Source organism: Pituophis catenifer, unplaced genomic scaffold (genome assembly GCF_029215685.1).
Source record: "Pituophis catenifer annectens isolate HBS135680 unplaced genomic scaffold, rPitCat1.0.hap2 SCAF_8, whole genome shotgun sequence".
NCBI lineage: Eukaryota > Metazoa > Chordata > Lepidosauria > Squamata > Colubridae > Pituophis > Pituophis catenifer.
In genome coordinates this window covers 9,367,109-9,439,197 of record NW_027256888.1, presented here as the reverse complement: position 1 = coordinate 9,439,197, position 72,089 = coordinate 9,367,109, and the positions used below count along the sequence as shown (strand labels likewise).

General features: G+C 43.2%; 2 protein-coding genes across 2 annotated transcripts in view; one reads left to right on the top strand and one right to left on the bottom strand.

The window, feature by feature from the left end:
- Nucleotides 1–16,364: 16,364 nt before the first annotated feature.
- Nucleotides 16,365–41,522, bottom strand: CCKAR (cholecystokinin A receptor). The gene is made up of 5 exons (XM_070948802.1): nt 41,402–41,522; nt 35,746–35,997; nt 22,051–22,309; nt 18,168–18,295; nt 16,365–16,909 (listed from the first exon to the last, which is right to left on the bottom strand). The coding sequence occupies exons 1-5, from the start codon at nt 41,520–41,522 to the stop codon at nt 16,365–16,367; spliced, it is 1,305 nt and encodes a 434-aa protein (XP_070804903.1).
- A 30,116-nt stretch (nt 41,523–71,638) lies between these two features.
- The window catches only part of TBC1D19 (TBC1 domain family member 19), a 68,230-nt gene continuing 67,779 nt past the window's right edge, over nt 71,639–72,089 (top strand). Inside the window, exon 1 of the mRNA XM_070948336.1 lies at nt 71,639–71,740. Coding sequence (XP_070804437.1) covers nt 71,639–71,740 — 102 coding nt within the window. The remainder of the gene's footprint in view (nt 71,741–72,089) is intronic.

The window sequence follows — 72,089 nt, the reverse complement described above, 5'->3', positions numbered from 1 at the left end:
GAGTGTTTGGTCTGATAGGGGAGCCTTGATCTTGGATTTTTCCAGATGGAAAAGGTAGACAAATAAACTGGAAGGGGTTGATAAGAAAGAGCCTTGGTAGTACAGTGGTCTAAAGCACCCTGTTATTAAGACCAGCTGCCTGCAATTACTGCAGGTTCGAATCTCGCCAGGCTCAAGGTTGACTCAGCCTTCCATCCTTTCTAAGGTAGGTAAATTGAGGACCCAGTTGTGGGGGCAATAAGCTGACTTTGTATAAATATACAAAAAGGATGAAGGCTATTGCTTAGCGCATTGTAAGCCGCCCTGAGTCTCCGGAGAAGGGCGGCATATAAATCAAATTAAAAAAAAAAAAAAGTAAGGCCCGTTTTTTGCTGTCCCCAGCCTCCAGAGCCTCTCTAGGAGTCTGGGGAGGGTGAAAACGGCCTTCCTCGCCCACCCGGAGGTCCTCCGGAGGCCAAAAATGGCCTGTTTACCAACTTCTGGTCCCTGCCCAATGAGAGACGATGACATCTGAACTAATCTAACATTCAGAGATCGCACAATAAAAGTTTGAATAATTTCTCTGTAAACTCGCACTAAATTCTCCCCGGCTGATCTCAAAAAGCTAAGCAAAGTTGGATCTAGTTAGTATCTAGATGGGATGTCACCGGGGTGCCCTTCAGTTAGATTAGATCAGGGGTGTCAAACTCAATTTCATTGAGGGCCACATCAGGGCTGTGGTTGACCTTGGGGGGGGGGAGGAAAGGTGGGCGTGGCCAGCTTGACGTCACTCCCCAAACTGCTGGCATGCTTCCTCTTTGCCTTGGGTAAACTGGGCCGAAGTGACACGGGTAGACCAGGCCGTAGCCATGTGGCCCAGTGTTTCCTCTTTGCATTGGGTAGACCCAGTGGTGAAATTCAATTTTTTTTACTACCGGTTCTGTGGGCGTAGCTTGGTGGGCACAGCTTGGTGTATATTATGTATTAACTTAAAGTGTTGGAAGATGCTTGGAACCAGTGATGTCATATCTATGTCCAATGTTTTTAATTTTTAATTGCTAATAAAAAACTTTAAAAAAACAAAAACAAAGACAAAAGAGGAACTAACATTTGCCAGGTGTCTATGGAACGTCTCAGTCATCCAGGCCAAGGGTGTTTTTTTTTTCAAAAGACAACTGGACTTTCCTCTATTTCCTTGAAGATGTTTCGCTTCCCATCTCATCACGGCATAGGATGAACAGTTGCAGGAACTGAGCATGGCTAGTCTAGTGAAGAGAAGGACCAGATGTTCTGCCCCAGCTACGGACCCCAAAGAATGCAGCACACACAAAGTCTGTACAAACCTTAGTTTAGTAAATTAAATCAGTCTTTTTCAAACAAAGGCTGTTAATTAACTTTCTTAACAGCCTACAAGAATCCAAAGAATAAATAATCGTAATCTTCCTAGGGTTGGCAGAAAGCCCAGAAGCAATTTGCAGGAAACTGATAAGAGAACTAAGATCAGGATGCGAAGGAGAGTGAACGAAGTTGTTCCCTGCAAATTGCCTCAGTCGTAGTCCTTAAATAGGCTAAGGGAGTGGCCAATTAGCCCCAAGCCTTACTCTCAAGGAGACCTCCTCCTGAGGAACTACTCCTGCCTTTTGGCAGCTCTGTGCGCCCGTGCATCGAGAAGAGGCTCCTTGTCTTCTTCCTCTTCACTTATGGAAGCTTCTGGAGGTTCTGAAGGCCCTGGCTGAATCCCTGCCTCTGGCACCACATCTTCTCCAGCCTCCTCATTGTCGGACTCGAGTGCTAACTGCACAGGCTGCTGGTGCAGCACCACACCAGCCTCCTTGCTGTCGGAATCAGCTACTAGCTGCACAGGCCGCTGACGGGCCACAACACCAAGGGGGAAACATGATAGCAATCTTCCAATATTTGAGGGGCTGCCACAGACAGGAGGAGGAGGTCAACCTATTCACCAAAGCACCTGAAGGCTCTGTTAATCTGTTATCTAAGAATCCTCTGGAACTTGAAGAATGGTTTATTGCCTAACCGTGTTTGCAAGAATCAAGACCAAAAGTAGAAATCGGTTTCATCATCGCATTGCTTGGAAACAGGTGTGCGTCCATCCAAAAGTTCAAGCAATGCATTATTGATTGGACAACCCTCTTTCTATTTTCAAAGGACTTTTGAGCCGCTACCGAAAGATTAAAGCGAGCCCAGGTGGCAAGATCTCACATCTACTGAGAATAAAACTGAAATGCAGCCACCCCCGGTGCCAGATGCCAAGGACAACCAAAAACAAACATTACGAATTCTTGGCGTAGAATGAAAGACTGGAGTGAAAGAGAGCAATCTGAAGAGGCAAGCACAATTTTCTGTTTGAGCCAGGGTTGGGGTTTTTTGGGGGGAAGGCGGGGAGGAGGTTGAGGGGGTGATTTCAGGTTGCATAGAGAGTCAGTTAAATCTAGATTCGTGTATTTTTTGAGATTAGTTTGTTATGTTTCTTCAAAGAGATAGAAAGGGGTTATTTCACCACCTTTGCAAGCGCAGCTAGCTGATTAGATTGTAGGAGGAAAGCAGGCAATTGGCATCGATCTGTGGGAGAAATGAATATTGTTAGATCCGTCTACTACTCTTTCTGGCCTCATTTTCTTGCATTTAGAAGGGGCCAGGGTAGTTTTCCACATGTAGCAGACCGTAATTTCGGAATCCTGATGACAGTAGTCCTCAAGTTACAACAGTTCGTTTCATGACCGCTCAAAGTTACAACAGCACTGAAAAATGTGACTGACGATCTGTGGTGGATTCAAATAATTTAACAACTGGTTCTCTGCCCTAATGACAGGATGGGTGGGCGTGGCCATGGTGGGCGTGGCCAGGGGGTGTGACAGGCAGCACTTGGCCTCCTGCACCCCCCGGGAGCAAAAACAGGCCGCGGGGGTGGGATGCGTCGCCCCACCCACATCCCGTTTTGGGCCTAGGAGGCCTCCCTGAAGCCTCCCATGAGCAAAAACGGGCCTAGGAAGCTTCCCTGAAGCCTCCTGGGAGCGAAAATGGGCCGCAGGGGAGCGCCCCCCCACACCCCATTTTGGGCCTAGGAGGCCTCCCCGAAATTATCTGGGAGCCAAAATGGAGCACGGGGGACTCCTGGAAGGGGGGCTTGGGAAGTGGCGGGGCCAGCCAGCAATTTAACTACCAGTTCATTTGAATCTGCCTGAAACGGCTGAATCCCACCACTGCTTATGACCGTTTTCCACGCTTATGACCCCCACGGTCATACGATCAAACTTCAGATGCTTGGCAAGTGATTCGTAGATATGACAGTTGCAGCGTCCCAGGTTCACGTCGTCCTCTTTTGTGACTTTTTGGACATTCAGAGTCAAGGGGGGAAAATCCCGATTCGCTTGTGTCGAACCCTGCGATCAACCTAACAAATGCAACCTAACAAATGCAACGGTTCGCTTAGCAACTCTGGCAAGAAAAGTCGTAAAAGGGGGCAAAACAAGCTCACTTAACAAATGATTCGCTTAGCAACATAAAGTTTGGGCTCGATTGTGGTCGTAACTCGAGGACTACCTGTTCCTTTGGAAATGGGGCAGTGTCTAAGTTGGAACAATCAATAAAACTTAGATGTACAATTGCTTGGGGAAAACGGTGTGTTTTTCCTGATACTTCCCTTCCTGATACTTCTTTCTGCATTGAACGACGCTCAAAACGACGCTATAGAGCACTGCACACCAGAACAACTAGACATAGTTTTTTCCCGAACGCCATCACTCTGCTAAACAAATAATTCCCTCAACACTGTCAAACTATTCACTAAGTCTGCATTACTATTAATCTTCTCATTGTTCCTATCACCCATCTCCTCCCACTTATGACTGTATGACTGTAACCCTGTTGCTGGTATCCTTCAGATTTATATTGACTGTTTCCCTATGACTATCATTAAGTGTTGTACCTTATGATTCTTGACAAATGTATCTTTTATGTACACTGAGAGCGTATGCACCAAGACAAATTCCTTGTGTGTCCAATCACACTTGGCCAATAAAGAATTCTATTCTATTCTAACTCCAGAAAGAAAAGCAAAAAAAATAAAATAAAAAAATAAATCTAAATACTGGTAACTTTCAACCTTCTCCCATCTATCTGGTCAGACAGATAGAATTCCAGAGTGAGTGAAGTAAAAAAAAGGCTCAGAGCATTCTCTTACATCATCATCATCTTCTTTTAATAACCACATAATCCTTTGCGGGATGGAGTCTGAGCAACTGAACGGAGCTGAGTCTTTACTGGCCGGATGCTCTTCCTGTCACCAATGCGGAGTTTTGTTCAGCAGATATAGTCTCATTGTGTCCAGAGAGAGAAATATCTGCCTCTACCTAGGATCGAACTCACAGCCTCTTGATTGTGAGGCGAGAGCTCCACCTCTAAGCCACTGCACCGCTCAGAGCACTCTCTTATATCCCTGGTTTAAATTTGGGCACGTTAAGAAATGAAAGGACTCTGGATCAATGGAAACAGGGAAAATCTGCTTCAAGGGTTTGGTCCTTGGATGGACATAACAGTCTAGCTAGAAACTGCTCTTCAGTTTAATTTTTGTTTTCTTTGTGCTAACAGTCATGTTTATTTCCCTACCTGATTTAAGGCAACGTATTTGCTGTCAACCTGAACTAAACCTTCAGAAAATCTCTGGTGTTTCTCTCCTTAAAGAAATGTTTATAGCCAGCACTTTAGTACTGACTTGTGTTCTGCCAAAATTCTTGTATTTATTTTTTTATGTTCTCTCGGATGTCTTCATTTGGAGTTGCCATATCCTTGTTGGAATAGACTAGTTCTTTTCCAACACTGACTATCTGCATCGCAATATTTAAAGACAGTGGGGATTTTTCTACCGTCTTATCTGTTCATTAACAAACAAAACCCCCCAAAGTTTAATTTTGTTTATTCCTTGTGTGATTGATTTATCTCCATCTCCAAAATCTTATACTACTAGTTCCAGTTATAAAATCATAGCATATACCCATCATATAGTACACCTTTCTTTTATCCTTGTTAAAAAAATATGAGATACTACAGTGACTTGTTCTCTCATGCAAATCTACAAATCCTTTTCTTCCCCAACATATTGTTGTGGCCCGCCAGCAGTCAGCGGACCTGGCAGCAGAATCGGACAGTGAGGAGGTTGGAGAGGAACTTGGGTCAGCCCTGGGGGCTGGGGAAAGTTAAGATGAGGGCTCTGCGTCGGAGGCAGAGAGGGAGTTAGACAGCAATGAGGCAGAGGAACAGCTGGAGCCCGTTCCCAGTATGCGCATGCGCAGAGCTACCAGAAGACAAGAACAATTAAGAAAGCAGGGTAGACTCGGGAGTAAGGCCACACCTTGGAGATGATTGGCCCCTCCCATAGGACATAAAAGAGGAGCGGACGGGGAGTGGGCTTTTGCAGGAAGCAATTAGTTCATCTCCTTTCAAGATTGGAAAGTTCTGTTCGTGACTCTAATGGACTCGGTGCCAAGTTTGGCCTTGCTCTGCATTTGGAAATTGGTTCTCTGGCAGCGTTCCAAGTGAGATAAGGTGGGGGTTGATAAACCTTCCTCTGAAAGACTGTTTGCCAAAGCCTTGTTGACTGTGAACAAACGGAATTCACAGTCGTGTTAATACAAGAGGTTTTACTGGGATTAAGACTTTGCTTCATGCTTTCTAAGGAAGCCTAGGTCAGAACACATATATAATGTTGTTCAACAGAAAAATGGGTTTTGGAAACACTAAGCACTTACACCAAAGCTAGGGAGGAGCAGAGGTGGTATTCAGCCGGTTCGTACCAATTTGGGCGAACCGGTAGTGGAGATTGTCGGTGGGCCTGCCCACCTGTCCCAGTTCTATGCCGTCCTATTTAGGCATGGTTTTGAGGCCGGGCGCATGCGTGGAAGTAAAGCGCATGCACGAAAGGCTGGACGCATGCACAGAAGGTGTGCAAACACGTGAAGCGAGCGTGCTCATGTAGCGAACCAATGGTAACAAAATGTGAAACCCACCGCTGAGGGGGGCCATGTGACATGAGGTGTTTTCTGGGAAGATAAGTGGGTAACTGCCATGAAAAGTATCAAGCTGTTGTTCCAAGGGACCACAGGAGATAAGATGGAAGGTTTCCTGTGAAATTTGATTTAAAACCACCATCCTTCCTACTAGTTTAGTTCTGGTTACTACAATAATACTGGTCTCTTCATTTCCCCCCTCCATGTTCAACCATGTGTTGGACTGAGAGACTAGTGCAGGGGTCAGCAACCTGTGGCTCTGGAGCCGCATGTGGCTCTTTCATCCCTCTGCTGTGGCTCCCTGTCGCTCAAAATATGTGTCAGAACTGCCAATGTGTGACACCCGCCGGTACGCAATTTATTGAGCTTTTCGACCCCCAATAGGCCAACCACGGATAAGTCCAAGGAAAGAAAAGTTTCAGAAGAAAACAGAATGTTTAATTCAACTATATATGCTAGTTTTGTGGCCGCTCAGGAAATAGTCAGACACGGGAAGAGTTTTGTGGCTCCCGGTGTTTTCTTTTCTGTGGAAAATGGGTCCAAATGGCTCTCTGAGTGTTTAAGGTTACCAACCCTTGGACTACTGCAACATCACTCAACACACACATTAGGTGTGTGTGGATACCCCCACACCTAAATTGCTAGTCCCAGTCTAGTAATTTAGGTATACAAGTACGGTTACTAAGAAGTTACTAAGTCTTTTGGGTTCTTTTACCTACCTGTAGAAGCGTGTTCTCAGAAAAAACTCATCTGCCCCTGTTTATATATTGCCTTTTTGGTGATTCATAAAAAAAAATAAAAAATAGGAGCCTCCTTTTTTAAACTAAATTGCCTCCATTGAAAAAAAAGAAACAGATCCTTTACCGATGAGCTGCATTTGTAATCTTTTGACTTGTTGCCTTTTATTTTATTTTTTTCCGATTGGAATGAATATTTTCATGTTACTGTTTTCACAGTCGAATTTTAATATGGCGTTTTACTTTTCTGCGTGCCGTTTAGACAGCAAATCTGCCAGGGGGTTGTATACTGCTCAAAAAAAATAAAGGGAACATAAGCAGAAGACATCCGAGATCTGAATGAATGAATGAAATAGCCTTATTAAATACTTTGTTCTTTACATACAGTAGTTTATACACTGCTCAAACAACTAAAGGGAACACAAAACTACGGCATGTAACGAACAAAGTATTTAATAAGGCTATTTCATTCCTTCAGATCTCGGATGTTTTCTGCTTGTGTTCCCTTTATTTTTTTTGAGCAGTGTATATTTAGTGTCTGGCAGCAATGAATAATCTGATTTATTCCCTCTGGAGTTTAGCCTCCCCCATAAAAGATTCCCAGGGCTGAAGTGGAATTGCAGAGTGCAAGATGATGTTTAGGCTATTGAGAACAACCTAGGAATTACCCTACTGGATGAGATCTAAACTCTGCCACAAATTAACTCAATTTGATGATTGACAAGTCCAATAACATCCTCTTGCTTAGAATTGGCATCTTTTCATGAACCTTTCTAACAAAGGAGAACCTGCCACCATTCCATGTAAGGGGGGGCCTATTATCAAGCTTGCTTTTATGGCTTAAGTCTCTCTTCCTGTCACTGTAGTCGATTCTTCCATATTTCGATCGCAGTGAAATGTACATCTTCAACAGAAGCTACTTCAGTATTAACCCACAGGTCGTTGTGTTTAATTGCAAATTGTGATGGAATTTCAAATGCCCCTCTTTAGTCTTGAGGGGGGATTTGGCTGCAGACGAGGCAATTTGAACGAGATGTGAGGCTCCGTTTGATTTTTTTTTTTCAATATTTTCGCCAAGCTTGCCTTATGAAAACACCAAACACCGAAACATAAATCCCAGGCACTTTGATAATATGCCATTTTTTCTCCCCTGGAAAGTGGATACGTGGTTAGAGAAAATGATAAAGGCAGCATATAGATTATAAAACAGAACTATTTTTGTTAGGCATAATACCAGAAAAAAATATGATAAAGGAAATGTATATCTGATATTGCATGTTTTGACAGCCGCAAAAATTGTATTTGCACAATTCCGGAAAAAACGAGGAAACCCCTCCAGAAAGGAGATATAATTAAAAAAATATTAGACTGTGCAGAAATGGACAGATTAACCCTGAAGATAAAAGAAAAAGAAGACACAGAGTATTTTCGGACTTGGGACATGTTTTACCAATGGTGGGATAACAGAGGTAGAAATTAGGATTCTAAAAAGTATCACTATCAGAGGTGGGATTCAGCCGGTTCGGGACAACCGGTAGTCGCGAGCTGCAGATGGGCCCGCACGGGCGCAATCCTGTCCTAAATCGCTGTGTTTTTGATGCCGCATGCATCTGCAGACAGCGCACGTGAGCAAATTGTCATGTTGTTTGACATCACACATGTGTGTGAATGGTACACATGAGCATATTGCCGTGTTTTGTGATGTTGCATGCATGTGCGCGCACGCTCACATTTCCAGTGCTGGGCGAAGCGGTTGTTACAGTATGCGAAGCCTACCTTTGGTCACTATTTAGGCAAACTGACTCAGATAGTACACTATTCACCAAGCACTTATTGTATGGAAAGAGAAAATATATAAATAAATTGGAAAAAAAGAAGAAGAAGAAAGATAGTACGCTGTCTGTTCTGAACCTGATGGATATGTGCCTCCTAGCAAAATCTATACTTCCTCATTCCCCTGTTGGATTTCATAATGTGTGTGTCTGCATGTGGGTGTATAATTGCCATGTTCAGATCAGTAGTTGGTTACATCTGGTTCGGACCAGTTCACAAGAACCAGTAAACACTCAGCTTCATTCAGTTGCCCAGACTCCACCCCGCAAGGGATTATGTGGTCATTAAAAGAAGATTATTTTGTTTAGCTAGAAAGAGAAATATGCTGTGAACACCATGTAGGAGTCAGGAAGGGCATCCGGCCAGTAAACACTCTTCTGTATTTTGATTGTTACCATGTTTTCCCGAAAATAAGACCCTGTCTTATATTTTTTTGAACCCTGAAATAAGGGCTTGGCCTTATTGCCATGTGCCCAAAAGCCCGATTGGGCTTATTATCAGGGGATGTCTTATTTTGGGGGAAACAGGATAGATAGGTAGGTAGGTAGGTAGGTAGGTAGGTAGGTAGGTAGGTAGATAGATAGATAGATAGATAGATAGAGTGTTTTCCCCGAAAATAAGACCCTGTCTTATATTTTTTTGAACCCTGAAATAAGGGCTTGGCCTTATTGCCATGCGCTCAAAAACCCAATTGGGCTTATTATCACGGGATGTCTTATTTTGGGGGAAACAGGGTAGTTATTGTAGCTACCCTTGACCCGACTTTCACTCTCTTTGGAAGCTAGGGAGCTTCAGGCCTGATTAATACTTGAATGGGAAACTACTAGATAATCCCAAAGATATTTTTTTCAAGAGGCAACTGGATTTCCTTTGCTTTTCCTTGAAGACGTTTCACTTCCCATCCGAAGCTTGAGGAAATAGAAAAACTCACCCAGCGAAAATAACGGTAAGCGTGATGTATCTCTTACGTCACCAAGAGTTGAGTTCATCCTGAAGGAAACTTCACCTTGAATGATCTCGAGGGCAGGAGAAATGGAAGTTAATGATTTTAAAGAAGGCATCGTCCTACCTCTTTTTTTTAATAGTCATGAAAAACATTAACAAGGATTTCCGCTTCGATACCGAAAACAGGAGGTAATACTGCGAGGTAAAATATCTTTTTAATAAATGTAGTTGTAGCACATCATACCATATGAAAGGTACACATTAAAAATATAGAGTTATACATGGGATGTTCAGGAGCAGAGAGACACAGGATATACAAACACAAATTTAGTGTAAATCACTTAATGCCCTTTTCTTCTTGCTCACGAAAAGAAAGAAAATGATCTAAGTATCCCAGGACAGCACTGGAGAAGGAGTATAAATGAAAATAATCATGTAAGAGAACAGGAAAAGAGGCCATGGTCTCCTTTACATGCATATTGATATGTGTCGATCAACCCAAATGGTGGTTATCCTGAAATTTCCATGATATCCATTGCTTTCCAGATCTCAATTTCAACTTTTCACAACCTCTGTTGTGTAACCCTTATTTGAGTTCCTTCACATAATCAAAGCTACCGTATTTTTCGGAGTATAAGACGCTCCGGACTATAAGGCGCACCTACCTTTTTTGGGGAGGAAAACAAGGGGGAAAAAATCCGCCTCTGCCTCCCAGCAATTTGCCTCCTTCCAGCAAACAGCAAACAGCCTGCTTTAGTTTCATTTTCATCTTCAGCACAGCCTGATTAGCACAAGAAACATTTTTTTGCCTCTGCCTCCCAGCAATTTGCCTCCTTGCAGCAAACAGCAAACAGCCTGCTTTAGTTTCATTTTCATCTTTAGCACAGCCTGATTAGCACAAGAAAAATTTTTTTGCCTCTGCCTCCCAGCAATCTGCCTCCTTGCAGCAAACAGCAAACAGCCTGCTTTAGTTTCATTTTCATTTTCAGCACAGCCTGATTAGCACAAGAAAAAAAATCTGCCTCTCAACAGTTTGCCTCTTTGCAGCAAACAGCGGATGCCCGCGCGGCAATAGGCAATGGCAATCCCTGCAGCCTGAAACAGCTGAGGGTCGGGAGGCCGATCCAACTGACCATCAACTGCTTGTGCTAATCAGGCTGCGCTGAAGCTGAAATGGGCTGTTTGCTGTTTGCTGCAAGGAGGCAAATTGCTGGGAGGCAGAGGCCGGCGGGTGGGGGCTGGCGGGTGGGTGGGGCTACATTCGGTGTATAAGATGCACCCAAATTTTCACCCTCTTTTAGGGGGGAAAAAGTGTGTCTTATACTCCGAAAAATATGGTATGTTTTCTTTGGTCTAATTAAGGAAGCTAGCTAATTTCTTCACCTCTCAGCGGCCTGGCATCTCTTCCTTCCAACATTTTACATTTTCCCAGATCTACCTTAGGGATATTGCTTATCTGAACCAATTTGCTGAATGGCTAACAGCGGCTGTACTCCCAGGCTCTATTTCAGTTAATGCTTTTATTTTCGTTGCAGGAACTGGGTATGGCCAATCTAGAGAAAAGAAGGACTAGTGGGTGACATGATAGTAGTATCCCAGTATTTGAGGGGCTGCCACAAAGAGGAGAGGGTCAACTTATTTTCCAAAGTACCAGAGGGCAGGACAAGAAACTACGGATGGAAACTAATCAAGGAGAGAAGCAACCTGGAATTGAGGAGAAACTTCCTAACAGTGAGGACTATTTTACCAGGGGAACAGCTTGCCACCAGAAATTGTGGGTGCCTCATCACTAGAGTTTTTAAGAAGAGACTGGACAGTCATTGGTCTGAAATGGTGTAGGGCAGTGATGGCTAACCTTTTTGTCATCATGTGCCAAAAGCGGGGGTTGCGGGGGTGGTCGCGCACGGGCCCACACCCATAATTCAATGCCCCCTGCACATGCGTGCGCGACCCCCCCCATGCTCCCCCCACTTTTGGCACATAATGGCAAAAAGGTTACCGGTGGGCCCAGTAGGCCTGTTTTCCGCCCTCCAAGAAAGCCTCTGGAGCCTGGGGAGGGCGAAAACGGCCTTCCCCATCCCCCGGACGCTCTCTGGAGGCTGGAAACAGCCCATTTCCTGACTTCCGGTGAGACCGGAAGGCCCGTTTTTCACTCTCCCCAGGCTCCAAGAAAGCCTCTGGAGCCTGGGGAGGGCGAAAACGGCCTTCCCCACCCCCTGGAGGTTCTCTGGAGGCTAGAAACAGCCTGTTTCTCGACTTCCAGGGGGCCCAGAAGGCCCGAAAATCAGCTGGCTGGTGCACACATGTAAGCTGGACCTAAGCTAGGGCAAAGCTCGCGTGCCCACAGATATGGCTCCGTGTGCCATCATGGGTGTAGGGTCTCCCGCTTGAGCTGGGGGTTGGCCTAGAAGACATCGAAGCTGCCTTCCAGCTCTATTTTGATTCATCTTGCGATAGGGGATTCAATAACTTCATTTATTTTATTTTATTTTATTTATTTTATTAATCATATTTCTATGCCGCCCGCTCTCCGAGGACTCTGGGCGGCTTACAATAATCGACAGTATACTAAATAGCATATTGCCGCCAACAATCTGGGTCCTCATTTTACCCACCTCGGAAGGATGGGAGGCTGAGTCAACCTTGAGCCGGTGAGATTTGATCCGCTGATCTGCTGAACTAGCAGTCAGCTGAAGTAGCTGCAGTACAGCACTCTAACCACTGCGCCACCTCGGCTCTTAGCATTAACCTGTATAGAGAAAGCACTTTCTTTTATCCCCGCGAATGTCGTTTTCCTTGGTTTTATCGGCAATTCCATGTATTTGAAATTCATCTTCCCGTGTTAATATTTCTGCCGGAATGTGAAAACTGAAATCCAATCGATCTGAGAAAAGTAAGCAGGGTTTATCTATAGATGAGAGACCAGTTGGAAATCTGATTAGCTGGGAAGGCAAGATACATTCTAAGTAGACATCGATCCCATTGCCAAAAGGTTGAACTCACTGGAATACTTACATTGCTAATAAAGGTATCACTTAGGTATAGATTTCCCCCTCTCCACACTCAGGGAACCAAAATGGTTATCGTTTATTTTTAAGTGCTTTTTTTAAAAAAACCCACCTTTGATTCTTACTGATATTTTGTAGCGCTGAATTAAAGCTCCTGTCCGTAATTCAAGAAAGAAGATGGATTTTCGGCTGGGTTTCGGTTTTGTGGAATGAATTCTCAAATCATCAAAAGCCCCCAGGGAATAATTTTCTCCAGCTAAATTAGATGTTCTCAGATGTCCCTCTACTGCCATTCTCCCAACCCCCCATTAATTCTTTCTTCCTTTCCTTCATCAACTGCCTACGTTGTGCCTTCACTCGGCCAATTTATGATGACCTGAATTTGCTCAGTTCCCATCAGATCTCCCTAAACAGCCAGCTGGGTCCTTTTTTTAAAAAAAAATTTTTTATTTATTTATATGCCGCCCTTCTCTGGAGACTCAGGGCGGCTTACAATGCGTTAAGCAATAGCCTTCATACTTTTGTGTATATTTATACAAAGTCAGCTTATTGCCCCCACAATCTGGGTCCTCATTTCACCTACCTTTGAAAGGATGGAAGGCTGAGTCAACCTTGAGCCTGGGGAGATTTGAACTTGCAGTAATTGCAGGCAGCTGATGTTAATAAGAGTGCTTTAGTCTGCCGCACCACCAGGGTCCTTAAATTTCTCATGTCCTTCTTTGGCATCTATAATTATTCCCATCATCATCTTGTTGTTGTTTTTATATATATTCTGTATTTAATATGCCCCATCATGATTTTTTGCCAGATAAATTATGGAATAAAAATAAAATAATAAGCATAATTATCACAGACACACGCCTCCCCAAGAGGTTGGGTAAAAAAAAGAAAGAATAGAAATAGAATAGAAATAGAATGACAGAGTTGGAAGGGACTTTGGAGGTCTTCTAGTCCAACCCCCTGCCCAGGCAGGAAACCCTATACCACTTCAGATAAACTGTGATCCAACATCTTCTTAAAAACTTCCAGTGTTGGAGCATTCACAACTTCTGGTGGCCAGTTGTTCCACTGATTAATTGTTCTCACTGTCAGGAAATTTCTCCTTAGTTCTAGGTTGCTTCTCTCCTTGGTTAGTTTCCATTCGTTGCTTCTTGTCCTGCCCTCAGGTGCTTTGGAGAATAGTTTGACTCCCTCTTCTTTATGGCAGCCCCTCAAATACTGAAGCATTGCTATCACGTCACCCCTAATTCTTCTATATCAATCATCCAGTCATAATTGTCACTAAGGTCCTTTTCTAAAAGGGGACTGGACTATTTTGAGGGGGGTCCTTGAAAATGATTCACTTCTCATCCAAGAAGCTTCTTCAATTCTTCAGGACTCAAGACAGTTCTTGGATGGGAAGCGAAATGTTTCTGAGGAAAAAACCCCCCCAAGAAAGTCCAGTTGCCTTTTGGAAAAACATCTTTGGGACAGTAAAAACACTAGTGAATCTCACAAAAACATGGGAGAAGATCCCAATTCTGGAATCTAAAACTATAGGTATCAACCAGAGGTGGGTTTCAGCAGGTTCTGACCAGTTCTGGCGAACCGGTAGCGGAAATTTTGAGTAGTTCGGAGAACCGGTAAATACGACCTCTGACTGGCCCCGCCCCCATCTATTCTCTGCCTCCCGAGTCCCAGCTGATCAGGAGGAAATGGGGATTTTGCAGTAACCTTCCCCTGGAGTGGGGAGGGAATGGAGATTTTACAGTATCCTTCCCCTGCCATGCCCACCAACCCACGCCCACCAAACCATGCCACGCCCACAGAACCAGTAGTAACATTTTTTGAAACCCACCACTGGTATCAACCAAGGTTAATATTTCTCTCTCCATGCTCCATGTAGGCCGAAAGGCCATAAAAGTTGCAATCTACCACGTATCAGAAAAAAGGAATATCAACAGCTCTCAGCTAGGCTAGCTAATAAAGCTTTCCTATCAATAGGCAGTACAGGTAGTCCTTGACTTACAACGGTTGATTTAGTGACCGTTCAAAGTTACAACGGCACCGGAAATGTGGCTTATGACCGTTTTTCACAGTTATGACCTTAGCAGCATCCCCATGATCCTGTGATCAAAATTCAGATGCTTGGCAATTGGTTCATATTTATATTTATAATATAGGAAAGGGGATCACATGATCCCAAGACACAGTCCCGTTTTGCGACCTTCTGACAAGCGAAGTCAACGGGGAAGCCAGATTCACTTAACAACCAGGTTACTAACTTATCCACTGCACTGATTCACTTAACAAGTGTGGCAAGAAAGGTCATAAAATGGGGCGAAACTCAGTTAACAAACTTCTCACTTAACGACTGAAATGTTGGGCTCCATTATGGTTGCAAGTCGAGGACTACCTGTATGTATGAACACTGGTTCTTGGTGCATCAATACCAAAGGTGAGGGGATTATTCTTATGTATTGATGGTGGGTTCTCTTGAACTGACCTAGAAGATCTTGCGTGATGGTGTTGGCTAGAGAAGAATAAAACATTAAAAAACAGTTCCTTGTTCCACCACTGCTCTGAATCGAAAGTACATTAAATTGTCATCGAAAAATTGTCGGAGTATGAATATTCATGGCTTAGAATAGATCAGCCAATGGAGACTAAATGGAGACATGGTAACAAGGTCAGCCAATGAATAAGCATAGCAACTAAGTCAGCCAATTGGGAGCTGAGACAGATTGGAGCCAGGGCATGTCTTAGTCTGCAGCTTCTGAGTCTTTGCAGAGAATTGAAACTGAAACCGGAGTGTGAACTTGCCTGCTGGTCTGCTCTGCTGAAATGAAACTAACTGTTCTCTCCTGCCTTGTGTTGTAACTGCTACTATGTTGAAGAAGAATCTAAATAGGTATTGTATATATATTCTTGTATATAAAGATGTTTCTTATTTAATGAATCCTGCTTGAATCAGTTATCTCCGTGTGCTTCTGGATTTGATTTTTGCAAGAAACTCTGACAAAAAGGGAGCTACGGTGAGGCACTTGGGGACTTCATTGTTTATTCCCCAAACGTGAAACTCTTTACTTTCCCAAACAGCTATGGCATTTTTAAAATATTTGCCTTCCATTATCTTATTAATTATTCCATTATTAATGCAGTTAATTTGGAGGCACTGAAGCCCAGCTGCAAAATGAATTATGAAAGAAAAGTATGGATGAATTTTACCCTTCCTCTGATGGGTATTTTGTCACAGATTATGGCAATACGACTCTGGATTTATTGAACTGGCCTTTCAAGGATCCTACGGGGAGAGATCTTTGATCGATGAGTATGCTGCTCATCTCCCAGTCCTATCTCTCCCAATTATCTTTGAAATATCCTGTTCCTCCTAAAAATAAGACATCCCCTGATGATAAGCCCAATCGCGCTTTTGAGCGCATGCGTTAAAATATGCCGCCCCCTGAAAGTAAGCCCTCCCCGAAAATATTTAAACACATGTGCAGCCAGTCCCCGCCATTTCCTCTGGTTAGGGTTAGGAAGACAGAGCTGGAAATCAGGTAAGATGGCAAGAGGACCCCGTCTTGCTCCACGCGCCCCAAAATAATAAGACCACCCCGAAAATAAGGCCAAGCGCTTATTTCAGGGTTCAAAAAAATATAAGACAGAGTCTTATTTTCGGGGAAACATGGTAATAACAGAATAACAGAGTTGGAAGGGACTCTAGAGGTCTTTTAGTCCAAATCTCAGCTCAAGCAAGAAATCCTAAAGTACCAAACTATTTTTAGATGGGCTTGATGCACGCGGGTGAAGGTAGGAGTTGCAATGCTTACAATGTTCTTCTTCTCCTGGCTTGCCAATCATAGAGGGACAGCCATGTTCATGTGGGTGTAAGAATACCTGGAGAAGGATGCTCTGGTTGTCTTTCCTTCCTCGTCCTCTCCCATCTCCGCTCGGGCCGCTGGGGGGCGTGGCTTGGGGCAGCAAGCGAAGGTGGCGAGAAAACCCAGGCGGAAACGCTTATTCATGAAGCAATAGACGATCGGATTCACGCAGGCGGAGGTGTAGGAGAGCAAATGGATGAACGAGATGGGAGCTCCCGAGAGGAGGAGCTGAGCAGAAATGGAGTCAAAGGCCCTCCAGGTGTTGACGCTGAAGATGGGCGTCCAACAGATGAAGAATAAGATCACGATCACAATCAGCATTCGGATGACTAGCTTCTTGGCCATCAGGTTGGCTGAGGAAGAGCTGCTCCTTGGACGGTCAACCTTCTGGTTGTTGCTGCAGGAGCTGATGGACGAAAGTTGACGTAGGGGAATCTGTTGCTGCTGCTTCTTGTTCTTCTTCAAGTAGCAACCATCCCCATCGTCGTACCTGCCTCTGCTGCTCTCACTAGCTTTCCTTTCTGCAGGTGGAAAGCGGGATCGATGAGACCGACCCTCATTAAGTGTTCAAAACAATTTGGCCTCTTAGCTTCCAACCGTAATCCTTCCCACGGCATCTCCCCTCCCTCCTTCACAATCGGGAGTGTCCCTAAAATGTCATTCTCTTGGGGTAAACTTAAAACTTTGTTTTATTTTGACTTATTTGCATCCCACCTTCATTATTTTTTTTACAAATCATTCAAGGTGGTGAAGGTACACAATACTCCTTCCTCCTCCTATTTTCTCCCACCGCAACAATCGTGTGAGGTGAGTTGGGCTGAGAGAGAGTGACTGGCCCAAAGTCACCAAACTGGCTTTCATGGCTAAGGCTGGACTAGAACTCCCAGTCTCCTGGTGATTGGCCCAAAGTCACCCAGAGAGATAGATAGATAGATAGATAGATAGATAGATAGATAGATAGATAGATAGATATAGATAAGATAGATGATAAAGAGAGATAGAGAGATAGATAGATAGCAGATAGATAGATAGATGGATAGAGATAGAAGATAGATAGATAGATAGATAGATAGATAGATAGATAGATAGATAGATAGATAGATAGATAGATAAGATAGATGAGAGAGAGAGAGAGATAGCATAGATAGCTGGATAGAGATAGAAGATAGATTGATAGATTGATTGATAGATAGATAGATAGATAGATAGATAGATATAGATATAGATATAGATATAGATATAGATATAGATATAGATATAGATATAGATATAGATAAGATAGATGATCGAGAGAGAGAGATAGAGAGAAATAGCATAGATAGATAGATAGAGATAGATTGATTGATAGATTGATAGATTGATAGATTGATAGATTGATAGATATAGATAAGATAGATGATAGAGAGAGATAGAGAGAGAGATAGCAGATAGATAGATAGATAGATAGATAGATAGATAGATAGAGATAGAAGATTGATATATTGATATATTGATATAGATAGATATAGATAAGATAGATGATAGAGAGAGAGAGAGAAAAGAAATAGCATAGATAGATAGAGATAGATTGATAGATTGATAGATTGATAGATAGATTGATAAATGATAGATAGATAGCAGATAGATAGATAGATAGATAGATAGATAGATAGATAGATAGATAGATGGGGGGAAGAGAGAGAGAGAGAGAGAGAGAGATACATAGACATAGACATATCACTGTTTGTGCTTGAACATTAAGACAGAAAGCAAATGGACCAGTTCAGTCATCCGGATTACCTCGAGAAGATTTTCTGTTGCTCGCATCAAATTTTATCCCTCTATAGAGCTCCAGGGAGATTAATCCATACGCTATCATCATTACGATCCCCGGGATAAGGAAAAGGATGAGGAGTTGGAAAATATACCTGGGAAAGCCACAAGCAAGATTTAGATCACCAGGAAAAAAAAAAATCACATTTTCCTACCCGCCTCTCAGCAAACCCGATTCCCAACAAGCCTCTACCACCACTAGACTGTGTTTTAAAAACGAGAGTAGCAATTTTAGGTGCGGATATTTCTCTTTGAGATGGGAGGTCTTCATGGACTTCATTTTAGGGATAAATAAATCAGAATACAGTCAAACGAATGCTAGAACATGTGTGATTTTTAAAAGTTATTATAAATGCATGATGATTGATAAATACATGATTTTCTTTTCTTTTTTGGTTCGAAAGGTTTTTTGCTGCTTATCCAAGTAGCTTCTTCGGTCTTAACCAGTTGACTAGAGGTTCCCCAGATATGTCCACCACCACTGAGTGAAAGCTTTACTACCTTAAATGGATTCCTTCACTCCTCTCTCAGGCCATCTATCTACTATATGTGTCAAACTCGAGGCCCGCGTGCCAGGTGTGGGTTCTACTTACCTTTACTACCGGTTCGTAACGGGATCGTGCATGCGCAAATCGTCAATGACGACATCCGGGGCAGTGGGCGGGGTCTCCCGCCAGTTTTACTACCGGTTCTTGCGAACCGGTCCGAACCGGTGGCAACACGCCACTGCCACAGGCCAGATCAAGACCACAGGGTCCTTAGATCTGGCCTGTGCCGTCGCTCAGGAAACAGTGAAGGACCAGCCCGCGGTGCCTCTGCCAACGAAAACAGAGCTCAGGAGACTACAACGGTCTTCTGCAACCCTCTGCCAGCAAAAATGGAGCTCGGGAGGGCCGTGTGATGGCCTCCTGGAACCCCCTGACACTGCACGCGGCCCTCCTGAGTTCCGTTTTCGTTGTCAGAGGGTTGCAGAAGGTCATCACGTTTGCCGTCCTGAGCTCTGTTTTTGGTGGCAGAGCCCTCGGGCCGCCACAGGCGCCCCCAACACAAGTGACATCAATCTTGCCATGCCCACACTGCCCACCCGGCCTCCAATGTCAAACACAACCCTGATGCGGCCCTCAATGAAATCGAGTTTGACACCCCTGATCTACTCTATCCAAAATGTGAACTTTGTGATCCTCAAAAGAATGTCTGATTTCTTTTAAGTGAATAGAGAGGAAGGCCTCAAACACAATCTGTTCCCTGTTTTTAAATGCTGCTCTTGCATCAATGCCCAGGAAGATCAACACCACTTCACATGTTCTCCAGGGAGGCCAAATTTAACACTCTTAGCACTCTGCCTACTCACCTAACAAGCGTGTTCGGATTAGGCGAGAAATGCAACCACCCTGGGGTTCTCTCCAGCTTTCAGGTTTCACATTATGTTACTACCGGTCAGTGGTGGGTTGCCCCCGGTTCGCACCGGTTCTATAGAACCGGTAGTAAAACCGGCGGTAGGCCGTGCCCACTGACCCTGACGTCATGAAAACGCTTCTCCGTATGGGCAGAAGAGCGTGCGTGCGCATGAGCGAAGCGAGCGCGCGTGTGGCCCCGTTGCGAACCAGTAGTAAAGGTAAGTAGAACCTACCCCTGCTACTGGTTCGCCGCGTGTGCGCATGTCCGGTTTGTGGCCACATGCGCCCAGTTTGTGCGTGCATCTGCCTTCCACAAATGCCTGCCTGCCCAGCCTTCCTCGCATGTGCTTTGCTTGCATGCGCACCTGCCATGCACGAATCCAGCCACAAAAACATGCCTAAATCGGATGGCACAGAGCCATCCGCGATTTCCACTACCGGTTCGGGCGAACTGGTCTAAACCGGCTGAATACAAGCCTCTGGTTCCCTCTAACCAACTTGCTCTGATTGAAAAAGCTACTTGGAGAAGCTGTGAAACATTTTGAACCAACAAAAGAAAAAGAAGTCCATTTGCCATGACTCAACTTCCAGACAACTCTACCTGGATGACTGAGAATCTTCATCGATAGATGTTAAATACAGTTATCCTAACAATGCGTTAAGCAATAGCCTTCATACTTTTGTATATACCTGCTTAGTAGGGCTTTTTGGGCCCCCCCTAAGCGGTGTTCTTTTTTTATACAAAGTCAGCTTATTGCCCCCACAATCCGGGTCCTCATTTTACCTACCTCGGAAGGATGGAAGGCTGAGTCAACCTTGAGCCTGGTGAGATTTGAACTCGCAGTAATTGCAGGCAGCTGGCAGCTAAGTGCTACTTAACAGCACTTTAGTCTGCTGCACCACCAAGGCTCTTGGTAATGAATGTTTGTAAAATCTGAACTGGTTTACTACCGGTTCTCTGGCTGTGCATGCACGCTCAGCATGTGCGTGCACAGTGCACACCACGCACCAAATGTGAGGTGCACGTGGGGGCGCGCACAGTGCATGCCAAAAGGAGGCATGGGGTAAATAGAACAGTGCATGGGTGATCAGCTCTGGCGCGCAATCTTTTTTTTTACTTTTAAAAGCATTTTTTTTACAACCTAAAAATAATGCTTTTAAAAGTAAACAAAAAAAGGCTCTGACGATCAGGCAGCTCAGCTTCTGATCGTCCCAGCCTTTTTTTAACCTTTTAAAAGCATTTTTTAGAAGAAGCGGCAAGCAGGCAAGTGGGCGACCGGGCGATTGGGTGGGCATGGGTGGGTGGGTGGGTGGGGGGCAGGGATTTTTGCTTCCGGTTCTCCGAACCACTTGCCACATCACTACCGGATCGGCCGAACCGGCCCGAACCGGGAGCATTTCACCCCTGGTGTGGAAGGGTGTGTGTGTGTGTGGTGTGTGTGTGTGTGTGTGTGTGTGTGTGTGTGAGAGAGAGAGAGAGAGAGAGAGAATAATTGATTACTACTTATGTGCAACATTGTGCTGTAGTTATACAGTTAATGTTGTAATCAAGACATCAACTGTTATTGCAATGGTATGACGGCTGTGGCCAGGGGGGCTTTTTATCAGGTTCGCCTGATACGCCAGTTGCGTCCCTTTCTGGATCGGGACTCCCTACGCACGGTCACTCAGGCGCTCATCACCTCCTGCCTGGACTACTGCAATGCTCTCTACATGGGGCTCCCCCTGGAGTGCACCCGGAGGCTCCAGCTGGTCCAGAATGTGGCCGCGTGGGAGATTATGGGAGCGACGGGGCGCTCCCATGTGACACCTCTCCTGCGCAAGCTGCACTGGCTCCCGGTGGTCTTCCGGGTGCGCTTCAAGGTGTTGGTGACCACCTTTAAAGCGCTCCAGGGCCGGGGTATCTACGAGACCGCCTTCTGCCACCAATAGCCTCCCACCGGCCAGTACGCTCGCACAGAGAGGGCCTCCTCAGGGTGCCGTCCGCCAGACAATGTCGGCTGGCGACCCCCAGGGGGAGAGCCTTCTCTGTGGCGGCACCTGCCCTCTGGAACAACCTCCCCCCAGAGATACGCACAATACCAGACCTCCGGACTTTTCGTCGGGCCCTGAAAACGTATTTATTTCACCTAGCCGGGCTGGCTTGATCCCACTGTTTCGGTTAAATTGAATTGTTTTTAATTGAGTTGTTTTAAATTGTGGCCAAAAATATTTAATTATTTTTTAAACTGTTTTTAAATTTTGTATGTTCTGTTTTTATTCTGGCTGTTCACCGCCCTGAGTCCCGCTGGAGAAGGGCGGTATACAAATTAAAACAAACAAACAAAGAAATAAATAAATAAATTACACTTATTTTGGTTCCACCGAAATCACAAATCATTGCGCTTTCCATAATTGGATAGATTAAGACAAATGCCTTCAAAAAAACAAGGATCAATGTGCTCCACTCTTACCAGGACTGCTCGATCACTGTGCTTGGCCAATTAATACGACACTTGGATGCGGTGCTGTTAGGAAGCGCTGAAGGCACCAGGGTGCTGTAAATTGGGTATGGCGTCATGATGACAAAAGACAGACCCCATGTGGCCGCAATTACCTTCAGGGCGTGGGATTTGGTCTGCCAGACACGAGACTGTAGGGGTTTGCATATGGCACTGTACCTCTCAAGAGAGATGGCCACCAGGGTAAAAGTTGACACGCTCACTGAGACACCTAGGTGGGTAGGAAAGCAGAAATAGAAGAAGAAAATTACTGGCCTCATTTTTTACAATCTTAAAACCAAGACAGACAGATGAGTTAAATTTTAAATTGATTTTAAATTGGGTTGTTTTAATTTACGGCCACAATATTTAATTATTTTAAACTGTTTTTAAATTTTGTATGTCCTGTTTTTTACTTTGGCTGTTCACCGCCCTGAGTCCTATTTGAAGAAGGGCGGTATAGAAATTGAAACAAATAAATAAATAAATAAATAAAATAAATAAATAAATAAGGCAATGCAGCAACTGATGTGTCTTTTTATTTTATTTTATTTTTTTATTTTTTTCAATTTGTATCCCGTCCTTCTCCTAGTGGACTCAGGGTGGTGCACAGCCAGAACTAAAACACATACCAATACAAAATTTAAAATTTTTAAAAGAATTATATGACTTTGGCCCAAAATTTTAAAACATTCAAACTAAAACCTATTGACAATTTAAAAGGCTAAAAAAAAAGGGGGGGGTTTCACGCCAGCCCTGCTTGATGGAAAAGAAAAGTTTTCAGGGCACGGCGAAAGACCCGGAGATCCGATATCCTTCGTATCTCCGGGGGCAAATTGTTCCAGAGGGCAGGAGCTGCCACAGAAAAGGCCCTCCCCCTGGGGGTCGCCAGCTGACATTGCCTGGCTGACGGCACCCTGAGGAGTCCCTCTCTGTGGGAGCATACTGGTCGGTGGGAGGCTATTGGCGGCAGAAGGCGGTCCCGCAAATTTTTGTTGTTGTTTGTTGAGAAGTCGTGTCCGACCCATCGTGACCCCATGGACAACATTTCTCCAGGCCTTCCTATCTTCTACCATCCTCTGGAGTCCATTTAAGCTCACGCCGACTGCTTCAGTGACTCCACCCAGCTGCCTCGTTCTCTGCTGTCCCATTCTTCTTTTGCCCTCAATCTTTCCCGGCTCTTCTCCAGTGAGTCCTTCCTTCCTTCTCATTAGGTGACCAAAGTATTTGAGTTTCATCTTCAGGATCTGGCCTTCTAAAGAGCAGTCAGGGTTGATCTCCTCTAGGACTGACCGGTTGGATCGCCCTGCAGTCCAAGGGACTCGCAGGAGTCTTGTGTGTCTAGTAACAGCCAATTTAAGTTCTAACTCTTAGATGGGAACCTGTGGTGGTGCTCCAGGTTCTGCTGCACTACAATTCTCAACATCTATGGAGATTCTCAGTCATCCAGGTTGTGATTGTTCCAAAGGTTCTTTTCCAAGAGGCAACTAGACTTCCTTTGTTTTTCTATGAAGTCATATCACTTCTCATGGCTGGGGTAGGCATGGCCAACTCGACATCATTCGTGTTGGGGGCACCTGTGGTGGCCAAGTCCTAAGGCAGAACTTCCCTCAGACCCTCCCTCACTCTCATTATGATCTCCTTCCTTCTTTCCTTCCTTTCTTCCTCCCTCTCTCCCTCCCTCCTTCCCTTCCCTTCCCTTTCCTTCCCTCCCTTCCTTCCATATCACTTCTCATGGCCGGGGTGGGCACGGCCAACTTGACATCACTTGTGTTGGGGGCACCTGTGGTGGCCAAGTGCTAAGGCAGGACTTCCCTCAGAACCTCCCTCACTCTCATTATGATCTCCTTCCTTCCTTCCTTCCTCCCTCCCTCCCTTACCTTCCTTCCTCTTCTTTTTCCTTCCCTTGTCATTCTCCTTTCTCAACTTCCTTCCCCCTCTTTCCTCATTTTTCCTTCCTTGCTCTCTTCCCATTGTTTTCTTTGCCTTCCCTCTTTCCCTTTCTCCTCTCCTGTCCCTTCTTGCATGCTCAAATGCAAAAGGGGAAACATTTCTCCTTTTGTTTTGTTTTTAGTTTGCTTCAATAGCCTCTGGCCAGCAAAAACCAACTCCGAGAAGGGGCCGCGCGCAGCCCTCCCAAGCTCCGTTTTCGCTGGCAGAGGCACAGTGGGCCGGTCCTTTGCTATTTCCAGTGAGGGTCTGACAGGCCAGATCTGGCCCCTGGGCCTTGAGTTTGACACCCCTGCCATAAGTAAGCCAGGTCTTGCCCCTCTTGAATTTCATTAACTCTTACCTAGCGCTAACTTTATGTTGACCCATTAGTTGACTAGGTTCCAATGTATAGCTTGAGCAATAACTGGAATTTAACACGTGGTCCTGATTCTTCACACCTGACAAGGAAGGGCTTAGACAGAGATTGGAAACTTGGTGTTTTAGAGTATGTTGTGGCCCGCCAGCTGCCTGTGCAGCTCACTGATTCTGACAGTGACAATGAGGAGGCTGGTGTGGTGATTCGCCAGCAGCCTGTGCAGCTCACTGATTCTGACAGTGACAATGAGGAGGCTGGTGTGGTGATTCGCCAGCAGCCTGTGCAGCTCACTGATTCTGACAGTGACAATGAGGAGGCTGGTGTGGTGATTCGCCAGCAGCCTGTGCAACTGGCACTTGAGTCGGACAATGAGGAGGCTGGAGAAGATGTGATGCCAGAGGCGAGGATTCAGCCAGGGCCTTCAGAACCTCCAGAAGCTCCCATAAGAGAAGAGGAAGAAGAGGAGGAGCCTCTTCTCAATGAATGGGTGTGCAGAGCTACCAAAAGGCAGGAATCGCTCCTCAGGAGGAGGTCTCCTCGAGAGTAAGGCTTGGAGCTAATTGGCCACTCCCCTAGCCTATTTAAGGAATGACGACGACCGAGGCAATTTGCAGAAAACAACTTCGTTCATATTCCTTCGCGTATTGACTCCAGAAAAGTCTGATCGGCTCTTGCTTCTCTCTTGTTATTTTTCCTGCAAATTGCTTCTGGGCATTCTGCCAAACACAGTAAGCTTACGGTTATTTGAAAGACTGTGCCACAGAATTAAGTTATTATTCCTTGGACTCTTGTTGGCTGTTAATGAAGTTAAATTAACAGCCCTTGTTCAGAAAAGACTGATTTAAACTGTACTTGTGTTTGAACAACTACTAAGTAGTAGTCCTTAATTAGTAAACTAAGGTTTGTACAGACTTTGTGTGTGCTGCGTTCTTTGTGGTCCGTAGCTGGGGAAGAACAGTGTATAACTCCCATCAGTGTTTTAAAAATTGGCACTTCGTGGCACATAAAACCAGTGAAGGCTAGGTTGAAGGAAAGAGAGAGGATGTTTTCACATTATGTTACTACCAGTTCACCCCACGTGCACATGCTCGCTTCTTGCACACACACGCCCAGTTCGCATGTGTGCCTGCTTTCTGCACATGTGCTTTGCTCGTGCGTGTGCCTTTCACACATGCACTTGGCCTGAAAAATGTACCTAAATAGGATGGCATAGAGCCGGGGCAGGTGGGTGGGCCCACCTGCGATTTCTGCTACTGGTTTGGGTGAACTGGTCCGAACCGGCTGGATTCCACCTCTGGATACAATGTCCAATTTAAAACAGAATCCAATTTACAACAGAATGCAATTCCTTCCCACCCCCCTCTCCAATTAAGTAACATTTTTTTAACCACTCGGTGAAAACAAGATTGAAACAAAATGGAGATTAGCGATTTCACTATTGCAATATAATTTCCTTAGGATCCCAGCTCTGCTTCGAAGCAATGCTTCTATGGAGAAGATTTTGGGCAAGCAGAGTATGAATTTTCACCAGGTCTTTCACAGTAAGACAGATCAGCTGTTTTGGCAGAGACTACCAAATTACATTTCCAGAATTTGTGGAAAGTAATTCAAAAGTCAAAGAAAACAATAATGTCTTCTGAAAGTAAAAGGTTAATGCAAAGACTATTCCAGCAAATCTCTTCCCTGAAACAAATAAGCAAAGAGCGGGGGGGGAGGGGGAAACTACTTAATGAGATGATTGATATGCATTCTTAACATAATTACATTCTTACATTTTTACAATTCTTTTAATAATTACAATTCTTCCATTCCCTGCGTAACAGAAAAGATTCTTACAGAAACGGAGGTTAAGAAAGAAGGCTCCAAGTTAAAACAGGAAACTAAGATTAAACTAAACTAAATCAGACTAAACCCAACTATGTATTTTACTATTGCCTCAATCAAATTGATGTATCACTTAGACCAGGGGTCGGCAACCTTAAACACTCAAAGAGCCACAACGGTCCTAACCGGAAGCCTCCCATTCAATTGTGGAGCCAACCGGAAGTCCGGTTCCCCCACCATAGAGTCTCCTCCTAGCATGGCGTCCTTTTTCCTCTGCCGACGGGATGTCCAGTTCCCCCACCATAGAGTTTCCCCCTAGCGAGGAATCCTTTTTTCTCTACCTGTCCTAATCGAAAGCCCTATCAATTGTGGAGCCAACCGGCAACAGGGAGCCGCAGCAGAGGGATGAAAGAGCCACATGCGGCTCCAGAGCCGCAGGTTGCTGACCCCTGACTTATTTGTTTTATCTTGTTTCTTATTTCATGATGACGAGGAATAATAATAATTATTTTTTCAGGTAGTATCACCTCAAAGGAGTAACAGAACAACGTACAGTTTTACCATCCCCAAATCAATCAGAAAGATGTCAATTGGATCATATCGACCAGATTAATTTATGGCTGGAATTATGGGTCATAGACAACAATGGTTATCCCTTGTTAAGATGTTCTATAGACAGATGAAAAATTGGATGAAAAATGGAAGATTCAATTCAAGATTTTGAATTCAGCTTCACCCTCCATTTTCCATGTGATGTTTTGGTCTAATACTTTGAATATATGATTATGGGAAGATAATGTGCTGTTAAGAACATTAGGCCGTTGGGAGATTATGACTGATTATGGGTCCCTCTGACTGATGGATCAGACAGAGTTATGACTTATTATGCCTATTAAGACTCATTTGTCTGTTTTCAGGAACTATCTATCATTGGACGAGTAGCTTATTGAACAAAGAAATCATTTCAGTTCCTTGAGATCTGTCAGGCACAAAAGATGAGGTCCACGTGTGAAGATCCAATTAGAGCCTGGATAGCTCAGCAGACTAATGCATTGTAATTTAACTCCAACTGTCTGCAATTAGTAAGTTCGAATCTTGCCAGGCTCAAGGTTGACTCAGCCTTCCATCCTTTCTAAGGTAGGTAAATTGAGGACCCAGTTTGTGGGAGCAATAAGCTGACTTTGTAAAAATATACAAAAGGATGAAGGCTATTGCTTAACGGATTGTAAGCCACCCTGAGTCTCCGCAGAAGGGCGGCATATAAATCAAATTAAAAAAAAAAAACTGATTTATTGCTACTCATGCCTATGCATAGGAATCTCCTCAACTAATGGTTGGCACCTTCTCGGAGTTAAGATAAGGCTCAGCAACACTCAAGGGGGAGGGGGGTAGAGTCGGACTTAGTTTGTTTGTGACTATGCAGGGATTCTAGTCTGATCCTTCTTTTCATTCTGCCCCCAGATTCTGACACTCCTTCTCCTACCATTTCAAAAGAATTGACCTCTAACCTGAATTTTTGAGATCTTTAAAGGTATTTGTTTTGTCCCAAATGTTGAATATGCAACTAGGAGTGAATCTTACATCAGCCTTCACTCATTGGGAGGGGTGTTAACCATGCAAGTGGGAGTGAGTCTTGCATCAGCCTTCACTCATTGGTTCATTTTCCCCGGCAGGACAATGAACAAGCATCAATGACTGACAGACTGGACAGCTCCAGGTAAAAGGAACTACAGCCTCGGGTAGTTCTCAGTTCATAGTTATTTTGTTGTTGTTCCCTGTTGCCTGCAATAAATGTTTTACTCCACTTGTTTTACTTCACTACGATCGTCCTGCCTCTCTTTTTGTGTTCGGACGTAACACCAAACAACAGAGGAAATTTGATTTCCCCACTTTCTCTTTGGAAAGTCTCCCTCCAATTAATTTATGGGGCTGAGTCTTTGAACTGATAAGAGGCAATTTTAAATTCTATAAAACATAAATGAACTAAAACGTTTAGTGGATTATGGAATTGCTAGGGATGTGGGATTGTTATATGACAAGGATGATTAACGGAGAGTTAATAAGATTACTGCCCATGTATTTTATAATTTTTCTTTTTATACAATATTGGTTTTCATTCTGCTCCATTCTCATTGGTGCAACCATTCCCATTGGTTCTACCTGCCGTTGATGCTTTGGAACAAGGAAAGGATAAACTAAGAAAAATAGGGTTTTAAAATATTTTAAAATTCTAGACTTGCTATATGAATCCTTAAATTCTGGGGCAAAAGCCAAGAAGCCAAAACTAATACAATTTGGGGCTTCCCAGAGCTGGTTAAAAATTGGGTGGCTATATAAATTTTAACTAACTAACTAAATAAATAAAATAGAAACTAAACTAGAAACAGGGGGGAAAAAATTCGAATTCAATTCAAAATTTTTATCACCACATCCAATATGAAATTCAGGCGAAAGGACATCAAACTGCAAAGGAGGCAGCTCTGAATACTACTGGACACCAATAAAGGTAAAGGTTCCCCCACACATGTGTGCTAGTCGTTCCTGATTCTAGGGGGCGGTGCTCATCTCCGTTTCTAAGCCAAAGAACCAGCGCTGTCCGATGACATCTCTGTGGTCATGTGGCCGGCATGACTCAACGCCGAATGCGCATGGAGCACTAGAAGTGGTAATCAGCAGGTTCTGACCAGTTCTGGAGAACCGGTAGCGGAAATTTTGAGTAGTTCGGAGACGGTAAATAACACTCTGACTGGCCCCGCCCCCATCTATTCTCTGCCTCCTGAGTCCCAGCTGATTGGGAGGAAATGGGGATTTTGCAGTAACCTTCCCCTGGAGTGGGGAGGGAATGGAGATTTTACAGTATCCTTCCCCTGCCATGCCCACCAAGCCACGCCCACAGAACCATTAGTAAAAATTTTTGAAATCCACCACCGTGGAATGCTGTTACCTTCCCACCAAAGGTGGTCCCTATTTTTCTACTTGCATTTTTTACGTGTTTTCGAACTGTTAGGTTGGCAGAAGCTGGGACAAGTAACGGGAGCTCACTCCATTACGCAGCACTAGGGATTTGAACCGCTGAACTGCCAACCTTCTGATCGACAAGCTCAGTGTCTTAGCCACTGCACCACTGCGTCCCTGGATACTACGTATGCACTATTCTATCCTATATAAATTGAACTCGGGAAAATTCCAACATGCACCTTGAACGCGAGATGGGACAAGTCACTCCAGCCAACTCACTGCCAGCTTGTCTTGGCCAACTCACCACGGCCAACTCGTCACAGGATAAGTCGCCATGGCCAACTCGCCGCAGAGCAATTTAACAATTCAATTTAATTATTAAAAATAAATAAATGAAATATCTGAGGGCTTATCATTCACATTTCATTCTGTCCGTTTTTGCATCTCTTCTCGAATGATTCTATTCTACTGTTTCTTTGATATTTGTGTAACTCTTGTCCTCTGGCGAGTTGTCCTGCAGCGAATTGGCAATTGGCGTGGCAAGTTGGCCCTGTTGAAGGAGCAGGTCAATAAAAGGATAGCGATGCAACTCAGCAAACTGAGCCACGCCCCCTTTTTATGTATATGCGATGCTTGTTAAAAAGGTGTGGGGCTTTGATCACGCAGGATCAAAGAATTTGCTTTTATTCTCTCTGATTGCATCCCTGGAATGTTTTGTAATGAACATGTTGGTGGACGTGGCCAATTCAGACAATCAAGAACTGTGGTTTTAGCTAAACTGTTGTTTAACTCTTGTTGCATTGGAGTGAAGAAGGTATGCTTAGAATGCTAAAGTTACAGTACTTGCACAGATTTTGAAAATGTAGTTTGCGGGAACAAAGAAAGTGAATAGAGAAAGCACAGACCTTGACAGTTAGGAGATAGCTAGATAGCTAGATTAGATAGCTAGATAGATAGCTAGATAGATAAGTGGGTAGGTAGGTAGGTAGGTAGATAGATGATAAATAGATGATAGATAGATAGGTAGATAGATAGATAGATAGATAGATAGATAGATAGATAGATAGATAGATGATTGATAGATAGATAGATAGATAGATAGATAGATAGATAGATGATTGATAGATAGATGATAAATAGATAGATAGATAGATAGATAGATAGATAGATAGATAGATGATAGATAGATGATAGGTAGGTAGGTAGATAGATAGATGATAGATAGGTAGATAGATAGATTGATAGATTATAGATAGATATATATAGATAGATGATTGATTGATTGATTGATTGATAGATAGATAGATGATAGATAGATAGATAGATAGATAGATAGATAGATAGATAGATAGATAGATGATAGATAGATGATAGATAGATAGGTAGGTAAATAGGTAGATGATAGATAGATGATAGATAGGTAGATAGATAGATAGATAGATAGATAGATAGATAGATAGATAGATAGATAGATAGATGATAGATGATAGATAGGTAGGTAGGTAGATAGGTAGATAGATGATAGATAGGTAGATAGATAGATAGATAGATAGATAGATAGATAGATAGATAGATAGATAGATGATATGTCACTGCGTTTTTGTATTTACCAGATGAGCTCTTATTTTTGAACTTTCAGATTTACCGTAGCTACGGTAAGTCTTCCTTCTCTTGTTGAGCTTACCTTTTGATTCCAGCCCGCAGGGCTCCTGAAGGCAAGTCCTGCACTCTGCTGAAGGGGGTGGGGTGTGGGGTGGGGTAATATGGGCGGGGCAACCTCATGGTGCTCCGTGGGCTGGATTAATTGCTTCAGCGGGCCGCATGTGGCCCGCGGGCCGTAGTTTGAGGACTCATGATCTAGAAGATCATTAGCGTGCCCTTTAAGAAATGAATCTTGCAGAGAGTCTGTTAGGATTGTTCCAGGTTTATAACGAGCAATCGTCACTGAAATGACTGTGTGACAGACTGGTATCTTTCGGAACCTTTAAAAAAAACAAAACACTTCCTTCTCTTTGAGGACCGAGACAACATCTCTGTATAACATCACAATTTTTGTCTATGTAGGGATCTCCTAAAATGAGTTATCTACCAAATAAATCAGCAGAAGGAGACTAATATTTATTCAAAGGCTTCACAAAATCAGACGGCCATAATCTAATCAAATATTACACAATCCAGATGTCCAGGACTCAAATGACAGATGCCTGAAACATACTGACAGCCGTATTTCTTACACGCAAATGTGAGGGAAAAAAGTGGATAGCAACTCTTCCTAATTTATGTTTCGATTAACGAGAAAAATTCGGTTTATGATATTGACTGTCATAAGAGATGCCGTTTTTCTTTTCAGGGTCATGAATGAAAGAAAACCAGCTTTGTTCAGCAAAAATAGATATATGAAAAAGTATAATTTTCCATGTTGACAGACCGCAGTTTGAAGACATAAAATTTAAACGACGGTCAAAGTGTTGAGATAGTGAACGAGTCATTTGTGGCTATAATTCTTACAAATTGTGTCTTCTCCTTTATTATACATTCCAAAATGTTGACGTTGCTATAAATATTATATTGATATATATCCTCAAATTGCCTTTCTGATGGCAATCACCAAGGGAGGGAAAAATCTTTTGTTCTTTTGAGGGTTTTAGATCTGCAATTACCTCTGAGTTGTTGACTTCTACTTTTATACCCTACTGTCTTTATTTATTGTCTCATCAAAAGTGTTTCCCTTTTTTCTGAAAAAGGACTTTGCCTTTGGGTTTTTATTACAGTTTTTTTTTCCCCAGGAAGATAGGATGATCTTCCCGTACAGTGCAGGTACATCTGTGACAAAAAAGGTCATAAAATGAGGTAAAAGTCACTCAACAAATGTCTCACTTAACAACAGAAATATTGGGCTCAGTTGTTAAGTCGAGGACTACCGTGTTTCCCTGAAAATAAGACCCTGTCTTATATTTTTTTGAACCCCGAAATAAGTACTTGGCCTTATTTTCGGGGAGGTCTTATTATTTTGGGGTGCGTGGAGAAGACGGGGCTCCTCTTGCCATCTTACCTGATTTCCAGCTCTGTCTCCCAAACCCTAACCAGAGGAAATGGCGGGGACCAGCTGTGCATGCATTTAAATATTTTCGGGGGGGTTATTTTTTTGGGGGGGTTATTTTAGTGCATGCACTCAAAAGCCTGATTGGGCTTATTACACGGGTGAAATGCTCCCAGTTCAGACCGGATCGCCTGATCCGGTAGCGATGAAGGCGAGCGGTTCGGAGAACCGATAGCAAAAATCCCTGCCCCCCCCCATGCCCAGCTGAGCTGCACAATCATTTTTTTTTACTTTTAAAAGCATTTTTTCTACAACTTCTTCAACCAAAAAAATGCTTTTAAAAGTAAAAAAAAAAAAGCCTCTGATGATCGCACGGCTCAGCTGGGACCGTCAAAGGCTTTTAAAAGAAAAAAAACCCTTTTTTTCTTTTAAATGTCTCTGACGATCCAAGTTGAGTTGCCTGATTGGCAGAGGTTTTTTTTCTTTTAAATGCCTCTGACGATCCAAGCTGAGTTACTTTGTTAAGAACCGATTTAGATGATTGCACAAAACAATCCCGGGAGTTGACTTGGAAGGTTGCATTTTCAACCATTGACCAGGATGGGAAATACGGATCTCCATATTTTCCAGGTGATGATCTAATTTTCCACTCATATTCCAGGGAAGCTCGGAGTCCTTTGGGAAACCCTCAGGAGATCGGTGAAGACGCTGAGGTGTTCCTTCTCGGCAGTGGTGGGATGCTGCTGGTTGTAGCAACCGGTTTGCCCAGCACTGAAAACGTGAGCACACTCACTTTCCGCGCATGCGCACGGCTTAAAAAACACAGTGATATAGGACAGAATAGTGCCGGTTCTTCCAAACCGGCTGAACTGGTAGCAGCCCACCTCTGCTTCTCGGCCATTGGTAGTTATATGAATATATAGGAAGCATAGAAAAGGGTTGAGATTTCCTACCTCAAAATTCCACATCAACCACAAATTTCTCTTTCGAGTAGCTGTTTCTCCTACTCATTCTGGAGGTAAGCCAGAAGCAGCTGTGCATTTTGGATTTGCTAGAAGAGCCCAACAGAGTTACACAAATGACAGACAAGTCCTTCTTGGGCATGTGAGTACAGGTACTCCTTGACTTACAACCATTTGTTTAATGACTGAAGTTAGGACAGCGTGGGAAAAATGATTTATGACCATTTTTCACAGTTATGACCTCTGCAGCCTCCCCATGGTCACGTGATCAAAATTCGGATGCTTGCAATTGGCCTATATGTATGACGGTTGCAATGTCATACAATGTTCGCTCCCACAGAGAGGGCCTCCTCAGGGTGCCGTCAGCAGACAATGTCGGCTGGCGACCCCCAGGGGGAGAGCCTTCTCTGTGGTGGCACCCACCCTCTGGAACAATCTACCCCCAGAGATACGAGTGATCCCAGACCTCCGGACTTTTCGTCGGGCCCTTAAAACCTATTTTTTTCAGTTAGCCGGGCTGTCCTGGATTTTATGGCTGGTTTTAAAATTGATATTGATTTTAACTGAAATGTTTTAAATTATGGGCCAAATTTTATTTAATTATTTTAAATCTATTTTAACTTTTGTGTATGAATGTTTTATATTTGGCTGTTCACCGCCCTGAGTCCGAAAGGAGAAGGGCGGTATAGAAATCTAAAAAATAAATAAATAAATAAATGTGATCACTTTTGGCGACCAATTGACAAGCAAAGTCAAGTTAAGAGCCTTGATAGTACAGGGGTTTAAGGCACCCTGTTATTAAGCTGGTTATTAAGACCAGCTGCCTGCAATTACTGCAGGGTTCGAATCTCGCCAAGGCTCAAGGTTGACTCAGCCTTCCATCCTTTCTAAGGTAGGTAAATTGAGGACCCAGTTTGTGGGGGCAATAAGCTGACTTTGTATAAATATACAAAAGAATGAAGGCTATTGCTGAGCACATTGTAAGCCGCCCTGAGTCTTCGGAGAAGGGCGGCATATAAATCAAATTAAAAAAAAAAAAAACGGGGAAGCCAGATTGACTTAACCATCGTGTCGCTAACTTAATAACTGCAATGAACCACTTAACAGCTCTGGCAAAAAAAAGGCCTTAAAATGGGGCAATACTCCCTGAATGATTGCCTTGTTTAGCAGTGGAAAATTTGGGGTCAGTTGTGGCCATAAGCGGAGGACTACCAATAATCCGTTAGAAGATGCCATGTTTATTTAGTCAACAATTCAAGATGGATAATTGTGGAGCTGACAATAGCTCCCTAGCGCAGGGCTGTGAAACTCGATTTCATTGAGGGCCGCATCAGGGTTGTGTTTGACCTTGGGCGTGACCACGGTGGGCATGGCCAGCTTGACTTCACTCGTGTCGGGGGTGGTTGTGGTGGCCCCAGCGCTCTGCCAGTGAAAACGGGCTTCTGAGTTCCATTTCAGCTGCGACGGCCTCCTGCAATCTTCTGCCAGTGAAAATGAAGCTTGGGACAGGGGTGAAATGCTATCGGTTCGGACCGGTTCGACAAAACCGGTAGTGATGGCGGCGGGTGGTTTGGAGAACTGGTAGTGACAGCAGCGTGAGGCTCCACTCACCCGCCCGGTTGTCGTTACTTCCTGTAAAAACCTTTTAACCAGGTTTTAACCAGGAAGTAACCTGTTTTTTACCCTTTGCGCATGCGCAGAAGGGTTTGCACATGCGCAGAGGGTCCACACGCGCATGTGATGGCCAGCGACAGCAGGAATAAGTTGGTGAGTGGTCCGTATGCTTTTGGTTCTGATCAATACTGTGATCACCAGGGTATTCCCCAGGACGCTGAGTAAAAAAATCAAGGAATAGAGGAAGATTTGAACCAGTAGGGAAGGTACGTAGATTTTTCACCCCTGGCTTGGGAGTGCCGCCCGGGGCCCTCGCGATAGAGGTGGGTTCTAAATTTTTTTGCTACCGGTTCTGTGGGCATGGCTTATTTTGTGGGTGTGGCTTGGAGGTCATGTGACTAGATGGGCGTGGCTAGCTGGTCAGAGTCATTTCTGGAAGGTCCTCGCACTTACGACCAGTCCTCTCACTTACGACCCGACTCATTTGTTTGCTTTTAACACTGATCAGCTGTAGGATGGCCCTTTGAAGCCCCGCAGCAAGAGTTTAAACAGGTTTTTTCCCTCTAGTCATCAGCTGGGACTCAGGAGGCAGCAATAGATTGGGGGTGGGACCAAATAAAAGGTAAGAATAACATGGGGGGGTGGGGGGGTGGGAGAACCGGTTCGGTGATGTCATATTGTCACCGCTACCGGCTCGGCCGAACCGGACCGAACCGGGAGGAACCCACCACTGCCTCGCGAGCTCTGTTTTAAACTGCGATGGCCTCCTGCAACCTCTGCCAGTGAAAATGGAGCTCGAGAGCACCTCACACAGCCGTCCCTGGCAGAGGCACTAGGGGCCAATCCTTCACTGTTTCCAGGTTGGCCCTGCAGGCCAGATCTAAGCACCCCACAGGCCGGATCCAGGCCCCTGGGCCTTGAGTTTGACACCTAGCAAAACAAGGACAATTCTGCAGACTCACCCATGAAATAGCTGGTAATTTTGCAGAGGGAGCTGCCGAAAATGAAATCCTGTAGGAGGTTGGGGATCAGGGTGAAAGGCATACAGAAGAAGCACAGCATGAGGTCGCTGATGGCCAGCGACAGCAGGAATAAGTTGGTGACCGTCCTTATCCTTTTGTTTCTGATCAGCACCGTGATCACCAGGGTATTCCCCAGGATGCTGAGTAAAAAAATCAAGGAATAGAGGAAGATCCGTACCGTCTGGTCCAATTCTGCAAGGTAAAGTGCACAATCATCAGAGTCAAAAGAAGCATCGTGTGGAAAATCACATGCTAACATCATGCTAAGGGGTAGAAGCTCTTTCTGTCAGCACTTCAAGCTGCATTTACTCTAGTGCTGACATAAGAAGGAGAAGCGGACGCATCTGGAAAGGGACGTTTGACTTTTCACCTACTTATTTTCCCTGGAGATAATATCCCCTAGGAGATGGGATGGGAGGGGGGAAATTCCTTTGAGCTGGAGCAGTAGATTAGGGGTAGAATGACTGGGAAGATGGCCAATGAGTACAGGGGAGTGGGGAAAAGAAAGGGAGGGTTTTGGGTCTGGAAGTCAGCGTTGGCTTCGATAGAGTCGGGATTTAGAATGTCGTGCTTAATAAATAGGAGTTTTCCTTCAAAGACTTTGTTTGAAATGCAATTTATTTGAGACGACCTCGAAACCTGACACTTTCTTTCCTCATCAGAGGTGTCAAACTGAATTTCTTTGAGGGCCGGATCAGCATTGTAGTTCTCCTTCGCGGATCAGCTGAAGGGTGTGTGTGAAACACCTCCTGCAGCACCCTACCGGCCAAAACAGGGTGCCCCCGCACCCCATATTGGCCAGCAGGGTGCTGCAGGAGGCCGTCCAGGCCGAAAACGGGATGCGGAGAAGCCCCACGCACCATTTTTGCTAGCAGAGGCACCACGGGCCGCTCCTTTGCTATATCCAGGCCGGCCCCGCTGGCCAGATGTTACCACCATGCGGGCTGCATCCGGGCTGCGGGCCGTGAGTTTGACATCCCTGTTCTACATGGGAGAGGATATGCGTGGAGAATAAAGACCCAACATTTCTAGGTTTTATCTTTAAAAAAGATGTGGCTTTTCTCACTGAGACTTGCAAGCTATAGTCGTGGCCAAAATTGTGGAAACCTTTTTGGAAAAGTGTATTTTCTAAAACTAGCTAATAACACCACTTTTTTTGGGAGTAGTGCCATAAAATTATATATCAATGGAAAGATCATTTAATCAAAAATGTAACGCAATAACTTTTATGAAGGATTTGCTATTAGAATAGCAGTTACAGTATAAGGAAGAAAAGTGAAAGACGTAGAAAAAACGAGATATACAAAAATGATCACCATAGAAAAAACGAGATATACAAAAATGATCACCATAGAAAAAACGAGATATACAAAAATGATCCCCATGTCAGTTAATCCTTAGTTGGGTAACCTTTAGCATGAATGACGGCCTTACAACGTCTTCCCATGGAGTGAACCAAGTCTTTGAATTCTGCAGCTGTTATAATGTGAAACCAAGATTGAATGATGGCTTCTATTAACTGGGTTTTATTGCCGGGTTGCTTCTGACTAACAGGTTTTTTAGTCGGCTCCATAGATTTTCAATTGGGTTAAGATCTGGGCCATTCCCAGGCCATTCCAGCAGTGGAATTCGATTATCTGGAAACTCCCCCCAAAAGTAGTGTTATTAGCCATCAAACCTGAAAAATACACCTTTTCCAAAAAGGTTTCCACAAGTTTGGCCACTACTGTAGAATGGAAGCAGTAAGGCAAGCAATGCCTCCATCACGAGTAGCTTGCTCTGAGTCCTCCTTAAGAGTGGGGCGCCTACAATTACTTGGAGGAAAGGGTCTTTTCACATCGTTGCTCCCACCCATCGTTTCTTTCTATTTGCCAGCACAGTACATCTGCCAGAGGTCTTCTCCTCTCCAAAACCCACGAGCAATGTCCCTCTTCGCTACAATCTGTCTGATTTGGCCAATGAAAAACTCTACATGGATTGATACTGATCGACTGTAACTGAGTCCCAAGTTTATGTTACTAAGGTGAGACAAGTTAATTCCCCCCCCCCCCGTTTTATGACCTTTCCTGCCATATTTGTTAAGTGAATCACTGCAGTTGTTAAATTCGTAAAATGGTTGTTAAGTGAATCAGACTTCCTCGTTGACATTGTTTGCCACAAGGTCACAAAAGATGATCCCATGATCCCAGGACACTACAGCGGTCTTAAATATGAGTCAGTTGCCAAGCGGCTGAATTCTGATCATGTGACCATGGGGACGCGGCAACGGTCGTAAGTGTGAAAACAGTCACAAGTCACTTTTTCAGTGCCGCTGTAACTTCAAACGGTCACTAAACAAGTGATGTTATACTACATAACCTGTACATATATTGAGATATATTGAGGACTACTTGTATAACTTTTCTGGATTATTTGATAACATGAAACCCTATGACCGTGATGGCGAACCTATGGCACACGTGCCACAGGTGGCACATGAAGCCATATTGGTCAGCACGCCTGCTCAGTTTTCGGGCCTTCTGGGCCCATTGGAAGTCAGCAAACAGGCCATTTCTGGCCTCCAGAGGGCCTCCGGTGGGGGGTGGGGAAGACCGTTTTTGCCCTCCCCAGGCTCCTAGAAAGGCTCTGGAGCCTAGAGAGCGAGAAAAACAGGCCTACTGGGCCCATCATGCCATCGCGTGCCAAAAGTGGGGGAAGCATGGAGGGGTCGCACACACATGCACAGGGGTGAGGCACATAGAATTATGGGTGTGGGCATGCGCATGTCCAACCCCCCCCCCCCGCACTCTTCCCACTTTTTGTATGCGATGGCAAAAAAGTTAGCCATCGCTGCCCTATGAAGACAAGCAATAATTTTAACCTGATATGGATGGTTGCTACTTTTAATAACAGTAGACTTTGTGAGGGGTTAAAAAACATAAAAAGAAGGCAGAAAATTCAGGCCCAAAATAAATGCTAATGACTGATAATGTCTATGTGCTTGTAGAGATATTTTCATCACTCAGCCTGTTTTCTTTTCGCTTCTAAAATGGGATCGTTAGCAGTTACGGAGTACCAAGCGTGAGGTTTGCCAGTGGTTCAAAATAGGATGATGTAAAGGGGGACAGGTGACATTTGAAGAGAAGAAGTAGTCATAAGCAGGGGGAAAGATGAAGTAGATGTGCTCCAACTGATTTCTCTCCAGTTAGATCCTGAGAAATGCCAGTTAGCTCAAACCAGGGAAGCATGATAAATAGAAGAAAGGGCTAATCACGTGTCTCGCTTGATGCTGCTCTCCTATAACTGGTCTCCAGGTCCTTCCTTCCTTCCTTCCTTCCTTCCTTCCTTCCTTCCTTCCTTCCTTCCTTCCTTCCTTCCTTCCTTCCCCTCTCCCTCCCTCCCTCCCTCCCTGTTATTTCTCCTTCCTTCCTTCCTTCCTTCCTTCCTTCCTTCCTTCCTTCCTTCCTTCCTTCCCCTCTCTCCCTCTTATCCTTCCTTCCTCCCTTCCAATCTCCCTCCATCTCTTCCTCTTATCTCTCCTTCCTTCCTTCCTTCCTTCCTTCCTTCCTTCCTTCCTTCCTTCCTTCCTTCCTTCCCCTCTCCCTTCCTCTCTCCCTCTTATCTCTCCTTCCTTCCTTCCTTCCTTCCTTCCTTCCTTCCCCTCTCCCTCCCTCTCTCTCTTATCTCTCCTTCCTTCCTTCCTTCCTTCCTTCCTTCCTTCCTTCCTTCCTTCCTTCCTTCCCCTCTCCCTCCCTCTCTCCCTGTTATTTCTCCTTCCTTCCTTCCTTCCTTCCTTCCTTCCTTCCTTCCTTCCTTCCTTCCTTCCTTCCTTCCTTCCTTCCTTCCCCTCCCTCCCTCCCTCTCCCTCTTATCCTTCCTCCCTCCCTTCCAATCTCCCTCCATCTCTTTCTCTTATCTCTCCTTCCTTCCTTCCTTCCTTCCTTCTTTCCTTCCTTCCTTCCTTCCTTCCTTCCTTCTTTCCTTCCCCTCTCCCTCCCTCTATTCCTCTTATTTCTCCTTCCTTCCTTCCTTCCTGCCTGCCTGCCTGCCTGCCTGTGTGCCTGCCTGATTGGAAATTTTATATTTGCTCTCCGTTTTCTGTCTCTCTTCCCCAAAGGATTGAAAACCTATGACATTCTAAGTTAATGGAACTGGAGGATAACGCTGGTAAAGTTAACAAAAGAAGGGGCAGTAATCTTATACAGGGGGCCGTCACAAAGAAGAGGGGGTCAAGCTATTCTCCAAAGCACTTGAGGGTAGGACAAGAAGCAATGGGTGGGAACTAATCAAGGAAATTTGTCAGAAATTTCCTGACAACTAGAACAATTAATCAGTGGAACAACTTGCCTGCAGAAGTTGTGAATGCTCCAACACTGGAAGTTTTTAAGAAGATGTTGGATAACCATTTGTCTGAAGTGGTGTAGGGTTTCCTGCCTAAGCAGGGGGTTGGACTAGAAGACCTCCAAGGTCCCTTCCAACTCGTGTTATTCTGTTATACAGAGTCCAGGGCAACCTCCAGACTATCTCTCAAAAATACAGTTTATCAGCCTATGTGTTCCTTCGATTGCTTTTCATTTTATTTTTGTAACATGCTCTATGTTTTTTTAAGGCGTTGATTTGCTAGGCTTGGAAAACGTTATTTCTGCTTATTACACCATGATGCAGCTAAACTTTATAAAGTTTTACCATTTTTCTAGTGCTGTGATTCTGTTTAGACAGCAGGAGACTAATACATAATTGCATGTTTTAACAGGAGTGGTTAATTCCTCCCAGGTACCTTTGAGAGTAGCCCACTAAGGGTTCATTTGAATATTTTAACTTAATTCTCTTAGATCTTTTCGATCCTGCCTTGCAACTTTTAACATGTCTGGTGGTTTAAGCCGAACATTAATGGACTTTGTTCCTCCTTTTCCTCTTTTCCCTGATCCACAAATGTCACTTTTCACACGGCCTGACTCGAAAACCTTCACGAACTGTTTACTTTAGATTAGCTACCGGTAGATTCCTTCTTCTTCTTCTTTTTTTTTTAAAATAATTTTTATTAAACAGTTTTTTTAAAGTTTTGAGAGTTTTCTTCTTTACAGCATTTCCGCTTCGGTATACATCCATTATATATCCCTTTTTCCCCCTTACATCAATTTTCCTTTATCCATACATGTGGTTTCATTATCTTTTATACATATTAATATATTAACATACTAGATTGTAATCATTCATTTTGTGTCGTACCTATTGGTACAGAGTTGTTACTAATTTCTAATTTCTAACTCCTAACTCTTCTTCATTTGATCTTTTCTTAACTTTTACATCTATCCTCTAATAATTTTATACCATTCATTCCATACCATATAATACTCTGTTTCTCCTTTATCTTTTATGTCTTTTGTAAGTCTGTCCAACTCAGCATACACTAGAATTTTTCTTATCACATTTTCCTCTGGTGGTATAATATTATTCTTCCAGCTTTGGGCGTACATCATTCTAGCTGCAGTTATAATATGTAATATTAAATTATTATACTTTTTTTTGGGTCATGATTCCCTGTGAGTATTCCTAGTAAAAATAATTCCAGTAGATTCCTTCTTCTTATTTTTTTTATTTTTGGATAAGCACTCACCTTTAAAAGTCCGGGGAGAGTGATTCAAGCAAACAATGGTATAATTCTCCAAGTCGAGTTCGCAGAGGAGGGCAGAGATATTGGCGCTGAGCTCAATCAGACTGTCGTTAAAGATATCCATCCTTTATTCTCCCGAAGCGGGGTTCTACGACAAGCTGCATAATTTTCCCACTAAGCATCCATTCGGGGATAAAAGGAAGCGAGTCTTGGCAAACAGACCGTCAGTTATCCCAGAGAGCTGTCCTACAGCTGCCCCTACAGAATAATAAGTCCAAAGTAGTCTAAGCAGCATGGTCCCTAACAAGACATTGAGAAAGCTGGATACTGTCGAAAGAGACGCATGTGTCCACAGCACGAGTCTTCTTTTTTTTTTCCCCTTTCTGCTAGACCCACCCCTTCCCTGTAATTGACTGTGGCCACTGTGGGGATCACAACCATCCTAGAGAATGATTACCCAATTAACCCCTTCCACCAGACTTGCATTTTCTCAAGCGCTTCTTCCATCTCCGAGGCAATCCGTCAACTGCAGATGGAACTACCACAGATTTTTTGACAGCCCCTTTCAAGACGGGTTTCGTCAGAAGTGCTCCTGGACATTCAGAGATGCAGAATATTGAACAGATTTAACAGATTTGGAAGGGATCTTGCAGGTCATCTAGTCCAACCCCCTGCCCAAGCAGGAGACTCTACATCTGCCTCTACCTAGGATGGAACTCACAACCTCCTGATTGTGAGGCAAGAGCTCCACCTCTAGGCCATCGGGTTCTTGGTGACAGCTTTGAGGCAATTGTGTTACCTGAGGGTGTTTTTTTAAAAAAAAAATTTGATTTATATGCCGCCCTTCTCCAGAGACTCAGGGCGGCTTACAATGTACTCAGCAATGTGCTCAGCAATTTAAAAAGTACCTTTTTATCTGCTGCCTGTTTCTCTGGCATGCACACCTCTTTTTGGCTTCTCAATTGTGAAAATGTTTCTTTTTTTAAAAAAAGTGTCTAAACTCCCTTTTTGGAAAGGATGCGGTGTCTCAGTGGCTAAGACGGTGAGCTTGTCAATCGAAAGGTCGGCAGTTCAGAGGTTCGAATCCCTAGTGCCGCGTAACGTGGTGAGCTCCCATTACTTGTCCCAGCTTCTGCCAACCTAGCAGTTCGAAAGCAGGTAAAAAATACAAGTAGAAAAATAGGGACCACCTTTGGTGGGAAGGTAACAGCGTTCCGTGCGCCTTTGGCATTTAGTCATGACCACATGACCACGGAGACGTCTTCGGACAGCGCTGGCTCTTCGGCTTTGAAACGGAGATGAGCGCCACCCCCTAGAGTCAGGAACGACTAGCACATATGTACGCGGGGAACCTTTACCTTTACCTAAAACTCTCTTTTATATGAAGGCAGCGGGTGATAGACACGGAAGTACCATAGAAGCAATTTTTGTAAATGTCTGTGCAAATTGCTCTCTGTGCAAATTGCAGTTGGGGGAGGGGGGCAGAGACAGGGTCAGTCTTCTAAAATGACAGCACTGAGAGAAATTCCTGACACTGGAAAGGGGTATAATATGAGCTCCAGCTCTGCCTTTTCAAAGAAAGCACCCAGAACTGAGGCCCACTGCAGGGAAAAAATCCCAAACCTTCTGTAGGGTATACATAAACGAAGCTGTTAAGAAGAACAGTTCCAGAAATTATAACAATTTTGAAGGATTAGTTGTAGGAGCCCCCCAATTACGCTCTGGATTTTGATAGAGAATGAACTTTGAGCAATTTTAAGGCAAGGATCGTACTAATCCAACTGAAATCATTGGCTCTGCGATCTAAGTAGAAGTTGGCAAGGTGAGGGAGGTTCTCATTTGAAGCAAGGAAATGAGACTCATGTTGAATCTTTTTAACTTCCCGTCATTTTCTTCTCATGTTCCTTGTATCTTCTTGGTGTGGTGGATGGGAGCATCTTCTCCTCACTATCAGTCCACCCTCTCTTCTGCACTTGAAAAGTGAAATCACACAAAGGAGCTTCTTCTTCTTCTTCTTCTTCTTCTTCTTCTTCTTCTTCTTCTTCTTCTTCTTCTTCTTCTTCTTCTTCTTCTTCTTCTTCCTCCTCCTCCTCCTCCTCTTCCTCTCCCTCTCCCTCTCCCTCCTCCACCTCCTCCTCCTCCTCTTCTTTTCCTTCTCCTTCTCCTTCTCCTTCTTCCTCTTCCTCTCCTCCTCCTCCTCCATCTCTAATTTATTCCTTGGAGATGTTCTTCACAGTTCATACAGACCATAAAACCTTCTCATTCAGGCTGAAAATCTAGGCAAGGGGAAAATTAAATTTTTGTAGACGTCTGTAGAAAGTTCTTTGCACGTGAAAAAACTGATCCGGGTGTTATTTACTCACAAACTGACTATGTTCATTTCTTGAATAGAGTTCTTCTTGGGAATCCTTGAAGATATGATCTTAACTTTCCATGGGATTCTGGCAGCTCCATTGATCTGATTTAGAGCCAGCCTTTCCTTCAGGAATTCAAAGAAGTGGTTAGATACTGTTCCATCCATTTCCCCCCATGACTTTTGATTTGAGGCAATGTGGACCCAATGTGGCCCAAAATCTTCTCACAAACTTCTCTAGCTGAGGAGGACCTAGAATTTGGTTGTCCTTGTCTAACACTTAGAATCATCAAATATTCTAGTAGTAGTAATAGTTCTTTATTATGGTCTCAGGCCAGAGTTTAGCAAGTTAACAAAATAATTGAACAATTTCTGTTTCAGATAATATAAAATACAAATAGATCCCTGAGGTAATCAAAGTGGACTGAATTTTATGAATAATACAACGAAACATTGCCACCTTGACGTAGCAAATCATACTGGCTTGGCAAGAATAGCCAAGCGTAAAATAAGTGAGAATGTGTTATATATGAATAATGACTCCTTTATCTTGTTCTGTTTTACATCCGTCTAAATTTACAAGAGATTGCATCGAATGCAGATCTGTTCCACGTTTACTAATGGGTAAAGGGAAATCTTTTCTTCCGGTGGCTTCTAATTTTTTTTACTACCGCTTCTGTGGGCATGGCTTATTTTGTGGGCGTGGCTTGATGGTCATGTGACAATTCTTTAGGATTTAGCAGAGGTACTGGTCTACCAGGCTTTTAACTGCTTGCAGAGCTGTACCGGTCTACTCATTTGTTTTTGGAGGCACCGGTCTACTCATTTGTTTTTGGAGGCACTGGCCTACCCATTTATTTTTGGAGGCACCGGTCTATTCATTTGTTTTTGGAGGCACTGGCCTACCCATTTATTTTTGGAGGCACCGATCTACTCATTTGTTTTTGGAGGAACTGGCCTACCCATTTATTTTTGGAGGCACCAGTCTACCACCAAACTGCCTTTTAACACTGATCAATTGTAGGAAGGCCCTTTGAAGCCCCGTGGCAACAGTTTAAATAGTTTTTTTTCCTTCTAACCAATCAGCTGGGACTCAGGAGGCACCAATTGGGGGTGGGGCCAAATAAAAGGTAAGAATAATGCGGGGGGGAAGGCGGGGGGTGGGAGCGGGGGTGGGGTGGGGGGCAGAACCAGTTTGGTGACGTCATATCGTCACCGCTACCGGCTTGGCGGAACCGGCCCGATCCGGGAGGAACCACCACTGTTCCAATCGCTCTTGATTCCTGGTAATTTTATTTATTTATTTATTTATTTTATTTATTTAATTTCTATACCACCCTTCTCCCGAAGGACTCAGGGCGGAGAACTGAGATTAAGATTTCATATACATATAATAATTTTTTTTTCTTTATAAACAGTAAATAATAAATTGAGTCAACTTGGTGTATCTGCGAAGACCTTGGCATAGAATTTAGATGTTTATGCTAGCCCTGCTTGTTGAAACAGAAAGGTCTTCAGGGCACGTCGGAAAGTGCGAAGATCTGGGATTATTCGCATTCCATTTTATAGATACATCATTGGAAATTGTATGGATCTGATTTTGCGCTGTTGCTTTCTGACATTTTCATATAGCTGTGGAATTTCTTGGTGGTCTCACTTCCTTTTAAGCAAATCTGACTTTGCTTACCTTCTGACTCCCAATAGGAACAAGCAGCAAATTGTTGATTTAATCTTCTTGGAGAACCAGTGATAGGTTTACCTCATCATTCAGGTCCATCGACCAGCTGTTGCAGTGGCTAACCTTTTCCGGACAAAGTGCTCAAAGCACATGTGGGGGGGGTGAATGCGCGTGTGGACCAGCAATGGGTTCTACTTACCTTTACCACCAGTTCACAACAAGATCGTGCGCTTGCGCCCGCTTCGCACGTGCATGCACCTTGCTTCTCCACCTGCGCAGATTGCTGATGACGACATCCTGGGTGGTGAGCTGGGCCTCCCGCTAGTTTTACGAACGGTCTTGCAAACTGGTCCGAACCAGAGGCAACCCACCACTGGTGTGTATGTCCAAACCCCCAAAATGCAATACGCAAGTGCCCCCCATGCATGCCACCCACCCCCACCCCACCTGCAATGCGTGCATGGCCCACATGCCCCAGCCTCCACACATGCATGTGTGGCCCCCTGCATACATGCCACACACGTGCGTGCCCCCCACATGCACCATGCCCCCATGCATGTGTGCATGGCCCCCCATGTGCCCCCCTGCACATGTGTGCACGGGGGCACCTGCACACGCCCTGTCCCCCACGCATGAGCGGCAGAGTCCCAATGACCAGCTGGCCAGTGGGAGGCATGTGTGCATGCGCGGCAGAGGTGAACTGGGGTTACAGCTCATGTGCCCACAGAGAGGGCGCTGCGTGCCACCTTCAGAACCTCTGAGAGTCATTGAGGTCACTTGGAGGTTTATCTGCACCCTCAGGGCCACCTGAATAGTGAAACAGGTGTTGTGGCCCGTCAGCGGCCTGTGCAGCTAGTAGCTGATTCCGACAGCAAGGAGGCTGGTGTGGTGATGTGCCAGCAGCCTGTGCAGCTGGCACTCGAGTCAGACAATGAGGAGGCTGGAAAAGATGTGGTGCCAGAGGCGGGGATTCAGCCAGGCCTTCAGAACCTCCAGAAGCTCCTTTAAGTGAAGAGGACAAAGAGAAGGAGCCTTTTCTCAATGCACGGGTGCGCAGAGCTGCCAAAAGGCAGGAGTGGCTCCTCAGGAGGGGGTCTCCTCGAGAGTAAGGCTTGGGGCTAATTGGCCACTCCCTTAGCCTATTTAAGAAGGAACACCACTTGCAACAAGCTGTAGAGAACAACTTTGGTTCACTCTCCTTCGCGTCTGCAAAATTGCTTCTGGGCTTTCTGCCAACTCTAGTAAGACTGTGATTACCTTATCTTAGAATTCTGGTAGGCTGTTAAGACAGTTCATTAACAGCCTTTGAATGATAAAGACTAAGTTATTTGAGTAAAATAAGCTTTGTATAGAGTTTGTGTGTGCTGCGTTCTTTGGGGTCCGCAGGTGGGGCAGAACACAACCCAAGCGCTAAGGTAGCTTAAAGATGTCTTTACCTGTTCAAGATTTTTTTTAAAAAAAAACCCTTTTACTCTTTTCTCCTTCCTTTGTGCTGTGATCATAATCTAACACGTTTCATTGCCAGTGTGGAAACAGAATCTATTTCATCTTATTGGCACTTAAAGGATCCTGAGGTAAATCTTTGTCTTTTCAGTTGCTGGACATGTTGTCTTGGCTATAGAAAAGTAGGGATTTCTAGCTTCCTCCACTTTGGCTCCCAAAGTGCTTCTTTAGCGGTCCAGGGCTCTCAAATTAGCTGTTTCTTTTGGAACTATTTTTTTTTTTTAAAAAATGTTTATTAAATTTCCAAAGATTAAAATACACAGTACAAAAAGAAACATAATACACAAAAAACAAGACACACACACAAAAAATATAAACAAACAAAAACAAATGTATCAAATTTTCTTTTTTTAAAAAAAAATTATAATCTTATTAAAACACATATTTGACATTTACACAACATACAACATATAAATATCTTATCATTTTTAAGCATTGTTTCATAGTGGTCTTTCATTTGTTACTTTATTCTTCTTCCCCTATATCTTAGTCTAAAACTCCTTCTTCCCCTCATTTTCCTTTTTTTTCCTTCCCTTCCCCCTATGGAGATCTATATATTTTAATTATATCTTTAATATTATACATTTCTACATTCCTGTTATATACATTTTTATTCCTCTCCATACATTTGTTATTTATATATATATATTGTACATCTAATCTTCTCTCCTTATCATTATTGTTCTTTATTTCTAGTCTCGAGCCATTTATACCATTTATTCCATATTCTATAATAATCATCTGTCTCTTCTTTCGTCTCAAATTTTCAATACTAGTAACAACTTTTCTGCATCGGTATCGAAATTAGCTGTTTCTTAAACACGGATTTAGCACTCTTGTGAGAAAGTTCTCTTGCAATGCAAAAACAAACCGACAAATCATAAACCGAGAAAAAAAAAAGTGGGATTTGCCAACTCTGCTGCAGATTCGGTTTCTAAAGACCGCAGTACTGTTTTTCCAGTACCGAAGAGGGTGGATGGTGACTGTAATTTTTACCCATTATTGGAGAAGGTAGGCACCGTTTCATTGGTTTGCTTTCCGTTTTTTATTTTAATTACCAGATTTCGATATTTGGCAGAGTCTGGTACCTTCAACATGGAAAATAGAGGACAAGTTAAAAGAGAGAGAGAGAGAAAGAAAGATAATATTCTCAGCTGTAATTCTAAATTAAATCAGTGGTCACTCATACTCATGCTATTGACCAGAGGTTAATTGAATTTAAAATTGGTTTCTTGGCTTGCTGGAAATACAGGAAAGCTGTACCTCTCAGGAACAACACATCCAAAGTGTGGGATCTGTTCAGGGGTGGGATTGAAAATTTTTAGCAACCGATTCTCTGCCCGGTTGCTGGGTGGGCGTGGCCATGGGGGCGTGGCCTAATCAGCTTCCTACACCACGGGCCCGATTTCCGGAACTTCTGGTAAGCCCGTTTTTCGCCCTCCCCAGGCTCCGGAGGCTTTCTTCGAGCCTCCGGGAGGGAAAAATGGACCCGTTTCCGGACTTCCGGTACTTTAACATCCGGTTCATCCGAACCGGTCCGAACCAGCTGAATCCCACCCCTGGATCTGTTTCCCAGAAAGGGTGACCCTCAGCTTCTATACCCTGCACCTCAAATAGGGGCAGGATTCTTCAGCAAGCCTTCCGTAGTTGATGAGACTAGATGGCTAGAATCACATCTGGCAAATTGGTCTCATCTCTTGGTTCGTTCTATCCCATTTTCGCTTCTTCACAAGCTACTTATCCTCATTTTTCCCTCAGTGCATTAATCGAGGTTGGAACTCACTAGTTATCAATCAGTTTCTTCCTCCCACTTTATTCAGTACATGTTGTGACCCCGGCCCCGGAGGCTGATTTATCTTCGCATGGTGATTTGGAGGATGATATGGAGGAGGAGGAAGCTGTCACGAGCTATGCGCTGGAGGGGCCATCTTCACTGGTGAGTCAGCAAAAACTGACAGTTGCTGACATGCCTCTAGACTAAGGTGACCAGATGTCCCGCTTTTGGCGGGACAGTCCCGCTTTTGAGCAATTTGTCCTGCGTCCCGCGGCGTTTCAAAAAAGTCCCGATTTTTCTTGAGCCCCAGCTGATGGCTAGAAGAAAAAAAAACTGTTTAAACTCTTGCCCGGGGCTTCAAAGGGCCGCCCTACAGGCAATCAGTGTAAAGCAGTTTTTTTTTCCCCTAGCTAAGCTTCAGAAACGAAAACGAAACCAGGATCTTTGGTGCAGCGTGACAAAATGAGGCAGAGAGAGATTTATTTTTATTTTTATTTTTCCTCCCCAAAAAAGGTAGGTGAAAAACTTCAAACATTGGGAAATTTAGGAGGAGAGTTCAAGATTTTAAAACACAAAGGAAAAAAAGCTGTATTTAACTAGGGAATTGTAATAATTGAGATACTATTAATTGTATATTGTGTTGAAAGCAGAAATGGTTAAGTTGTGGTTCGGAGGAATATATGGGAGAAATTATTTGGTTTATTATTATTGGTAAATATAATTAATTGATTTGTAAGAAATTGGATTGCATGGAAATAATTGGAATATTCATGTTCATATTGATTAATATACAAAAAAGATAGTTTTATAACTAATTGATTTATATTAAAATGTTGAATTTGTATTAAACAACTGTATTACATAATTACATAATTAAACAATGTGAGGATGGATATAAAAATAGATGACAATGGGAAGGGGTATAATATAGAATAGAAGGGAAAAATTGAATTTGATTAAGATTAGAGATGAGGATGAAGGGTAATATTGGTTTTTTTAAAAAATAGATGAGGAATAAATATGGCAAAAAGGAAATATAGAAATTGTAAATTTAATTGAAATGACTAAACGCTGTTTAAATTTGTGAACCAGCCAAATATTCTGTTCAAAGAAAATACATTGTATGTTTGTATGTGTGTTTCTAATTATTGCTATTTATTCATATTTGTTCTCTTTTATTCTTTAAAGTTTAACAATTCTTCTTTATCTTAATATCTTTATATTTGCTTGGGGTTGGCTTTCTTCCCTTTCATCTTTTTTATTGTACAGCAATCTTTCTCCTCAAACCTACCACCTCTCTCTTTTCTTTCCTTCTTACTTTCTCTTCCCCCCACCCTCTTTTTCTCCTCCCTACTTCCTCTTTCTTTCTCCTTCTCCTCCTCTCTTCCTCCCTCTCTTACCCTCACTCCTACTCTAATTTCCATTCCTTCATCCCTCTCTATTGCTGTAATCCTTTAATGCATATGGACTACTCAGAGGGCTGAAAAAGTTATTTTTGACTGGTCCTCACACTTTTGACCAGTCCTCGAACTTACGACTGTCCTCACATTTTACATTTTTGCCCTATCTTGTCACCATGTTGAAGAGAAGCAGTTGTGAAATGAGTGACATGGTTGTTAAGAATGCTGCACGGGCATAAATGTGAGGATGGTCATAAGTGTGAGGACCAGTCAAAAGTGTGAGGACCTGTCAGAAATGACTTTTCAGCCCTCTGAGTAGTCCCTATACACATAGCCATGGCCACCCGGTCACATGACCAGCTAGCCACGCCCACCCAGTCACATGGCCTCCAAGCCACGCCCACACAATAAGCCACGCCCACAATGGTGTCCTTCTTACCAATGTTAAAATCTGTTCACCTTACCCTATAGACATAGCCATGGCCACCCGGTCACATGACCAGCTAGCCACGCCCACCCAGTCACATGACCAGCTAGCCATGCCCACAAAATAAGCCACGCCCACAATGTCCCTCTTTACCAATGTTAAAATCTGGTCACCTTACTCTAGACCCCAGCCAAATTGAGAAGGAAACAGAGGCCGGTAACAATGAGGGGGAGCCCCTACTGGATGCAAGAGAGAGACGTAGGAGACGTCATAGAGAACAGCTATTGCCACTTAAGAGGTGTGGTCAGGAGACGTAGGGCCACACCCTACAAAGTATAAAAGGGGTGTGACTGGGCTGGAAAGGCGTGGTGAACAATTTGTTGGCGTTTTGGATGCAGTGGAGTTACAACTGTTAGTTTGGAGTTTTTTGACAAGAGTCTGCATTCCTGCATTAGCCTGCTGGCTGTCTGCCAAGACCTTTGGAACATTGCCCGGTAACTATTGGACTGATATACGCTTTGGAAGAGAACTATTTATTAAAGGGCCAGCTTCAGTCTCTCTAGCCTGCGTTTGTTACTGCTGGGCTATTTGAGCCTCTGCAAGGCGACTCGTGGGAGGGGACAGAACAGTACAAGGGGCCTGATGGCTCAGTGGTTAAGATGCTTTATGGGCATGCGAGCCGTCGCCCCAATTCAGCTCCGCCGTGCATGCATGTGCACCTCCCTCTGGCCAGCTGGTCTTTGGGTCTCTGCCATGCATGCACGGGGGGTGAGGCACATGCAGGGGTACACATGCATGTGTGTGTGTGCAGGGGGCTCACGCACATGCACAGGAGGCAGGGCATGTGCAGGAGGCACGCACATGCATGGGGCCGCGTGCAAGGCTGCGTGCGCATGGGTGGGCTGCATGCAGGGCCGCATGCAAGCACGGGGGTGTGGCACATGCATGGGGGTGGGGCGAATGCACAGGGGCCGTGCACGCATTGCATTTTGGGGGTTCGGGCACATGCGCTTTGGGCACTCAGTCCAGAAAGGGTTAGCCATCACTGGTATAGGAACTCCTGCTCGAGCAGTGGGTTGGACTAGAAGACCTCCAAGGTCCCTTCCAACCTGTTATTGTAAATTTGGCTATTTTCCCCAATTTTTCTCCATTTTCCGGACATCTTGTTAGCTCTAAGCTTGCATGTTTCTATGATTAGGAATAAAACAAAAATGAAATTAGTCTAAATTATTTCCACATAACCTCATCAAGGAGGCTTATCCGCCAGCTGTCAAGAACAAAAGTTTCCAGTCTCACCGAGGATGAATATTGTAGATTAGGCTATCAGATTTCTCCGCAATGCTTTGTCTACATTATGCTTAAGAAAATGCATTTTGGAGGGGAATGGCACAAAGTAATCTGGACAATGTCCTCTGTTTATAGAGCATTATATCCTGCAGAGAATAAACGGGACTGGAAGGATACACATATCCCTTCTCGTTTGTCAGATTTCCTTTATATTTAGACAGTTTTTAAAATTTATGTTTGAAAATCACATTTAAAAAAAAAGAAGTGATTGCTCAAGGATAACGGAGTTAGGAATCAAGGAGATATTTCACATTTTCCCCCACAGGAGATCCTTTACAAAATGGTTATTAGCATTAGTAATAGCATTTAGACTTATATACCGCCTCACAGTGCTTTACAGCCCTCTATAAGCGATTTACAGAGTCAGCCTCTTGCCCCCAACAATCTGGGTCCTCATTTTACCCAACTCAGAAGGATGGAAGGCTGAGTCAAACTTGAACCTGGTGAGGATTGAACTCCTGGCAGTGGGCAGAGTCAGCCTGCAATACTGCATTCTAACCACTGCGAGGCCATGGCTCCTATTAGGTGCAAAGATTTTGTTTTCCACTTGTTCATCAACGATATCTTGGCTTTAGAGAATCCGGATAAAATCCTACTAGAGAGTTTCCAGTAATATCACCAAAATACAGTAGAGAGCCTACTGGAAGATTAAAACGTCAAGCAAAAAGTCAAATAGCAATGAAGAATGGCAATACAATCCTACGTTGCATTAACAGAGGGACAGAATCAAAATCAAGTGAAGTTTTTAGTACCGCCAAAAACTGCCTTGGTAAGACCAAACTTGGAATACTGAATCCAATTGTGGTCACCAAGATAGAAAAAGGGATGTTGAGATTCTAGAAAGAGTGCAGAGAAGAGCAACAAAGATGATTAGGGGACTGGAGGCTAAAACATATGAAGAACGGTTGCAGGAACTGGGTATGTCTAGTTTAATCCAGGGAGCCTGGATAGCTCAACAGACAGAGCTCTGTAATTTAACACCAGCTGTCTGCAATTTAAGTAAGATCGAATCTCGCCAGGCTCAAGGTTGACTCAGCCTTCCATCCCTTCTAAGGTAGGTGAAATGAGGACCCAGTTTGTGGGGGCAATAAGCTGACTTTGTATAAATATACAAAAGTATGAAGGCTATTGCTTAACGCATTGTAAGCTGCCCTGAGTCTCCGGAGAAGGGCGGCATATAAATCAAATTAAAAATAAAAAAAATTAAAAAATAAATAATGAAAAGAAGGATTAGGGGAGACATGATAGCACCTGTTCCAATATTTGAGGGGCTGCCACAAAGAAGAGGAGGTCAATTTATTCTCCAAACCACCAGAAGGCCACACAAGAAGCAATGGAGGGAATCTAATCAAGAAGTCATGGGAGCTTCATCACTGGAAGCTTTCAAGAAGAGATTGGACTGCTATCTGTCAAAAATGGTGCAAGGTCTCCTTGGGTGGGTGGGGGGTTGGACTAGATGACCTACAAGGTCCCTTCCAACTTTATTAATCTGTAATCTGTAAGGAGGGAAGCAACCTGGAACTAAGGATAAATTTCCTAATGGTGAGGACAATCAACCAGTGAATGGCTTGGCCTCCAGAAGTTGTGGGTGATGCATCACTGGAGGTTTTTAAGAAAACATTAGACAACCATTTGTCTGAAATGAGATCTAATCAGTCTTCCTGAATCAATCACTGCATTTCCTTCCTTCCTTCCTTCCTTCCTTCCTTCCTTCCTTCCTTCCTTCCTTCCTTCCTTCCCTTCCCTTCCCCTTCCTTCCTTCCTTCCTTCCTTCCCTTCCCTTCCCTTCCCCTCCCCTCCCCTTCCTTCCCTCCTTCCTTCCTTCCTTCCTTCCTTCCTTCCTTCCTTCCTTCCTTCCTTCCCTTCCCTTCCCCTCCCCTCCCCTTCCTTCCTTCCTTCCTTCCTTCCTTCCTTCCTTCCTTCCCTTCCCTTCCCCTCCCCTCCCCTCCCCTTCCTTCCCTCCTTCCCTCCTTCCCTCCTTCCTTCCTTCCTTCCTTCCCTTCCCTTCCCTTCCCTTCCCCTCCCCTCCCCTCCCCTCCCCTCCCCTCCCCTTCCTTTCTTCTCTTTCCCTCCCTCTCTCTCCCACTGCAGTCTTCCTTGACCTGAGGAAAAAGCGGAAATCCAAATTAGAAAGTTCCTCAGAAGCCTTTCGATCAGTCTGACGGGCTTCTCTATTTTGTGCCACATTCAGTTCTTCCCATATTTTCAGACGGTAAACCAGCTTGCGGGGCCTTGGCAGAACACGGATCTTAAAATAAATTGTTAAATAAACAAAACAGAAGATGACTGAACAAATGGATCCAGAATCATTTCCAAGATATGCCTTCGGTGCAGGAAAATGTCATCCGGGCTAAACGCTTATTAGAAGATACAGCCTGAACGGGCAGTAAAACAAGAAGTAGGATTCCAATTTGGGAAGGAAACTTTTAAGATTCTTTGAGCAGCAAAGCTTTTTTTCTCACTAATTATGGCTCAGACATGAAGAGGACAGAATGCAAAAAGTTTGTTCCATACAGCAGGGGTGGGTTCTAAAATTTTTTACTACTGGTTCTGTGGGCGTGGTTTGTTTTGTGTTTTGTTTCGGCTGAAGAGGTTGTAAAAAAATGTTTTTAAAAGCCTCTGATGATCCCAGCTGACTTGCCTGATCAGCAGAGGCTTTTCTTTTTTTAAAAAAAGCCTCTGATGATTCCAGCTGACTTGCCTGATCAGCAGAGGCTTTTCTTTTTTTTAAAAGCCTCTGATGATCCCAGCTGACTTGCCTGATCAGCAGAGGCTTTTCTTTTTTTTAAAAGCCTCTGATGATCCCAGCTGACTTGCCTGATCAGCAGAGGCTTATTTTTAAGCCTCTGACCATCCCAGCTGACTTGCCTGATCGGCAGAGGCTTTTCTTTTTTTTAAAAGCCTCTGATGATCCCAGCTGACTTGCCTGATCAGCAGAGGCTTTTCTTTTCTTTTTTTTAAGCCTCTGACCATCCCAGCTGACTTGCCTGATCGGCAGAAGCTTTGTTTTTACTTTAAAAGCATTTTTTTCGGCCAAAGAGGTTGTAGAAAAAATGCTTTTAAAAATAAAATAAAAAGCCTCTGATCATTGTGTAGCTCAGCTGGGCATGGGGGTGGAGAGGAATTTTTGCTACCGGTTCTCCGAACCACCCACCGCCATCGCTACCGGATCGAGCGATCCGGTCCAAACCGGGAGCATTTCACCCCTGCCCAGTAACCTAAAACTGAACAGAACAGATTAGTTAGTTTCTTAGCTCATTTTTGGCCCCAGCCATTAAGAATTTTAAAGCCAAAGTGTGCAAGGACCAAATTTGCACATCGATAGTCAAACAAAGACTATGGCCCCTCAGACATTTGTGGAAGCCCAATCATAGTTCCACGTCTACACTGCAGAAATTGAAAAAGCTAATTATGACGTTAGGGTGCCACAATGCTCTGCCAAGCAATCTTCCCAAGAAGGTAACTTCTCCAGCGCTGTTTAGTTCAATTTTGTGCTTCAAGTGTTTCTATTTCTGAATTTACCTTTCAGCTGCTTCTAATTCCCCCTGAAATGTCAGCTTGAGTGTTAGATTTATAACAGGGAGGGTGTCTGGAAAATCTTGGTTACAGGACTAAATATTTGTCTTGATTATGGTGTTTGACTTCTCCGACATTTGTGGAAGCCCAATTGTTCTTCCATAGCTACACTGGAAATCGGGGGGGAAAAAACCTGGTTATGATGTCATGGTGCCATAAAACAAATGGTAACATACGCATTCTATAGGCAGAATGACAGTTGATTTATCTGTAAAGAAAGAAACATAAAAAAAAAGAGTTGAGTAATGAAAGGTCCTGCAGCTGTAAACAGCCATTAGTGGCAATTAGAATTCTGAAATCGTGACTTGTCTACTCATAAACTTGGCATCTTGCTCTTGAAAAGGGCTGAGGATTTTTAAACAAAATTCTTCACAGTTGTCTAGCACTTAGCAAACCATGGAATTATGTATTGGTCTTAGCGTTAGAAGAAAGGGAAGTTCTCACACTGGTTTCACGGTGAAAATTTTGTGGTGGACAACACCCCCAGTGGTGCGTTTCAAAATTTTTTACTGTCGGTTCGGTGGGTGTGGCTTGGTAGGCGTGGCATGGCTTGGTGGGCGTGGCAGGGGAAGGATACTGTAAAATCTCCATTCCCTCCCCAATCCAGGGGAAGATTGTTGCAAAATCCCCATTTCCTCCCAATCAGCTGGTACTTGGGAGGCAGAGAATAGATGGGGTCAGTCAGAATTTTTACTACCGGTTCTCCGAATTACTCAAAATTTCCGCTACCGGTTCTCCAGAACCTGTCAGAACCTGCTGGATTTCACCCTTGATTTAGAACTATGACTTTAGAGTCTGTTTCCAGTTTTTGCTTCTGCACTGGCTTGAGGCTGTTGCATTTGTATTAATGTTTAGAGACAGATGGGACTGAAGTGGTTTATAATGGTCATAAACAAAACATTAAATAAAAAAGATAAATGCTCAAAACATAAATACTGGCTTCAAGTCAACGGAACAGTAAAATTATGAGACACTTTATTTGTGTAACATTGTTTAATGTCTAAACTGGAGAAATTAATAGAAGACTTGAAGCCATCGGTGTACAGTATATTAATAAATGGGCCTTACTTAGCAAAAACTCATCTTACCCACATTGACAAAATGTAAGGATTTAATGTCAATTTGGCAAAGTAATTTTTTTTTTAAAAAAATGTCATATATATGACATTTTTCTCCAAAGCACCTGAGGGCAGGACAAGAAGCAACGGGTGGAAACTAATCAAGGAGAGAAGCAATTTAGAACTAAGGAGAAATTTCCTGACAGTGAGAACAATTCATCAGTGGAACAACTGGCCACCAGAAGTTGTGAATGCTCCAACACTGGAAGTTTTTAAGAAGATGTTGGATAACCATTTGTCTGAAGTGGTGTAGGGTTTTCTAAGCAGGGGGTTGGACTAGAAGACCTCCAAGGTCCCTTCCAACTCTGTTATTCTATTCTATATTTTCATGTATGGATCTACGCAAAATGAATTTTGCTGTTACATTTGGGTTATCTCAGCTAGCGTGAGATAATTTACGTTCCTATGGTTTCCTTTGAAAACCGTTGTTGGTGATCTTTATTTTGGGTTTCTTTTTATTAGTTTCAGAGTTGTTCTTAAATGGTTGGATATGTTTATTTTGTGGATAAAACCAATGAAAATAACAATAGCCCTGTCTTTGATCCATAACCAGTTGTGTAACCAGACATACTTGACTGTGAGAAAAGTTAAGGAACTGTTTCCCAAGACTTTAATGTCTGCTACTCTAAACAGATTCCTTCAGTAATCTTCCTTTTGTGACATTGTGTGTGGTCTTATAGATCTACAGTATCTTGAAATGTAAGCATTCCTTAATTAGCTTATATATTGCTAATTAAAACAATGGAATAAAAGCAAAAAAAACAACAACCCACCATTCAGGACATTAGGCTGGTATTATGAAGCTGATTTTTTTTCTCTCAATAATTTTTTATTTTTAAACAAGAATAAAACATAAAAACATCATCATTCCATAAAGTTACAGACCGTATATCGATCGGTTTGTATCCTTTTGTGCTCCCTCCCCTTTTCAAAATATCACTATTTTGAGGTTATTTTCATATATATAAAAAAGAAATTCACTTAATTTATCTCAGCATCCACACATTTCATGTTTATCTCCATTTTTTATTGTCCATCCATTGATAAAATAAATCCCATATCAAATAATATTGTTTATCTTCCTGCTCTCTTATTTCAAATGTCAATTTACTCATTTCAGCACAGTCCATCTTTTTCTTAATAATTTCTTCATCAGTAGGTGTCCTTTCTCCTTTCCAATTTTTTTGCAAATACAATTCTAGCTGCTGTTAAAAGGTTCACAATTAAATATTGCAATTCTTTATTATATGTCTCTGGTAAGATCCCTAATAAAAATATCTCTGGTTTGAAATCAATATGTCTCTTAATCATTTTTTCCAACCACGTGTGTATCTTAGTCCAATATCTCTTTGCATCTCCGCATGTCCACCACATGTGGTAATAGGATCCTGGAGTCTGATGACACTTCCAACACTTCTCCGATTTATTCTGGAACATTCTGGCTATCCTCGTCGGGGGTAAATGCCAACTGTAAAACATCTTATACAAATTCTCCTTATAAGCTATAGACATTGTCATTTTATAATTATGTCACCACAATTTTTGCCATTTCTCTAAATCAATACCGTAACCAAATTTTTTCCCCCATGCTATCATTGTTTCTTTAACTTGTTCTTCTTCCAGTTTTACTTCTAACAAATATCCATACAACTTTTTAATTATATGATCATCAGAGCCCATTAAAATCTTATCTAAATTAGTCAAGACATTATAAAAACCTTCTTGTTTGAGATCTTCTCTATATCTAGAAAATATTTGCATATATGAAAACCAATCCATCTTATATCCCTGGTCTTCTAATTCCTGCTTTAATTTAAGTATCTTGAAATGTAAGCATTCCTTAATTAGCTTATATATTGCTAATTAAAACAATGGAATAAAAGCAAAAAAAAAAACATTCAGGACATTAGGCTGGTATCATGAAGCTGATTTTTTTTGATGAAGGCACCTGCAAAGAATGTAGAACATAGAATAACAGAGGTGGAAGGGGTACCTGATGGACCATCTGCGGCCAGCGACAGCTCCCCATCACCCGATGCGTTCCCACAGGGAGTGCCTCCCTGGAGTGCCGTCGGCCAGGCAGCGTCATCTGGTGACTCCTAGGGAATGAGCTTTCTCTGTGGGCACACCTACCTTATGGAATCAACTCCCCCTGGAGCTCCGGGTGGCCCCTGACCTGCGCTCTTTCCGCCGTGACCTTATGACATGGTTATTTTGCCAGGCCGGATTGGACTGAAGGGGTTTTTAAGGGGAGTTTTAATGGTTTTTAACACTTAATATTGATTTATCTGTTTTTATTGCTGTGAGCCGCCCTGAGTCCTTTCCGGAGAGAGGGCGGCATATAAGCTAAATAAATAAATAAATAAATAAATAAATAAATAAATAAATAAATAAATAAATAAATATCTGAGATCCATTTATAAAAAAAAATTTTTTTATATCAGTTTTGATTTGTTAAGTTCTTCGAGTAACTAGAATGGACTCTTTTCTTAACCTTTCTGCATATAAACTGCAGCACCAGCTTGATTCGCTGATTTAGCTTATTATATTTAAATGGATTTGCATAATGCCAAAGGGGCTTGATGGAGCTGCCTTGGGTAACACGAAAAAATTTAAAAGATAATGCAGGAAAGGCAGGGGTGAAATGCTACCGGTTTGAACCGGTTCGCCTGAACCGGTAGCGATGGCTGGGGGTGGTTCGGAGAACTGGTAGTGACGGCAGATTGAGACTCCGCCCACCAGCCCGGTCGTCATTACTTCCTGGTTTTAACCAGGTTTTAACCAGGAAGTAACCTGTTTTTTAGCCTCTGCACATGTGCAGGAGGTTTTGCGCATGCACAGAGGGTTCCCGCGCGCGGCATGTGCACTTCTGAACCGGTAGGGAAAGTAAGTAGATTTCCTCCCTGAGGAAAGGCACTGTATAATTAGAAGAAAATGGCTTAATTTTTAATTATGGTTTTCTATAGCTTAACAGTAATCAATGTTGTTTTTTTTTATTGTAAATAGGAGCATGTATCTATGGAGATTCTCAGTCATCCAGATCATAGTTGTCCCAAAGGTGCTTTTTCAAAAAGCAGCTGGACTTCTTTTGTTTTTCCTTGAAGACGTTTCGCTTCTTATCCAAGGAGCTCCTTCAGAACTGAAGAAGCTTCTTGTATGAGAAACGAAACATCTTCAAGGAAAAACAAAATCCAGTTATCTCTGGTTAAATACAAGCATTTAACTGAAATACCAGCAGTGAGCAAAAACTAAAGTTATTTTATCAGATTAAAAACTGCATGCCTCCTCTCTAATTTCCCCCCCTGTTTTTAACCAGGCTGAAAAAGGGATAATGAACTTGATATGATAACCGAACAGGTATTAATGATATAATGTGAAATACCGAAGGAAAATAAATAAGTATGTTGTATTATCAGACAAAGCCACAGCAACTGAAGGCAAAATTTAAGATGTCTGCTTCCAATCACCATAGCTCTTACACAACTTCTCTGCATCTTGCCCATGATTTACAAAGAAAGATCCAATAGAGCCTGGATAGCTCTGCAGACAAAGCACTGTAATTTAACACCAGCTGTCTGCAATTAAAGTAAGTTCGAATCTTGCCAGGCTCAAGGTTGACTCAGCCTCCCATCCTTTCTAAGGTAGGTAAATTGAGGACCCAGTTTGTGGGGGCAATAAGCTGACTTTGTATAAAATATACAAAAGTATGAAGGCTATTGCTTAACGCATTGTAAGCCGCCCTGAGTCTCCAGAGAAGGGCGACATATAAATCAAATTTAAAAAAAAATCTAACTAGTCTTTTAGAGTGCAGTTGGTATATAATTCTTGAGAAATGTGTTTCTAGAGGAAATGTTCTGAGCCCTTGGCTATTTTGACATCACTCAGCTTGTTCGTAGCCTGACATCTACTGTTCTTTTGGTAAGGACCACAAGGAATGTGACACGGGATCTGTGTTGATTTCCCAAAGGGATCTATTTTCTTTTTTCTTCACTGAAAAACCAAGGTTGGGAGGTTGCATTAAAGACAGTGGTGGGCTGCTGGGGGTTCACAGGGGTTCGGATGGACCTCTAACTAAGAGCCTGTGCTGTTGAGAGAACCCCCAAATCCCACTCCTGTCTGGCCCCGCCCCACCTTACCTGCCCCACCCCTCCCAGGAGCCCCCATGCAGCCCATTTTGGATGCAGGTAAGTGCAGGGCATGTGTGGAGCAGGGGTGGGTTCTAAATTTTTTTACTACCAGTTCTATGTGCATGGCATATTTTGTGGGTGTGGCTTGGAGGTCATGTAACTAGGTGGGCGTGGCTAGCTGGTCAGAGTCATTTCTGGAAGGTCCTCGCCCTTACGACCAGTCCTCGCACTTACAACCCGACTCATTTGTTTGCTTTTAACACTGATCAGCTGTAGGACGGCCCTTTGAAGCCCCGCGGCAAGAGTTTAAACAGGTTTTTTCCCTCTAGTCATCAGCTGGGACTCAGGAGGCAGCAATAGATTGGGGGTGGGACCAAATAAAAGGTAAGAATAACGTGGGGGGGGCGGGGGGGGTGGGAGGGCTGGGGGGAGAACCGGTTCGGTGACGTCATATCATCACCGCTACTGGCTCGGCCGAACCGGACCAGACCGAACCGGGAGGAACCCACTACTGGCATGGAGGCTCGGGGAAGGTGAAAAATGGGCCTACCGGAAGTTCAGGAAGGCCTCCGGAGCCTGGGGAGGCCGTTTTTGCCCTCCCGGAGGCTTAAGGAAAGCCTCCGGAGCCCGGGGAAGGCAAAAATGCCCTCCTCACTGTGGTGCAGGAGGCCGACTAGGCCACACCCACCATGGCCATGCCCACCCAGCAACCTGGAAGAGAACCCCTTGCTAAAATTTTTGAAGCCAACCCCTGATTAAAGAGAAAAGCACTGGTAGTGTGAATAGGTTGGAATGCTTCTCGCCTTCCCTCCACCGATTCTTTTTTCTAGATTTTTTTTTTTTTTTTGGTAGAATTGAATAAAAAAACGTTGTGCTATTAAAAGTGAAATCTGACTGATTTCATCTGGGAAACTCAAGTAACTTCTTCCAATGTTCAAAACTGTCTCCCATCTGGATGATCCTGGTCCGTGGGCTGGATACGTTACACGCTGCCAACGCCTATGCCTGGTTTAGCGAAGGGGGGAGGGGAAGTTCCGATACGTCACGTGACGATGCCGTGACGCCTTGAGTTTGACACCACTGCCCTGCAGTGATGATGATGATGGATGCATTCTTGGAAGACTTGAAAGACCAGATTATGGAAGACCAGGTTATGGAAAAACATCAGAAAAGAGTCAACATTGGACTGATGGGTCATAAACGATATGCAAGAAGAGATGTTGTTTTAGTTTCCTCAAAAGAAATGCATCTTTCCTGCATTCATCATGAATAGTTAAGTTAATTATGTTGGGGAATAGCACCAAGAAGCAGCAGTTGTTGTTATTATTATTATTATTATTATTATTATTATTATTATTATTATTATTATTATTATTATTATTATTATTATTTATTATTATTATTATTATTATTATTATTATTATTATTATTATTATTATTATTTTATTAAATTTCTATACCACCCTACTCCCGAAGGACTCAGGGCGGTGAACAGCCACAGGATAAAACACATAAATACAAAAATTTAAAATAGAATAAAAACGAATTAAATAATTTGGCTGAACAAATTTAAAATACCCCATAATTTAAAACAAATTAAAATTTACATTTAAAAAGGGGATAAGATTTAGGCCAGGCCAGCTTGATGAAATAGAAAAGTCTTAAGCACACGACGGAAGGTGCGCAGATCCGGGATCCTCCGTATCTCCGGGGGGAGCTCGTTCCAGATCGTAGGTGCCCCCACAGAGAAGGCTCTCCCCCTAGGGGCCGCCAGTCGACATTGTTTGGCTGAGGGGCCCCTCTCTATGGGAGCGAACTGGCCGGTGGGAGGTTATTGGTGGTAGCAGGCAGTCCCGTAGATAACCAGGTCCTAAGCCATGGAGCGCTTTAAAGGTGGTAACCAAAACCTTGAAGCGCACTCGGAAGACCACCGGGAGCCAGTGCAGCTCGCGCAGGAGAGGTGTTACATGGGAGCTCCACGTTGCTCCCATAACCACCCGTGCGGCCGCACTCTGCGCCAGTTGGAGCCTCCGAGTGCACCTCAAGGGGAGCCCCATGTAGAGAGTGTTACAATAGTCCAGACGAGAGGTGACAAGGGCATGAGTGACTGTGTGTAGGGAGTCCCGATCTAGAAAGGGACGCAACTGGCGGATCAGGCGAACCTGATGAAAAATCCTCCTGGTCACGGCCGTCAAGTTATGTGTTATGTGAGGCTTATTGTTAAATTTCACCTACCATCCCATGTATACTCAGATCAGTAGTGGGATTCAAATCCCGTCACTCGTGGGCATACGTGTGCTCGCGCTCACGCAACACTTTTGTGCATGCGCAGACATGTCTGGGCAGGTGGGTGGAGCCTCCTGTTGCTGCTACCAGTTCGCCTGATCTGGGGTGAACTGGTAGCCACCCACCACTGACTCAGATGGACTAAAGTCCCACTGGGCCTTAGCTTAGGTCTCCTTCGTAAATCTCCATGTGTTGGCCAAGCCTGAATGAGGGACTGTTTTCCTGCTCTGCATAAGTAAAAATCCCCCTACCCAAAAATAAAAATGATGATCAGAGTCCCTCAAATTTAAACTGATCTGAAGCTGTTCCTGCTTTTGGCTATTGCTTTGCCAAAATTAACTCTGTCATTTACCTTCTGATCTTTGGACCGTGGCAGGAATACCACTCAGTCACGTGAAGCTGGGAGGACGGAAGACGGAGAAATGATTTCTTCAAAAATGGTGTTGGAACATCATCATTTGCAGAGAAGAAAGAAGGGAGCTGGGAGGTACAATACCCAAACCTGACAAACTCTTGCATTTATCACTAATAGTTCTTTGTCCCTCCAGGTGTATTTGAAGAGCATTTCAGCTTCTCTAATCAAATTTAAGAATCATATCAGATGTTTCTTAAATCCACGCATACTCATCCCTCTTGTACCAAAATAGCTTTAGCACGGATTCTTTGATCAATAAAAATAATAAAGCTAGTTTGGACTAGTGGTGAAGGCATTAGGCTAGAAACCAGGATACTGTGAGTTCTAGTCCTACCTTAGACACGAAAGCTAGTTAGATGATTTTGGGCCAATTATCAGAAGACTCTGAGTCCTAGTCCCACCTTAGGCATGAATGCCAATTGGGTAACTTTGAGCCAATCACACTCTCTCAGCCCAATCCACCTAACAGGGTTGTTGTTGTGGAGAAAATAGGAGGAGGAAGGAGTATTAGCTATGTTTACCACCTTGAGTTATTCATAAAAATAATAACAATGGAAGAAAAATAAAATAATTATTGGCTTGATACTACCAGGACTATTTTCCCTTTTGCTTCTCACACATGGGGAAAAATAAAGAATAATAACAAGCATTAGTTATTTTCTATGTGCAAAGTAGTTAGAAAGAACATTTATTTATTTATTTATTGGTTCAATTTATATGCCGCCCTTCTCCGGAGACTCAGGGCGGTTTACAATGTGTTAAGTAATAGCCTTCATACTTTTGTATATACCTGCTTAGTAGGGCTTTTGGGGCCCCCCTAAGCGGTGTTCTTTTTTATACAAAGTCAGCTTATTGCCCCCACAAACCGGATCCTCATTTTACCTACCTCGAAAGGATGGAAGGCTGAGTCAACCTTGAGCCTGGTGAGATTTGAACTTGCAGTAATTGCAGGCAGCTGGTGTACTTAACAGCACTTTAGTCTGCTGCGCCACCAAGGCTCTTGTATAAAAGAAATGTATAATTCACGTCCAATGCTGCCATCCCAAAACCCTCACCAGAATCAAAAGATAAAACAACTGAATTGGGGATCATGCAACCACATTTTGGGAAAATGCATCCTACAAATTTAATGACAAACCATCCAATCATAGAGGCATGACTTTGTATGAAAATAATAATAATAATAATAATAATAATAAAAAGGTGGCGTAAAATCAGTCCCTAAAAGGAAGCCACCTAACCACTCACAATTTCCATCCACCCACTGTGATATCATATCCTACCTACACGCACCATGCCCTCAGCCGTCCATATATCTGGTGCAATCCATGATCAACCAACAAGCAAACTATTCCTCTCCTTAATAAGGGATGGGAAATTAGGTGACACAAAAAGTTATGTTGCAAATAATTTCTTTGTGTTTTGATCAGCGTTCAGTGTAATTCACTTCAGTGGTGGGTTGTTCCCGATCCGGTCCGGTTCTATAGAACCGGTAGTAAAACCGGCGGAAGGCTCCACTCACCCGCCACGATATCATCATGGGTGATCTGCGCATGTGCAGAAGTGCGTGCACGCTCCCATTGTGAACCGGTAGTAAAGGTAAGTGGAACCCACCCCTGATTCACTTCAACTCCGCATGGTGTTTTTCAAAATAAGTGAACTGAGAACTGCAGAAGTCGTTCAAGCCAGGTACTCAATTCAGTCTGACAATGCAGTTTGGCTCTAAACCAGGGGGGAAATCCAGCAGGTTCTGACAGGTTCTGGAGAACCGGTAGCGGAAATTTTGAGTAGTTCGGAGAACCGGGAAATATCACTTCTGGCTGGCCCCAGAGTGGGGTGGAAATGGAGATTTTGCAGTATCCTTCCCCCAGGAGTGGAGTGGGAATGGAAATTTTACAGTATCCTTCCCCTGCCACGCCCACCAAGCCACGCCCACCAAGCCACACCACACCCACCAAACTACGCCCACAGAACCGGTAGTAAAAAAAATTGGATTTCACTACTGCTCTAAACTCGTTCATTTAATGAAATATACTGCTGTTCAAAAGAACAGGTGGCAAGGAGAGAGAATTTGCCACAATATATATATCTTCCCTTCTGGGCCCAGAAGATTGTATTAGTAGACTTAGGAAGCAGGTCTCACCAGCTTGAGAGCTAGCAGTTGGTTATTTTAAAGAAGACTTCACAATGCAAGAAGATCCTATGTCATGGTCCTTACAATGAATTTCAGTCTAAGGCTGTGGTTTGAAATAATCATAGAATCATAGGGCTGGAAGGAATCTCGGATGTCTCCTCTTTCCATCCCAGTCAAATGGTTGTCCTATCTATTTTTGAAAACCTCCAGTGATGGAGCACCCACAATCCCAGGAGGCAACTTATTCCATCGATTAACTGATCTCATTGTAAGAAAATCTCCCCTTACTTCTAGGTTGTATCTCTCTCTGTCAAGGAAGGAAGGAAGGGAGGGAGGGAGGGAGGGAGGGATGGAGGAGGGAGGGAGGAGATGGGGAGGGAGGGAGGGAGGAAGGAAGGAGGGATGGATGGAGGGAGGGAGTAAAGAAGGAAGGAGGGCGGGAGGGAGGGAAAGAGGAAGGAAGGAGGGAGATAGTAAAGAAGGAAGGAGGGAGGGAGGGAGGGAGGGAGGGAGGGAAAGAGGAAGGAAGGAGGGAGGGAGTAAAGAAGAAAGGAGGGAAGGAGGGAGGGAGTAAAGAAGGATGGGAGGGAGGAAGGAAGGAAGGAAGGAGGGAGAGAGTAAAGAAGGAAGGAAGGAAGGAAGGAAGGAAGGAAGGAAGGAAGGAAGGAAGGAAGGAAGGAAGGAAGTTTCCTAATGAAAGTCTTTTAAATCTGAAGAGGGATTTAGATATTCGGTCCTTTTTTTTAAAATGACTGAATTTCAATATCCTGTTTGAATAAATGTGGAAATGACAAACGGCCTTGGAATTAAAACTCTGTTTATGAATATGAACACATATATTCTGTCTCTATTTTCTCTTTTCCCCACTTGTGCTTGTTACAGTCAAACCTATATTGAGTGTGCTAGATTAGGAGCAGGGATGACTCTAGAGTTTGATCAAAATAGCGGCTACAATAGTGCAATTGAAGCTCCATCCATTTGATGATTACTATCTTGACTTTTTAGACCAGAGGTCTGCAACCTTAAACACTCAAGGAGCCATTTAGACCCGTTTCCCACAGAAAAGAAAACACCAGGAGCCACAAAACCCTTCCCGTGCCTGACTATTTCTTGAGCGGCCACAAAACTAGTATATGCAGTTGAATTAAATGTTCTGTTTTCTTCTGAAACTTTTCTTTTCTTGGATTTATCCATGGTTGGTCTACCGGGGGTTGAAAAGCTCAATAAATCGTGTGCTGGCAGGTGTTGCACATTGGCTGTTGTGATGCATATTTTGAGTGACAGGGAGCCGCAGCAGAGGGGTGAAAGAGCCACATGTGGCTCCAGAGCTGCAGGTTGCTGATCCCTGTTTTAGACCAAACTTTGTGTACACCCTTAGTAAAGAATGGCTGTTGCAGATATGTAAGTAGTATTCAAAAGTTTAATAACCACACTGTGTTCAGTCTCAAGCTGGTCACAATAAAAGTGTTGACTTAGATGGAATAATAGAGATATCATTGTTTTATGGCAAAATGCATAAAATAATGGGCATTATTCAGGAAAACATCATTTAAAAAAAATGTGCTAAGAATTCGATGGCATATACATTAAAGAAAAATATAATTGTTGTTAGAAAGGACAACAGGACTAATGTTTAATTCAGAAAGATCATGTCAAGAATTGATATTTCAAAGCTTTTTTTATTGCCTCTTTTCGATGCTGTGGTAGCTGAGATTTAACACTGGATGACATCATCAACCGATGAGTCACGGTGATAAATAAGGCTGAGAAATCAATTTAAAAAGTGAAGGAAAAGTCTTAAATTGATTTTATAACTTTAGGGGGCAATGTGAAATGTAATATGGCTATTCTTATAACAAAATCACAGTTAATTTCTTTAGAAAAGCAAAAAACAAAGGAAAGGACATGTGGGTAAGTTATATAAATGATGTCAAGATGGAAATACTTTGATTTCATAATATTAGAACTTGAGGCAGTTTAGGACATTAAAAGGAAATGCATCTTCAGAAAATGTATGAAGTGAACACCAAAGAACAATTGTGGTCTATTTCACTTTAATGAAAATTATGAAAACAATTCACAAGGGATTTAATGACTGTTAGTTATTTTTTAAAAAAATCATTTTTAACTCAGACATGCTTCGGTGTGAGAGCTTGATGTCGGAAAAGCAGCTGCAAGGAAAGTAGTTCAGTTTCCTTTGTTGAAAACTCATATAAAATTCTGTGAATAAACCACATTTAAATGATTACAGCCAAATAAAGAACAATAAAATAAATAATATATAAAAATAAAAAAATAATCAAGCCGCTGTTGAATCTCTTAGAGGCTTGTCTGATGTTTCCCAGCCAAATAAATAAATAAAATTAATTAATAGAATTTAGTCTGACACACAAAAACTAAACCTGATCTCTGGAGGTTTTCTGGATAGAGTGCAGGATTCAAAAACGGCTTTATAATACTGAATTGTTCAAAAGAAAAAGGCAATCATTTTGAAATAAATGGCACTTATTGCCAACGATTTTCATCTGTTGCCTACCTTGATTTAAGAAGAAAACTTTTGGAGAGCTGAATGATGTAGCCGTTGACATATAACTGTTGAAAACAAGGAATACTCTTGGTATTCATTCAATGTGAAAAAATATACCATATTCTACTAAGAGGGACCATTCCTTCACATTTCCAGCCCAAGTGATTAATGTAGAACTCCAGGTTTTGTTCTCTCAGCTATAATGAAAAATATTTTGCTATGCAGCTTGTTTTTCTACATGGAGTGAAAATACAGGTAGTCCTCAAGTTATGACCACCAGGACAGGACAGGACAGGACAGGACAGGACAGGACAGGGCAGGGTAGGATAGACTAGACTGGACTGGACTGGACTGGACTGGACTGGACTGGACTGGACTGGACTGGACTGGACAGGACAGGACAGGATAGGATATCAGAGTTGGAAGGGACCTTGGAGGTCTTCTAGCCCAACCCCCTGCTCAGGCAGGAAACCCTACACCACTTCAGACAAATGGTTATCCAACATCTTCTTTAAAACTTCCAGAGTTGGAGCATTCACAACTTCTGGAGGCAAGTTGTTCCACTGATTAATTGTTCTCACTGTCAGGAAATTCTTTCTTAGTTCCAGGCTGCTTCTCTCCTTGATTAGTTTCCACCCATTGCTTCTTGTCCTGCCCTCAGGTGCTTTGGAGAATAGCTTGACTCCCTCTTCTTTGTGGCAGCCCCTGAGATATCGGAACACTGCTATCATGTCACACTTAGTGCTTCTTTTCATCAAACTAAACATACCGTAGCTAATTCCTGAAACTCTTCTTTATATGTTTTAGCCTCCGGTCCCCTAATCATCTTTGTTGCTTTTCTCTGCACTTTTTCTAGAGTCTCAACGTCTTTAATCATGAAATTCCACCTTAGAACACAGGACCCTAGAGTTCAGAGATAATATGCACAGAAATTCATTTTCTTCTTTAAGGAAAACAGATTAACCTTTAAAATACTCCATTTTAAGTGTCTGACTAATGCATTTTTTCCAGTTACTTGACTTTTATGTTGAAGGTAAACCAAAGTAGCAACAGCTATTTCTCTAACATGAAAACTGTAACATTATCAACTGTTTCCTCCACACATAGCTAAAAGATCTTTGTTTTCTCTTAAGGTTTTTCAGGTTCGAAACAAAGTAGTTATTTCTGAAATTATTATTAGGAGTCATTCTTACCTATAGTGTAATAAATACAGTGTTTATTTCATTTTGCATTGCATTACCTTTTCAGTTATGCCTATGTCTTAGATTTAGGAGGGTTATTCTATGTGGACGATAGCACATAATCAAACTGTATTAATAATTTTTGAACTGTGAGAATATTCTTGCTATTCCTTCAAAGTTCACTGTGTTGGTGCTCAATATACTTTCTGCTCTTTGTTCTTCCTTTTGGGAAGAATCGCTAATGAAATTGTGGAAGTATGCCCTGATGTCAAGAATAATTTCCTCCATAAAATGTGAATGCAATGCAGTTAGGAAACCATTCTTGGATTATAATGTTGTATATAGAGTTGTGCCAAACTCGAAATTTGGGTTCTCCTCCTTGATTTTTTTCTAAGGCTTTCAGCATTGATCTGGCATACTGTTTGCTATTTATGACTGTTGGCAATCTGTATTTGATTCATTAAAACTGTATTTTCAGTTTAATAGGAACATTTGCTTATATCTTATTTTCTGTTTTTTTTTTTACAAGCCTTAGTCTTTCTTGAGTATATATATTTTTTCATTTATCCTGTTTTGATGGTTTTTTTTAAAAAAACAAATTAATAATTAGGATATATGCACCACTTTCTATCTTTATGAACAGGTAAAGCCACTGTTGGGAGAAATATCCATCTTATTCAGTTTCAAGTGGGGAGAAAGGCACTGGAAACATGGAGGCTGATTGGAAAGATAGTTTAATGGAGCAGAACCATCGAGCACATGGTCCTTGTGTAGTTGACCACATGGAGTGAAGAGTGAGGGTTATTTATACCCTCTCTGGGCTTTGAACTTGAGCTTCCTATTCCTGTGGCAAGAACATGTATTCTATTGGTTGCTGTCAAGACTCCCATGGAACTACGTAGGGGTCATAGCTAATATTGTAGGCTATCTGAGACAAGCTTAGTTGAAACTTGGGCTGATGCAATGAAGAGGCTTGTTGTGCAGTTCCTATTGTGGCTGAATGGCTTTTCCCTGAAGGATAATCCCATCATCCTGGAGCTGGAGGTCTTTTGTCTTGTAGATAGGCTGGCCCAGTCTTTCTTAATGGGCACCAAATATCTGCTGGGGGCAGGGAGTTTCTATCTCCCTTAAGATTTCCATTTCTCTTTTAGGGGAAATATATTCTGCCTTTTTAAATATTTCTCAAAATATGTTCATTCTTCTAGGAGGGGTGCCTTCCCTCAATACCAAATCATATTCATGAAGCAATTGCAATCTGAGTTCCTGCAAGAAACTACTTCTAAAAATAAAATCTTCTTAAATATTTTATAAATCTTATAAGGAACTGACGAATGAATACAATTTCTCTTTCTTGGATTAATGCCTGATTTGCTTGCTTGTCCCAATTTGTTATTTTCCTTTCTTTAGAAAACTTGTGTAGAGAAAATCCTCCCTTCACCTCCATTGAATCTTTTTTTTTTAATTTAAGAAGGTAAAATTGTTTTAAAAAGAAATTGGACTATATCAGAATGATATAGGGACTGCTGCTCAAGCAGAGGGGTTGGAGTAGACCTCTAGGATCCTGCCCAAATTATTACTATAACCATTTATCATTTATTAATACCACTTATGTTATTATGTTATTAATGTTAATTATAATTAATATTTATTTTTATTTATTTATTTTATATTATTTATTTATTATATATATTAATTATATTGTTATATTAATATTATTGTTATTAATACCACTTATTACTATAACCATGTTACTTGTATCTTTCAATTTATATTGTTTTTATTTGTTTCCTACAACGATTTGATAGCTTATTAGTAACCTTGACTGTCACTAAGTGTTGTGTCTTTCTTATTCTTGATGAATGTATTTTATTCTCCTTATGTACACTGAGAGCATGCACACCTAAGACAAATTCCTCGTGTGTCCAATCACACTTGGCCAATAAAGAATTCTCTTCTATTCTAAAAAGAAACTTTGTTATTCTGAATATATTCCAAAAAGGCTATCTTGCCAAGTTACAAAGCCCTTTATTTGGGGTTGATTTTATATGCACTCTTTTTAAAGAGAGACGAGAACGTGTTTGTGAGTCTGCGTGGAATGATTTAAAACACATTCTCTCTCTCTCTCCCCCTCTTTCTCTCTCTCTCCAAAAGGGATTCCAGTCTCGCTTCGCTTTGCTCATTAGAGCGCTGCAAGCGAGCGGAACGTGGCTTTCCCGGACGGCTTTTCCTGGGGAACTCCTCTCTGCTGCACCCGTCCCGCGCCGTTGCCAGGCAACGGCCGAGGCAACTCGCTGAGGTTTTGAGCCTGGGCTGGGCTGGTGGGAGCGTCGCTGAAATCAGTCCCCCGTGCCGCAACGGCCGAAAACAAAGAGCCCTCTTTCGTCCGAGGGCACCATGCTAGCCGGCGCGGATGACGGCCTCTCCCTGACCATCGCCCAGATCGTGGAGAAGCTGAAGGGCTCCGGACTTCACGCCCAGCTGGAGCGACAGGCTCGGGTGAGGCGGCTTGAGCCGCGCTTTGGGTTCCTCCTCCTCCCCGCCGCAGCCTTTTTCCTGCCCTGCCCCGCCTCCCTCCCTCCCTTCCTTGCTTCTTGCCCGGCTCTGCGCTCGGGCGGCTCTTCCTCAGCTCCCCTCTTTCAGAATAACGAACGGAGATTTTTTCCTTATTTGCTGCCGGTGCATGCATGCCATTGCAGCATCTTTCTAAAATCTCACTGCCTTGCAAAAAATAATGATAACGGCAGCAGTGTCATTCCCTCCCAAGTCATTGCAGTAATAATGAGAACACTAAATACGTTTTTTTTCGTTTTAAAGCATTCATAATCTGTTCCCTGTTAATTCATTG

Excerpts from the sequence above, each read along its gene's own strand:
- CCKAR (XM_070948802.1), bottom strand. The coding sequence starts at position 41,522 with ATGGATATCTTTAACGACAGTCTGATTGAGCTCAGCGCCAATATCTCT. Across the intron at positions 22,310-35,745 it reads AATTACCAGCTATTTCATGG|GTGTCTCAGTGAGCGTGTCA; the intron begins GTGAGTCTGCAG and ends CTACCCACCTAG. Across the intron at positions 18,296-22,050 it reads ACAGTGATCGAGCAGTCCTG|GTATATTTTCCAACTCCTCA; the intron begins GTAAGAGTGGAG and ends TGGCTTTCCCAG.